Source organism: Phoenix dactylifera, chromosome 9, assembly GCF_009389715.1.
Source record: "Phoenix dactylifera cultivar Barhee BC4 chromosome 9, palm_55x_up_171113_PBpolish2nd_filt_p, whole genome shotgun sequence".
NCBI classification, from domain to species: domain Eukaryota; kingdom Viridiplantae; phylum Streptophyta; class Magnoliopsida; order Arecales; family Arecaceae; genus Phoenix; species Phoenix dactylifera.
Window position 1 is genome coordinate 17,273,426 of NC_052400.1, and position 68,314 is coordinate 17,341,739.

General features: G+C 39.7%; 6 protein-coding genes across 15 annotated transcripts; 4 read left to right on the forward strand and 2 right to left on the reverse strand.

Annotated features, from left to right (window-relative positions):
* Positions 1 to 7,685: 7,685 nt before the first annotated feature.
* Positions 7,686 to 13,956, forward strand: LOC103701444 (rhomboid-like protein 11, chloroplastic). 2 transcript variants are annotated; one of them, XM_039130260.1, is made up of 7 exons: positions 7,686 to 8,941; positions 10,457 to 10,569; positions 11,693 to 11,778; positions 11,963 to 12,003; positions 12,099 to 12,265; positions 12,354 to 12,416; positions 13,694 to 13,956. In XM_039130260.1, exons 1-7 carry the CDS (start codon positions 8,713 to 8,715, stop codon positions 13,871 to 13,873), a joined length of 879 nt encoding a protein of 292 aa, XP_038986188.1. In that variant the 5' UTR covers positions 7,686 to 8,712; the 3' UTR covers positions 13,874 to 13,956. The 2 variants fall into 2 exon arrangements, with proteins under 2 accessions (XP_038986188.1, XP_008781715.2); XM_008783493.4 differs by having other exon boundaries at positions 7,689 to 8,941; positions 10,445 to 10,569.
* A 3,988-nt stretch (positions 13,957 to 17,944) lies between these two features.
* Positions 17,945 to 24,025, forward strand: LOC103713357 (protein SYM1-like). Of its 9 annotated transcripts, none has more exons than XM_039130264.1 (5): positions 17,945 to 18,200; positions 20,646 to 20,763; positions 21,856 to 21,950; positions 23,107 to 23,185; positions 23,262 to 24,025. In XM_039130264.1, exons 1-5 carry the CDS (start codon positions 18,062 to 18,064, stop codon positions 23,353 to 23,355), a joined length of 525 nt encoding a protein of 174 aa, XP_038986192.1. In that variant the 5' UTR covers positions 17,945 to 18,061; the 3' UTR covers positions 23,356 to 24,025. The 9 variants fall into 9 exon arrangements, 8 of the variants coding, with proteins under 8 accessions (XP_038986192.1, XP_038986194.1, XP_038986193.1 ...); XM_039130266.1 differs by having other exon boundaries at positions 23,272 to 24,025; XM_039130265.1 differs by having other exon boundaries at positions 21,859 to 21,950.
* Positions 24,026 to 25,455: 1,430 nt separating this feature from the next.
* LOC103713276 (ras-related protein Rab7-like) lies at positions 25,456 to 30,996 on the reverse strand. Its single transcript, XM_008800183.4, has 7 exons — positions 30,788 to 30,996; positions 30,615 to 30,641; positions 30,402 to 30,501; positions 26,452 to 26,598; positions 26,283 to 26,363; positions 26,020 to 26,165; positions 25,456 to 25,788 (listed from the first exon to the last, which is right to left on the reverse strand). Exons 1-7 carry the CDS (start codon positions 30,838 to 30,840, stop codon positions 25,716 to 25,718), a joined length of 627 nt encoding a protein of 208 aa, XP_008798405.1. The 5' UTR covers positions 30,841 to 30,996; the 3' UTR covers positions 25,456 to 25,715.
* Positions 30,997 to 32,900: 1,904 nt separating this feature from the next.
* LOC103701436 (proline-rich receptor-like protein kinase PERK1) lies at positions 32,901 to 39,498 on the reverse strand. The gene is made up of 8 exons (XM_008783481.3): positions 38,794 to 39,498; positions 37,337 to 37,894; positions 36,242 to 36,328; positions 36,037 to 36,107; positions 34,959 to 35,035; positions 34,396 to 34,543; positions 33,953 to 34,114; positions 32,901 to 33,418 (listed from the first exon to the last, which is right to left on the reverse strand). Exons 1-8 carry the CDS (start codon positions 39,368 to 39,370, stop codon positions 33,131 to 33,133), a joined length of 1,968 nt encoding a protein of 655 aa, XP_008781703.2. The 5' UTR covers positions 39,371 to 39,498; the 3' UTR covers positions 32,901 to 33,130.
* A 13,542-nt stretch (positions 39,499 to 53,040) lies between these two features.
* Positions 53,041 to 56,909, forward strand: LOC103713196 (protein CfxQ-like). The gene is made up of 7 exons (XM_008800068.4): positions 53,041 to 53,293; positions 54,070 to 54,180; positions 54,297 to 54,395; positions 54,596 to 54,706; positions 54,800 to 55,103; positions 55,476 to 55,615; positions 56,078 to 56,909. Exons 1-7 carry the CDS (start codon positions 53,156 to 53,158, stop codon positions 56,612 to 56,614), a joined length of 1,440 nt encoding a protein of 479 aa, XP_008798290.2. The 5' UTR covers positions 53,041 to 53,155; the 3' UTR covers positions 56,615 to 56,909.
* A 9,604-nt stretch (positions 56,910 to 66,513) lies between these two features.
* Positions 66,514 to 67,830, forward strand: LOC103701428 (transcription repressor OFP7-like). The gene has a single exon (XM_017846704.3). It carries the CDS (start codon positions 66,570 to 66,572, stop codon positions 67,677 to 67,679), a length of 1,110 nt encoding a protein of 369 aa, XP_017702193.2. The 5' UTR covers positions 66,514 to 66,569; the 3' UTR covers positions 67,680 to 67,830.
* Positions 67,831 to 68,314: the final 484 nt, after the last annotated feature.

Below are 68,314 nucleotides of genomic sequence, written 5' to 3' on the forward strand. Positions count from 1 at the left end.
GGTCCGATCGACCGTGACAACTCCCTGGTTCCGGTCTGATTCGGCCTTTTTTTTCCACCACGCCATTAATGGGCCAAATCGTGCCCAATTATCACATAACGGGACAAACCTCCTGTCACCTCCCAGGTAACCGAATCCTCCTATAAAAGGGAACCTGGGGGGAAGAGAAAAGAGGACGGAAAAACGGGAGGAAAAACCCGAAGCTCTCTCTGTCTTCTCCACATACTCTCTTCCCTGCTCTCTCCACATACTTGCCCCCTCTGACTTAGGCATCGGAGGGCCGGCGCCGGGGAGCCCGGCCACCGGCTTTTTTGCAGGACAGGACAGGACTGGACGCACCACCCCTCTTCGAACTTGCACACCCCCCGCGGCGGAGGACGCAGCCGGCCGGCGCACCGCCGTCTGCCCCCTGCAGCAGCGGAGCTCCTCCTTCTCCGGCTTCGCGGCGGCCCCCGGGTCCAATTTCCAGCAACACTACGTTAGATTTATTAATATTGATTTACCTTCTTTCATGCATGAATCTCACCATTTATCTTATTTATTTTTTTATCTAACCTAATAATTTGATATAAAATTAATTTTTTTTGTACCACATTAGGTTCAAGCAAACGGAATCTAATTGTAAAGTTGCCGTGCACCAAAGTGGCCGAAGGCTGGGATTCTGTGGGCCAGAGGATCCTTATCTTTTCTCCTTTTCCTGCGAGCAAGATGGTGATTGCCACGTGCATCATGCGACGGTTCACTGTATCAATCATGCAATTCAATTCCCGTGTCATTGCTCGTCTCGGACCGTCATCCGATCCATCTGGCGTGATTTGTCTTCTTCCTTCTTTCTTTCTTCCTTCCTTTCCATCTCTTCTTCTTCTTCTTTATATATATATATATATATATATTTATTTACCACTAGCTCCCACTAATTTCGTATAAACATTATCTACGATATGGCGTAAAAATTTTTGCACCCTTCAAGCAAAGGCAACCACCGCCTAGCCGATCGGCCAACTTACCCAACGGACAAAACCCACTATTTTACACAATTAGTGGACAGTCCCTAATTTTCTTTTTTTTATACCAGATTATAACCTTCAACTAGATAAGATTTATTTTTGGTAAAAAATAGGAGGAAAGGAGGAGCAGCAGAACCCCACCCGCATAGCAGCCCTCACTGGCCCCTTCCATCAGAGAATGTTCGATGCGGGTCGCAAATTTCCGCGTGCCCTTTCCAACCTGTGAAAATCCCACTGAGCCATCCACGTATGAATACGTTACCCCAGCGCCACCTCCGTACTGATGGAAGAAAAGCATATATACATAGAGCCATCCGGGCGTAGGACATACGATCCTCTAATTTAATCGACGCCAGCACGTTTTGAACCCAGATAACTCAAGTGGAGTCCAAGCCCCTTACCACCACCAAGCTACCACCTTGGTGGCCAACTAAATAATTTTCAAAAATTTTAATTGTGAAGTTATGATGCATAATTAGAGGATATTTAATTTTTTTTTATGAGTAAAAAAATAATTGCCATGTGCATCATGCAGCTATGCGCCATACCAACCATTCATTTCGATTCATGCGGATCTCATGGCTCATTTTGGATTGCCACCCTAGCTATTTCATCTCGATTTATGCTTATGGTGCAACCACCGATGTGGCATGTGCGGCGTGGGGCACAAATTATGAGTGGTTGCACCCCTCCAATAGATGCAACCATCTCTATCGCCGCGTAGAAGATCGGCCAACTTACCTAACGTACAAAACCATCCATCCATTCATCCAATAGCACTAATCTCAAACAATAAAATATTCGAGGCTGTAAAAGCACCGCCGACGTTGTTCCTCGGCAGAAGGCCAACTTTTTTTGGGATGCTGATCCTCGGCAATTGGTATTGCGACAGGGTCGCAATCACCGACGTGGACAATTCTTTTTAATGCATGCATTCACCATCATAAAGGTGGCATGAGCCCAGTCGCCAACCGGGAATTCCAGCATTAAAAAACTTGTGCGATCATTATTCCCACTTTAATAACTTTTTGTTAGATATCGGGGATTTGCTTTGGATAAACGAGAGAACAAACAACCAACCGGGAAGTAACACACGGTCATAGTACCCATGCGGATCATGGCCGGGAGGCATACATAGTTGGAGTTGGCGGGTGCAATGAGCTTTTCTTAGTTTCACGTTTGGTTAGAGGTTCCCACTTCCCAACCTTAGATATTAAAGACATTCGGGGGGCATTTGGTAACCCCAACAAGATCACCACAGTGATATAAGATCTGCCGTGATCTGAGATGATTTGATCCCAATGATCTAAGATCAATATATTTAGTTGGTCATGGTCTAGTGATTAAAATTCTCCGGACATCCATGAGTAACTTGTTTGATATGGTACAGAGATCCAAGATCACCAACCATATAATACCACAAATACCCTTGATATATCTTAGATGGATTTTTTATGTGTTTTTAATTCTCATGAATCAAAAATTTATGTCAATATGCTAATTCTTATAATATCTCCATAATTTTGTCACATATTCTACTTTTAGTAGCCCTTATTATATATTTATTAATCATATAAATTATATTATAATAAATATTAATATATTAATTATTAATATATTTTATAAAAATATATTTTTTACTCCTATAAATTATTAATCTTATAAAAATATGCATTTATAGAATTAATATTTTTATTTATACTTATAATAGATTTTTTAATACTAATAATTATTTTGATTAAAAAATAAGGTAAATAGGCGTAATATATTAAATATTTTCATTATATAAATATAAAATATAATAATATATTTCTACTATAATTTAAAATTATCCTTCAATAATAATATGATAATAATATGATTAGTAATATATTATAATATAATATATATCATTAATATAATATATAATATCAACATAATATTATATATATAATATTGACAAATATATTGATGGTATATTGATATATCAATCTTTCTGCTAAATTGAAGGGTATTTTTGTCTTTAATTTTCAACCCAGAATCACTGCCATGGAGTGATCTTGGATTTCCGACTTCAAGAACGGGTATCCCATCACCGGGTTGGGCGGTGATTTGAGGAGTGGAGGTGATTTAGAATCACTGCCACATAGGATCACCATGGTGCAACCAAACTCCGAGATCTCATCACCTTCATCCACATTATCCTTGATCCTGGGACGATCACTCCATACCAAACACCTAGCAAAAAGAACATCAAAAGCGCCAAAACCTCCAAGTTACTAGAATCAGAAGACATCATGTACGGACACAACAAAGGAGATCCTATGCATTTGCAGTGTCAGAACATGAAGCTCGTTATTCTTGGGCTCCATGTTGGGTCTGAAAGATGCTGTCACTTCTGTACTAGTCTCCACGGACAAAGAACGAGGACTTCAAGGGAACGAAGCAACATAAAACTCCATCATTGAATGCATATACGTACCAAGCAGGCCGGTTAATGCAAGGCATGAAAATAAAGTTTCGTTATCTGATAACTCAGAGAAATTACTCAAAAAAAAAAGTCTTTCAGCTCTCTTGCATTGCACCCATCCAATTGCTCCAAGCATTGAGCTAGAATGCAACACACCAGCTGAGCGACCCTTCTTTGAGTTATATATCTTTTGAGTTACGAAAGCAATTGTCTGATAGAACATGTTTCAGCCTTCTAATATGCTGCATGCCGTTACGACGGTAATGGGATTTCTGCCATCTTCCCGGCAGGAGAGGGTGCCAATTAGCTCAATAGCTGATACTGGGTTTTATAAAAAATATATAGTACCTTATAGCAGGATAATGATGGTATGAATAATATTGTGTTTGAACAGTACGACCATAAATACAATTTAGAAATAAGGATCCAATATTATTAGTAACAGGTGCCATAAACAAGAAAAAGGTGCCGGAATACAATCCTAAAACTGAATATAAAAATTTTTCTGTGCAAGATCCAAAGTAGAATCTTGGAAGCCTACTAGAAAAGGTTTTGCCTATGACAACAGTGATTTATCTTTGAATTTTTTATTTTTTTTTTTTTTTTTTTTTTTAGGACGGTAGTAGACCTATTAGATTTTATGTACCAGCTGCGGAACGAAAGAGAGCAATGCCTTGGCTACAAGGCAAGGAAAGTACACATATTGGTAAATTTTGATCCCAACTAAATTCCGTGAAGATGAATAAAACGCGGCAAAGCGCAGTAAGAAAAATCTTGGAGTGGATGGAAAAAAAAAAGCGGGGAGGATCCATAGAAATTGTAAATTGGTAGTCTGGTAGGTGGCCATCTTGAATGTAATATATGCTTATCGATTAGTGACTGCTGACTAATTCATCACCTCTAGGTTTTAAAAGCTTGCCATGTCTTTCGGGAGAGGGAAGGAAGATATACTAAAGTTGGTTCGTGAGGGTAGACATTCCAGCATCGGTTATGAAATTTATAGACCAAGGCCCAAAAGCATAGTTCCAAGTTTCGCTTTTGAAGCCTACGTGTTACGAGTTTATTGCCCAGGAGTTTCGCTTTTGTGGGAGGGCGGAGTATTACAGATAATGTTCTTATTGCCCAGGAGTTTATGTTTGATCTCGGTAGGGCTTCGAGTAGAAGGAGTTTGATGGGGATCAAGCTGGACATGGAGAGAGCCTATGATAGGATGAGATGGAATTTTGTGCAGCAGTCTTTGCAGGGGTTTGTCTTTCCCGAGACTTGGGTCAGATGGGTCATGGGATGTATCAGGGCTCCTTCCTTCGCCATCCTGGTAAATGGTACGCCATCACGGTATTTTGTGTCTACTGGGGGATTGCATCAGGGATGCCCCCTTTCCCCATTACTGTTTATTTTATGTGCAGATGCACTCTCTAGGACCTTGCGGCATGCAGTGTTCACCCAGGAGCTGGAGGTTTACAGGCCTGTGCCGGATGCCACACCGATCTCCCATTTACTATTTGCTGATGATTGTTTTCTGTTAGTCCGGGCGATGAGACAAGCAGCACGGATTGTATGGAGGATTTTTTGGGATTATTGCTCTGTGTCTGGTCAACGGGTCAATTCATCCAAGTCAGCAGTCTGCTTTAGCCCGAAGACCAAACCGGATGTGAAGACCTCCATACTGGAGATTTTGGGGGTGGGAGAGCAGGAGGGTATGTTGAGGTATTTGGGAGTGCCGATCTCAGGGCAGCATCTACGTAGTAGTGATTGCTCTTCCCTGGAGATCAGTATCAGGCACAGGTTGGAGGGGTGGCAGATACATTCACTTTCTATGATGGGCAGGATTATCTTGGTACGGTCAGTTCTCTCCTCGTTCCCGATTTACCTATTATCTACCTCTTTTATACCGGTGGCGACAGTGAGGAATATTGAGCAGATCTTCAGAAACTTTATTTGGGGGAGGAACGGAGGCGGAAGGGGCATCCATCTCATGGCATGGGAGGTGGTATGTCAGCCGACGAGATTTGGTGGCTTGGGGTTGCAGTCCTTGGTGGGGAGACGGGAAGTCCTAGCGGCACGGCACGCCGCTAGAGTTGTGTTAGAGCCTGATAGCATGTGGGCCTCATTGATGAGGGCCAAGTATGGTGGTCTGGTGCCTGGGGCCCGTACGGGGCGTCGCCACTCACCGATCTGGAGGGAGATTTGCGCTAGAGCAGGGTTGGTGCTTCCCGCGATTAGATGGGCTATTGGTGATGGGCGATCCATTGATGTGTTAGAGGATCGCTGGGTGACGGAGCAGCCTATGAGTAGACTACCGGTCATGGTGGATATGTCGAGGTTAGTCGGTCTCAGGGTCAGAGATTTGATGGAGCCCGGAGGGGGGCGTTGGAGGGTTGAGTTGATTAGAGAGGCTTTTGGGGAGCAGTTGGCAGAGATGATCTTGGCTCTACCTATTCCTGCCCGGGAGGGGTCGGATAGACTAGTCTGGATGCTGACAGGGCGATCGCAGGTGCGAGCCAGGGATATTTCCATGTTGTTGAGCCGAGCGCCAGCCCGACAGATAGATGGAGGATGGATTTGGAGGATGCGGATTCACCCGCGTGTCGCACTCTTCATATGGAAGGTGGCATGGGGTTGCCTACCGACCAGGAGTGTGTTAGCACGGCGTGGGGTGAGGATTACTCAGTGTTGTGAGGAGTGCACGGAGACTGTGGAGACGATTGATCATGTTATCCTGCAGTGCCCCAGAGCTAGGGGAATCTGGAGCCGATCACCATCTTTGCTGCCCTACTCAGTCGAGTCGACACAGGATTGGATTCATTGGTTGAGAGTTTTCATGCGGAGGCCCAGTACTGTTGAGGCCGGGATCCAGTGGGCTTATTTGGCCCATTCTATCTGGTTGGACAGGAATGCTGGTATCTTTGAGGGCAGACGGTTACCCCTGAGGGTAGTGGTGGACAAAGCTATGCGGCTTGCCAGGGAGGCTACCACTACTATCGTTAGGTCTTCTTCTGAGATGGCCAGGGACACCTGGGGTACTCTTTCCGCTGTCACAGCACCCAGGTTCGCCCTAGTTTCTTGGGTACCCCCACCCCTTGGTCATCTCAAAGTGAATTTTGATGGTAGTATGTCGGTGGACGGGGTGTCTGGAGGAGTTGGTTTTATCATCAGAGACCATCTGGGTGGTCTGATAGCTGCTGGTGGCCGCTGTGCGCCGGGACTCACCGCTGTCGGTGCGGAGCTGCGGGCAGGCTGGGAGGGGATATCCTATGCGAGGCGGGTACTTCGTGCTGAGCATATATGCCTTAAGGGGGACTCCTCTGTGGTGATAGAGTGGATTCGGAGAGTGGACAGATATGGTGATGGACACCCTCTCATTAGTGAGATTCGGAGATTGGCGCAGGAGTCGAGTGATTTCCGGGCGTTACATGTTTTTCGGGAGGCAAACAGTGCAGCAGACTGGGTTGCCTCTTTTGTTGCCCGGCATTCTGGAGAGGTCACATGGACATCCATAGGAGATATTCCTCCTACCCCGTATGCTTTACTTTCTTTTGATATGGCTGGATGTACTCAAGTTAGAGGTATATGAAATGCCGCTTTTATCAAAAAAAAAAAAAAAAAAGCCTACGTGTCAGAGGAAAAATGCTCAAAAGAAACTGCATTGGCTAGGGCTTTATGATACCTAGAAGTTTTTTTAAGACCTCTTTCATTCTGTGGATAAATTGGCAATACAATTAGGCTGCAGACTAGGTTGCTGACAAGCGCTGGACCGAGATGTTTTATTTCATCAAGCCCAGTTCTATCGGACTTGGGCCAAACATTGGTGTCTCATGTGATAGGTGTATCGTTTACAAGACTTTAGTTCTGTTTAGGGCCTTTGAGCCCCTTGATATACAACAACAACAGTAGCACTAACAAAGACAGAGAAGAGGGAAAAAAAAAAAAACTAGTATAGGGATGGATATCCACTGCTATATTCGTATGCTAGTGAGGGATTGTGACTCTTTTCAAGCCGTTTATGTATATCGAAAGGTGAAATGAGCTGCAGACAGGATTGCCTTTTTTGCTGCTTAGAATTTGGGAGAGGCGTTTGGGAGGGAGAGTTACGTAGTTGCTTCCCTTTTTCTTCACCAACTTCTTTTGCTGTACTGAATTGTGTGAGCCGTAGAGGATAGAGGGCGGCGTGGCTCCTCAAACGAATCAGTTAACCCTCTTTTTCAGGTGCTTTTGATCTTTATATGGATAGCTGGCTTCTATCTCTCCGATTCGGTGATTTCCTCCCATTTTTGGAGGATTTTGGGATTTTTATATCATTGGGTCGATAAAGATCTGATCTTTTTGGTTTCGTTGGATTCATGGTTTAAAGTGTATAAAGGATTTCCAAGAACCTAATGATTTTAGGATTTTTCTCTCCCGTTTTCGGAGGGTTTTCGGATTCCATAGTCGTAGATCGGCGAAGGTATGATTTTCCGTTATCCATCCTGTTTGTTTGATTCCTGTGATTTGGTCCCTGGTTTGATAAGGTTTCAAAGAAATTAGCGGCTTCAGGATGCTCCTCTCGCCATTTTGGAGGATTTGAGATCCTTTGGCCGCAGATCAAGAAGGATTCCATCTTTCTTGTCATCTGAACATTTTGCTGTTAAGGCTCCTAAGAAATCTAGTATTTTTGTTCGCAGAAATGCCGTTTTGCGAAGATTTATTTTGGGTTTGAGGGTATTGGATTTGTAGTGGTTGATAGAATTCGTGGCATGGATCTGTGAGTGTTTTCTATGGGATGTGTTCATTTGAATGCGGTGGAATTCGAAACCCACCACACACACAGCATTCGAGGAAGAGGAGGAAGAGGAGGAGGCCAATAGAGTGCACAGGGAGAGAGAGAGAGGCATGGGAGAAGATCTCCTCGCCACTGTCCATTGAGTACCACAACCCACCCACTCTTAGAATCGATCCATTGAAAGGTGGGAAAAAAAAGGGCGTCGGTAAAATTATAAATATTCGATAAATTTACAATTTTACCAACTGGACTAGTTGCCCGCCAAGCATGGGTCCGATTTATTTGAGCTAAAACCACGTTAACTCCAAGAAAGGTTCCCCAATCACGGCCTTTCGATCTTGGCACGTAAAGAATCCCCTGTTCCTCCAATCACACGGTTAGAATGGATACTTGGCCTCCAATCACACGGTTGGTTACCACTGGATCCCGTTCTCTTCCCTCATTAATCCTCTCGAGGCCCTCGCTGGGGTTTTTCGCCCGCTTCCACTGAGAGAGGCATGGGGCAGCTCCATCTACTCTCGCTAACCCCTGCGACCGCGGTCGGACTCCTTGGAGCCCGTCGGTCCTCCGTGCTGGACGCATGGCGCACTTCCGCTGCGCCGGCGGCCGCCACCGCCGTCGCCGCCTCCTTCGGTCCTCTCGGGCGGCGGAGCTTCTTCTCGCACCGGAAGACGGCTCTTTTTGTCGCCCGGCGCGGCCAGTTCTGTTGTAAAGTGGGAAAACCAGGTCTTCTCCATTTCTCTATGTTAATTTAGTTCGTGAATTGGTTTTTTATTGCGCCATGATGCAGTTTTTTAATTATAATCTTTTTATACGAAGCCATTTGATGAGTTCTGGATGGATTGATGAGGATTGATGCTTCTTGTATGTGGTTTATTATAAAGTTACGATTTTGGGTCAAATTGGTGATGTAATTGATGATTTTATTTGACGTGATATGTAAGTCTAATGACATTGGAGATTTTTTGCTGAAAGTTTCTGGTAGCGCGTCGAATTGTTGTTCAGTTGGAAGTTTATGAATGAGTTCACAGTTTATATCTGGTTCTGGCTTATTTTCTCTATTGGTAATCTTGTTGCTGTGCGTTTGCGAAATTATGCAAAGCAGCGGAGTTAGATTGTAGTATGAAGTGAAGCATGGAGTGTGGACATGTTCCTATACTGAAAACTTCTAGCTGATTCTCTCCAGTTATTGGAACCTAGGTGTAGAAGATTACTGAAGTAGAAATTGTCAGTTAATAAAATAAGTTAACAAAATAAGAGGCTTTGAATTGCAGAAAATAGAGCATGTGGGGGCATAGATTGCTCCTTCTAGAGCCCGCACGCGCGTGCGCACACAGAGAGAGAGAGAGAGGGGAGGGCTTTTTATATGGTTTCTTGATTTATAACAGACTAAGAAATTCATCATAGTTGCTCTTTTCGGCGTGGAACCTTTTAACCAGAAGAGATCAATCACAATGCAAGAAGTAGAGAATGACAGATGAAACATAGGTAATTTGCTAATTCCTTATCCTCTTTATTATTCCCAATGACAATATTTTTTGTAATCATAACAAAACTTAAAAAAATAAAAAAAAAGGAGGTGCACAGAATAACAGGTTCAGTCTGGAAAATTAGAGGTCCCAGGCAGATTATAGAATGAATGTTAGAACTTGAGATACCAGTTTGCAAATGACCCATGTAACGTTAACTCTACCTAGATTAGAGGCTTATACAATATGAATACTTCATCATACCTCCAAGGCTCCAACATGAACATACATATGGTGCTCTTTCGTTTGGCTTTAAATTGACTAGAGGATCAGATTCAGATCTATTTTCATGCTTGTGCTTCCGTTTTTAGCTTTCCTTATTCCTTTTAGGTAATAGCCATGTTAGTGGTAGTGAAACCATGGTTCCTAGCAGAGAACAACTTTTAGCAAAACATCTCACGGACAAAAGTTTTGTGCAACTTTTCTTGTTATTTAATTGATGTACAATCATAGTTTTTGAAATTGTTTTTATTTGAGTAGGTTGTGAATTTTTCTCATTTTCTTTTGTTTTTCATTTGAAAGAAATGTTCTTTATCTGGTATAGGTCTAGGATTATGTGCTTGTAGGAAGCTCTATTTCGTTTCTAGAAATATAATCATTTTGGCAGGCACTGTATGTTTTGTCTCTATATTTCTTCATGTGCTTATTTTGTGGAAGGCGCACTGAGTTAATGTGAGGTGCGTATGTCTGTTTTTGAAAGATATTACATCAGAGTTGGAGCTTGCAAGACCTGAAGGAAAGAGGGAACCAGACAAACGCGTCAATGGAATATTCTGGATCCTACTTCTTAACCTTGGCATTTATGTGGCAGATCACTTGTTTCAGGTATCCTAGTATTTCTTTTTTTTTTTTTTTTTTGCTTGGTCTTTTTCCTGATCATGCTCAGCCTTTATCCTGCACTAGCATAATTAGATGGCATGACACCTAAAGTTGCATGTTTCATAATGAATAACTGAGCGATGGCCCAGTTTTGGTGTAATATGATCTTTGATGATTAGTAATCATGTTAGAATGAAAAACTATCTGTTATCAGAGATTTAGATTTAAAATTAGATTCACCTGACTGGTTTAACAAACATAAACATATGACTGCAATATCTTGACATTGACATTTAGATATTTTTTTACTGAAAAGCAGTCATTTCTAGTACAAATATTATGAGAGTTCTACTGGAGAGAGAGAGAGAGAGAGAGAGAGAGAGCTTACATCATCATTTGCAAAATGCTGCCATTCACATATAAGCTTCAGAGCCTCTTTACTAAACCATATTTCAAAAAAAAACCCTTGTAAGTTTTTCTTCCATTTTATTTATCAAAAGTTGTCTTTCATCTCATGTTTTATATGTACAGCTACCTGTGTAAAACTTGATTAGTTTGCTTACAATCCTAGGTAACTCTAAACATTGATACATACAGAAAAATTTCACCTCTTCTGAATTTTCTTGCAGCTATCTCTGGAAAAATCTACTGCTAAAATAATTCCATTTTCTTTAATGATTTTCTTCATAACTCTCCAACAAACAAAAACTATATATCTCTGTACATACAGCATAAGTACACTGAGATTGTCATGCATATGAAGGACTTTGTGATACATGTATCTAGGAAGATGTATTTTTCACTGTAAAACCAACTGGGTTGGTCAAAAAAATACAATATTAAAGTTTCTTGGTTTATAATTTATTATTAGATCAATGGTCTACTTTATCAACAATTCCAGTGTGAGAAAACTCCTTATGTCTGAATAATGTAGCCATCTCTTTATTCTGTTTTGATTTCTGTTATTTTGAAGAATGGAAGTATATTTAAGTTATCTGGTGTGGATGAAATGTGTTCAATTTGTGCATCTTCTACCTGTAGTATTGTGTATTCATATCGTTCAATCTTTCCCTGGACCGCTGAGTGTCTATGGTCTAGAAGTTTGAATAACAATTATTCTCTTTTGCAGCTCCAGGAAATCAAAACATTATATTTGTACCATAGCTGGCCTTCTTGGTACCAGTTCGTGACCGCTACTTTCTGCCATGCTAACTGGTTAGGTCTCTTAACTGTTGAGAGATGCACTTGATTCTTTTTTACCTATGGTCTTAAATGAGAATGTCAACCTACTATCTTTTGGCCTAACAAATGGTTCTACTTCCTCTATGTAAATTTCAAATGACAATGACATAAAGATTTTCGCTGTAGAATTAACTTTATTGCCAATACATCCTTGCAGGCATCATCTCTCCAGCAACTTATTCTTCTTATACATATTTGGTAAGAGTTCTTGATTCGCTTTGAAATGCTATTAATTTTTTCCATGATATTTCTACATGAACTTAAATTCTTGAATTTGTTTCATTTATAAACAGGAAAGCTTGTTGAAGAGGACGAAGGTAGTCTTGCATTGTGGATCTCTTACATCCTGACGGGTGCTGGAGCAAACTTCATTTCATGGTTAGTTCTTCCAAGATCCGCTGTATCAGTGGGAGCCTCTGGAGCTGTCTTTGGACTCTTTGCAATAAGTGTCCTTGTGAAGGTAAAATTCCTTGCTTATTCTGGATATAAGATTGCATGTCTTATGAGTATATCAAATTATCAATAATGTGCTGAAATGGTTATTGCAGATGTCCTGGGACTGGAGGAAGATTATTGAGGTTCTTGTCCTCGGTCAATTTGTCATTGATAAGGTAAACATAACTGTCCCATGTAATTTAGATATATCATTACTTTCTAGAAATAAAATCAATCAAATGTTACTGTATATTGTAAATGATGGACAAAATCTGCTTAAGCCTTCTAAAAGTACTTTGAATGTTAAGTGGGTTATGGGTTCAATAACCTATTCATTTGATGACGGTGGAAGTGGTTCACTAACCTATTCATTTGGTGAAGGTGGAAGTGGTTCGGTAATGCAGTTTGGTGACTGGTTAGGGTTTCATATCAAAAATGCTTAAGGAAGAATAAGAGGTAAGCTGTGCACCCAGGGGGTGCTGGTGGGGGTAAGGAAATAGAAGACGAAGATTAGAAGAAGGATAAGTGGATAACATTGAATCCACCAAAATGGAAACCTAAAACTCCCTGAAGCAATCATTTCATGAACTTTACCATTCTAGGGAATGACCTTTTCTAATATATGCATGCCAGGCTATCTATATCCAAAAACATCAATCTAAATCTCAATTCATAAAGAATTAGTATATATTCTACTACAAATACAACAACTTAATCATTATATGGCTCGTTAGGACTTTAAGCTTATTTTCGGTACCCATCACAACCGAGTTTAGAAATCTGAGCTATGCCTCCATATGGATATAGAGTAATTTGTTTCTGCAGTTTGGTGCTCATCCTCTAGCTTTCTTCGGGCACTACATTGGAATGTTTCAAAGGAAATTGAAAAATTCCAAAGATAGTCCAAACAGATTCATTGCCTGACAACAACAACAACAAAAGCCCTAATCGATCATCTACTATAAGCAAGCTGAAGTCCAAGTGTGTCTTCTGCTGATGATGACTGTGATTGCGGAACTTACCGGAACCATGATCTGTGGATAAAGCTAGTATTTAATTGCTTAGGGGAAATTACCAATTCCCTAGAGGAAAAGGGTTGTCCCAAGTAGGTGGCATCCAAGGTGACAACATCCTGATGAATGTGTACTAGTACTCACAACATACTGATGAATGCGTACTAGTACTCCTGAGCACATTGCTTATATTGCATCATGCATAGAGAATGTCTACAATGTTAACAACATGACCATCCAGTCAGAGATGGTTGCTAGTTGCATAAAAACAAAAAGAAACCTGCAGGTGACTTTTATGCAGCTTTTTTTTTAATTTGCTTAGAGTCAAAAAGAGGGCCTAAGCCCACCAATATTTGCCGCTGCGTTAATTTCATGCACATGCTTTTCTTATCCATGCCTCTTGATTAAATGTTAAATCTGTTTGCTGTCATTTTTCGCAGGTTTTGGAAGCAGCACAAGCTTCAACAGGGCTGACTGGAACTTGGGGCACAGGCTATGGTGCAGTTAATCATATTGCCCATCTCTCTGGTGCTTTAATTGGTGCTGCTTTAATACTGCTCATCAGCCGTATTCCTTATCAACCTTCTGGCCGAGATATCAAGGCAGATAAAAGAACTTGATTATGAGTCAATATTGTCCAATATGTTTACAGTTTCATTAGAACTTCTAGTTTGCTGGGATTAATATATAGCTTATTTTATCATTTGGGTCTCTCTCTCTCTCTCTCTCTCATGCATGCATGAACAAACTTGTCAGCTTGCCAGCTTTACTCATAGGCCATAAAGCTCTGAATGCCCTTTATGACTACTGCACAAGATGTAGTGATTGGTTACAGCTACCACGATGCGGAGAGGGTTTTTGCCACCTTGTATGGAGGATATGATTTCTAAGCTTAAGAAAGGACTTCGATTGATCCTATGGTGCAAGAAGCCAGGTACTTCAATGGACAAATAAAAGAGAACTTTCCTTTTCTACTTGCAGCAAAGTGAGAACATGATACAATTTGACCTGCTTAACCAACAGGCCAAGAAGAAAACAGATCTGGAATATAAAGAATCCCTTGCTTGAGAACGTGTTTCCAAAATTCTAACATACCAGCGCTCAATGGACCTGTTCAAAAATTCAAAAGAGAGTCTCTTCGGCTTTTGCATAGAATAAACTGCCTTATTGTCAGTTCAGGAATACCACCTTGCATGAATTGAGAATCTGTCCATAGATCCCAAGCTGCACCTGGGATTGCTTCCTGCAAAAAGTTGGGAATCCGACTGTTCCACTAATGTCAGAACCTGTTCAATTTACAATGAAATTGCAGTAAATTTCATCAGAAAACAAAACCACATGAAAAAAGGGGTAGGAGATGAATTGAAATGATTTACTTACTTCGTCCACCCCACATCTAGAAATCCTTTGATCAAAGTGTTGAAAACAATAATCTTAGGTACCACCTCAATATCCTTCATTTGATGCACACCCCTCAATGCATCCTTCATATTGCCTTCTTTGCAATAGCCACCTATGATAATGGCCCAAGTGCGTTCATTAGGGCGCAGCTTGGTCTGCATATCCAAAATGAGCTCCTCAGCTCTCCTTGTATCTCCATTTTTAGCAAAAGCTCTTGCAATGTTGTATGTGACACCATCAGGTTACCGGCCAGCAGCATGCATCTTATATACAACATTCCAAGCTTCTGTAAGATTTTGCTGATCACACCATGCTTTGATGAGTATGTTGTAGGTCTTCTGACTTGGCCTTGCAATTTCTTCAAGGCACATCATATGGAAAAGCTTTTGTGATTCATCAGGCTTACCCACAATATCATACCTTCAATGAGAGTATTTTGATGGCTTCTTCGATCTTGCCAGATTGCAAAAATGCATTAATAATGGCATTGAAGAATATCGAGTCAGGCTTTAAGCCATTATATTCTACCTGGGAGATGAGTGAAGTAATTGACTCAAACTGCTTCTGATTTATCGAAGCAGCTAGTAGAGTTGTACATGTGATGAAAGAAGGTTTGTGCCCATCTTCTATTAGACAGTCAAATAGGGACTCCGCCTCATGAGATTTCTTTTCATCTATCGGTCTACCCATCTGTTTTGTTCTTGTACGAACCATTCAGCAACTGTTTCCTCTCAAGCACATAGGGCATTGAGGTTGTACTTTGGAGTATGAAGAACTTGAAATTGGTTGTAAAGTCTTATCACATTTAGTCTGTTCCTAACGTTTTGAAGAGGACAAAGGTTCAGCACTTGGGAACTTGACTGAAAAGAAGCAAGAATATATTTTCTCAGTGTTCAAAAAAAAGTAATAATAGTCTAGAAAAAAAGAGTAAAATTGGTTCGCTGCTATTTAGCCTCAGCTACCAAATGAAAAAAACAAAACATCAAACCCCTCAAGCCCTCAAGCCTCAAGGGCACCCTTTATCCTTATCAAAACATCATTTGGTACCTTGATGAACTCCATCTCCCATAAAAGGTAATAACAGTTAGTACATGGGACATTTCTCCAATTTGTAGGTGGCTATGAAGTTGTTTCACCCCCCAACACAAAATTATCCTAAGAAACCGAAAGAAGGCACCCAAGCTAGGCTAAGCATCGATTTAATGAGTCCATGACAAGAAAACCATAAGGTATGAACAAAAATCATATGAGGAGGGCACTGAAGAAAGAAATATGAGGCGAACTTTCTATTCTATCACGTTTCCTCTATTATCTATCTTAAAAAAGAAACCTAAAAGTCACAAGCTCCTTTTACTAATGGAGTCAATAGTTTTGTGAATTAAAAAAAAAATAGCATCATCTTTCTTTCTTGTCTTCAGAATGTACTTTTTATTGGTACACAATAAATGGCAAGATCATACACACAAAGCATATTAATTATCCAATAAATCAATACGCACCTCTAGATAAATTGATATAAAGTTTTCAGAATATGGTGTTCAGCAGTACACAGCCATATGATATACACTTAGCAACTTAAACAAAGGTAGAAAATTGTGTACTTATAATGATAAACACTATATTCTGAAAACTGTATATCGATTTACTTAGAGATGCGTAGTGGCTTGCTAAATCGCTAATTTGCTTAATATGTATCAATACGGCTATGTAATATGCTGATAAAAAGCATGTTTCAGAAATTGTATAACAATTTATTTGGAGGTATGTGCTGAATTATTGATGAATGTGTATAAAAAAAAAAAATGCACCATACATCAGAAAGTAAATAAGTATATATGACCTGCCATATAGTTTGTATTTGTGAATATGATGTTTCGAGAACTATGTATCAATTTATTTAGAGATATATACATCAGGTTTCTTGATAACGAATTTACTAAGTATCTATCACTTGGTCGTGTACGGTGTACTGACGAACACCATAGTCTAAAAACCATATGTCAACTTATCTACGTGGTGTATATCATCTGGTTATATAGTATGTATCGATAAAAAACATATTCTAAAAATATATATAAAAAAATGTCAAACTTTTTTATAATTAATAATTTTATTAATAAAAAAATTTAACTTTTATTTTTTAATATTATTATTAATACATATATATATATATACATACATATCTGTATATATATATATACATATATATACATATCTACATATGTATATATGTATACATATGTATGTACATGTGTATACATATGTACATATATATCTATATATTATATATGTACATCTATACATATATATGTACATATATATGTACATATATTGGGGATTGATAACCTACTCTCTATTATGGTAGGTTATCAATCTATCCATTTTTTATTGGATAAAAAATACCCTTACTTTTTATAACTCTTAAGGATATTTTATGTATTTTTACAACCTCACATTAACTCATCCTCCCAACCCCATAATTAATGCTCAATCCCTCTCTCTCTCTCTCATATACACATATATATATCTATACATACATATAGATATATCTATATGTATATACATACATACATACATATATATATATATATACATACATACATACATACATACATACATACATACATATATATACACACACACACACATACATACATATATATATATATATATATATATATATATACATATATATATATATATATATATATATATATACATATATACATATATATATATATATATATATATACATATATACATATATATATATATATATATATATATATATATAACGGAGAGAGAAAGAAAGAGAGGGAGAGAGTATTAATTGGGAGGTTGAGAGGGTGAGTTAATGTGGGATTGTGAAAAGATATAAAATATCTTTAAGAGTTATAAAAAATAAGAATATTTTTTGTCTTAGAAAAAATGGATAGATTGATAACCTACCATAACAGAGAGTAGGTTATCAATCCCCATATATATATATATATATATATATATGGGGATTGATAACCTACTCTCAGTTATGGTAGGTTATCAATCTACCCATTTTTCATTGGACAAAAAATATCCTTATTTTTTGTAACTTTTAAGGGTGCTTTATGTCTTTTTATAATCTCACATTAACTCACCCTCTCAACCCCCAATTAATGCTCTCTTCCCCCCCCCCCTCTCTCTCTCTCCCCGTTGTTTGTGTGTATGCATGTATGTACATACATACATATGCATGTATGCATGTATGTATATGTATGTATGTATATGTGTGTGTATGTATGTATGTATAACGGTGTCGTCTTGTGGCCATCCTTCGCCCCTTCCTCGAATAAAGTAAGCCTGGGCTCTCGAGCCTATCCCTGTCGGAACCCCAGCCAACATCCCCTCTCTCTCTCTCCAATGTTGAAGCTATGGAGATGGTACCAGAACTGCCTCGCCGTGCATCCGGTGAAGACCCAGATGATCAGCTCCGGGTTCCTTTGGGGTCTGGGAGACATCGGAGCTCAGGCCGTCACCCATTCGACCCTAAGAAAACAGCGTCAACTCACCGTAATCTCGATCAAGAAAACCCCCTGTTCTTTCGTTTTCTTTCTTTCTTCTTTCTGTTTCTCAGAATTTTTTGTGGTTATTCTTTGGGTAGATACCGCTTTTTTATTCGTTTAGTGAAAGATGGGATTCTAATTCTTGGTATGTACTTGATTCGTTTCTTTTTCCGATGCGTGCATATTCCTTCTTATAGCGACCCTTGAGTTTCTTTTTACCTGATTCAGTTCTTCTGTGATATCTCGTTCGTAGGAAAAGATCGATTGAAAAGCAGTTAGAGTATGGAGTCTGGATGTGCAAGAGAAAATACCGATTGTTTACAGTAGCGACTGAACAATTTATTGGATAAGAAAAATAAATAAATCTGATCTTCATGCGCAGAGTGGGAATGTGATACTGTTGCCTCTTGATATTTCTTCAAGATTGTGCTTTTACTATTTTGGTACCATGTTCTTGATAGGTGGTAGCGGGCCGATTTTTCTTGATTTGTATCTGCTGTATCGAGCTGTAAGTGTCTGGTTGTTTAAAATGTTAAAGATTTGTCATGGCAATTTTGGGTTCCTTATGCTGAAGAGGTACCATATTGGGAGTTTGAATGGGAGAAGCCTTTAGTGAGAAAAGATTGTTGGTTGCTGATTCGAACAAGTTGCCGATGTTTGATCAAAATAATTCTTGGGGAATAATTTTGTATGAGCATGACTGCCGTAGTTCTTTATACTAATGTTGATGTGCCCCTTAAATCAGATACCTGTTACGCTAGCCATTGCATGATATACAAGCTCTTGAGATAACTTCTACATATTTCCCTTTTTCGATAATCTTTTTTTTTTCAGAAGCAATGTTTAGGTTCATGTTTATTTATGAGTTATGATTTCGAGGATTACAAACAGATAAACAAATTGTCTGTAGTCTATTATTACATGCTTGGCTCAAATACCATCATAGCGAAATCAAAAAGCTCTCCGAAATCGGGTGCAGGATTGAGTTCAAGAGTTCAAGGAGGGTATAGAACCCTGAATAGATGATTCTGACCACTAAGATTTGTGCTATAATGCTTTGTAGTAGATGGTTCTCCGATCCTATATGGTTGTGGTTGAAGGAGACATAAATGTTAACAATATCTCAGTAGGAAAAACAGAATTTAGCTGGATTCAAAGATTAGTGTTAGGGAAGTAAATACTCACTCTGGTCTGGTCTAATCCTTTGCTTAGGAAATGTTCTATTATTAATGGTGGAAAATATTCCAATCACCATCCATGATTAGAGCAGAAGTGGAATGCTCATGGTCAGAAAAGATATACTTAGAATCTCCTGCAGACATGAGGTGGAAGAATGTTCAGAAGAAAGAAGAAAATGTTGGACTAAAGTTCAAGCGTAGTATAAGTGTGGTAAATGATGGGACAAATTTAGTGGCTAAAGTATTGGAATGGAGGATGCATCTCATTATGTAAAGTTAGATATCAGAAACATTTGGATATGTCTTGGCAACGAGAAATCTTTGAGAATGCATTGCATCAGATGTGTGCAGAATATTGAAGGAAATAATTCAATAATGTAGAAGATACAAAGTGATGTGGCCCCATAGTAATGCAGAGAACACCTAGCATGTGTGGTCCGTATGCAAACAACATCAGATACATTTAACAACAATCCAGCATCAAAGTCACCATCAAAAAAAAATCTTAATTATTCTGTAACTTCAAAATTTAAATTTAAAGGAAAGTAGCTGCTTGATCATATAATAAGCATACAAAACATTTTAGCCAACAAAAAACAAATTCAAACATTTGATAGTGCAATCTTAACTTGTAACGAAGTATCAATTTTCAATTGAATTTTTAGACAAAATGAATTATATTGAAGCCCGTACGCACTTAGACATCTAGCTTGCATCAGTAAACCAGGAGAGATGGGTTTATTTCTGTAAAATATATATCAGAAGTCGGTAGAGATTCTTTAGATGAAGAGCTAGGATTGAGCTGTAATCATTATTTTTTACACTGTCGTGTGTGCATGTATATACGTTTCTTTGTTTTTTCCACTTTAAATTTACTATATCTAGTTTAATGATCTTGGAAGACAGACTGTAAGTTTAGAAGCAGGTTCCGATAATACTTTGAACTGTCAACTTCAAGCTAAAAAGGTAATCATCCGTGTCCTGCTGCTTGTTGTTCCAGCTCCCTTGTTCCAACTTCTGAGGCCTGAGTTCGGCTTCTCCATTACTAGCAAGCCAATGTTACAAAATCTGGGGGGTTGATCTAGGAATTAGCTGAGTCAAATTTGACAGTTACTTATTGGGAGAACCCACTGTACGGAAAACCCAATTGGAGCATGACTCAATATATGACTTGCTGTAGAAGCATATTCAACTTCATCAACCTAGACCTAATTTAGTCATGCATTTCTTCATCAATCTTACTGTTTTGTTGTATACATGGTTTGTTGTACCAGGTCGTACCTACGGTACTAGCAGTTATCGAGTCTCAGCACTTCCCCCACGCAGAGTGTCAGTACCAATGATTGCAGATCTTGGTTGTATAAGGGATTCAAGATGGAAAAACCAATCACAGTATGGTATTTCTTGAACATCAATATTTGATTTGGGCCTTATTTTCGTTTATATTTAGAATTACTCTATATTTCTTTCTTTTATTTTCTGGATCTTATCAAAAGTTTGTTTAAGACAGTGCTAAACTTTTTACCCTCATCGTCATAATTTCATTTTCATTCTAGTAATTTTATCTTATATAATGAATATAGGTTGATGGTGATAGTTAAATGACGATGGTGATGGAGGCATGATTAACAAACTTTGTAATGAAATTCAGGAATAACTTGTAATGATTTGTGATTTATTAAAATTCAGAAAATAAACGCATATAAAAATTGAAAATCTCATGGTGCATATGGTAACAACATTGATTAATCTTACCGCAAATATTAGTTATTGGATTTTTAAACTTGACTTTGCTGATCTATTCTCATGAAGCGCTTATTTCTATTATCAACGTAACTTTTTTCAATTCTTTCCTTGCAACTTTCGTCCATCCTATCTCCGGTCTTTCTTTCTTGCTGACTATTAAACAAGAATCTTAGGTCATTAATCCATACAGAAATTCCCCCACAATTAATTCTCATGTCTTTATCTGATGTATCTGTAATTACTCTGATATTTAAATTGCTACTTCTATTCCTTATTGCACTCAATTTCTGCATGGTAATGTCCTTATTACCCAACATATTCTTGTTGACACAATTTTTAGTCCTTAATATTGCCTTATAAAATTCTCATTTTTGCTGTATGGGCATTCATGGCGACGCAACTCAAAAAGCACCTCTTCGCTGTAATTTTATCAGATAGGTCTCCCCAGTTTCTTTTATGTAATGATTATAGTCACGAACTGAGGAACTCTTAGCCACCAAATTTGGTTGGAGCCTTTTCAATTGTCTACTTCATAGAGTTGCAAGATCTCTAAAAGTTGTCCTGACTGCACATGCCATGTGCTAGTTCAGGTCTATGAATTGATAATTTCTTGATTTCTGAATTAGGAAACTCATTCTTTAGTACCATAGTGACATTGGTCAGTCATGACTTATTTGAAAATTTATCCGTGTTAAGTTTATAATCTGGTTGTATAATGATAATGTCTTGTCTGTTCAGCAGCAGGAAGATAAAGAGCTCAAAATCAATTGGAAAAGGGTGGCTATCACAAGTATGTTTGGATTTGCATATGTTGGACCAGTTGGCCACTACTGGTTAGTTTTCTTAGAATGTGCGACTTTTGCATATTTAGCTTTACATTCTAGCATGCCTTAGACGTATCTTTTTGTCTTGAATGGCACATTTGTTGATTGAAATTGTTACTGAAATTTGTAAGCTGAATGTGTCTAGAAGTTTATATGCGGGCAAATAAGCAAATTTGATCTTTCCATGGAATAAGGATTCATAAATTGTGGAATTAGTTTAAAATTTCTGTTCAACTTGCCAATTGCCTGATTACATGTAATGCATGATGCAAACAACAGAACATATGATCATCTGTATAAATATTTGACTTGTCAAAATCCTTGATGTTTAAAGATTGCTAAGTTTGTTTTTCGGTTAAGTATTAAATATAGAAGTGCACTAATATACATACATACATACATACATAGCTTGCACATCCGAGCCATTGGATGTGCTCTACTGTCTCTAAATAGCTTGCACATCAAAAATCATGGGAGTTGGAAATTCTTAGCTTATGCATCAAGTGATCAAAAGAACATATATAATTTGGTGTTATTTAGACTGTCTAATTTTTTGACCACTTGATGCATAAGCTAGAGATTTCCAAATTATATGATTTTTGGTGTATGAGCAGTTTAGAGCTACAAAATCACATCCAATGGCCCATATCATCTATGTGGGATCCCCATTGTCTAATATAGATCTGATCGGATCTGAGAGAAGATCCATTCGAGTGTAGCTAAGTCGAGCGCACACACTCTCTCTCTCCATGCACGCGCACCCATAATTATGTATCACAAATCATTGATTCAACAGTACTATGGTTCATCTGAAAGTCATTCTTGTTCTAGAACGAGTCTAAATTTCAAAGCAATACCCACTTGTGTAGTTTTGAAGGCTAGAGAATTTGGATCCCTTCACTAAAATGGCAATTGTTTGCTGCTTGAATCTTATTGTAAAATTTCAACACGAACATGTTGCAAAGCTGCGAATTGCGAGGCCAAGTTTAAAGAAAACATATTTGTAGCTTGTTCTAATTCTGTCTTCTACTGCTTTGCTTCATTTGATACATCTTTGATTTCGTGAGAAAAATCTGTGACTAATTTATGTTGAGTAAAGGTGTTTTCTCAAAGCTTATGGTAGAACTGAAGCGAATTGAAATCAAGAGTTGGCATTGTTTGACAGGAACAAGCCCGAGCATCTTGCAGATATACAAACTTTGTTGTATGTTTTTTTTCCTCACCGGTTTTCTTCCATTATATAGGTATGAATACTTGGATCGTTACATTCGAGTTCGACTCCAGCTGCAACCTAAATCCTTAAAATTTGTTACCGCAAAGGTTTTTGCAGATGAGCTTCTCTGTTGGCCCTTGGATTTACCTATCTTTTTCTCATACATGGGGTTTGCCTCTGGGAGGAGCGCGGATCAAGTGAAGGAAGATGTGAAGCGGGATTTCCTTCCGGCTCTTGTTGTTGGGGCAGGAGTTTGGCCATTCCTCCAAGTTGCAAACTTCAGATTTGTTCCAGTGAGATACCAACTTCTTTATGTAAATTTGTTTTGCTTGCTGGACAGTTCCTTCTTGTCTTGGATAGAACAGCAAGGCGATGCCCCATGGAAGCAGTGGTTTATACCAATTGTTACCCAGGAAAATCAGAAAGGTCAGGCTTGATATCTTACCTTCAGAACTCAGATCAATTCAACAGGAGATTTCAGGCCTTCTGACAGTTGCATTTGAGGGTCTTGAAAACTAGACTACTGTTCTGCGTCAGAGTTGTGGGGCCGGGAACCTGATGCTTCTGACCCGAAGGGGGCATAGCCCTTCAGTTGCCTTGAGACCAGTCTCTAAGGAAGCTGTTAAAGTGCCCCAGTGTTGTATTATTATCCATTAATTTTGTTGTTGTCAAACTATAAGCGCTACCAATCACAGTCAATGGCTGGCTTTTCAGCCTTTCCCTGAATATTTATGTATTCACAAATGGATGATTTTTTTAAAGTCTCCTGTGACAATAATTTGTACAGAGATAATGCTCCACGGATCAACATAAACGCGAGGAGCAAGAGATGAATTCTTAATTCATGAATGCGGTGAAAACGCATATTTTATGTTTCTTTTAGCATCCTTGTTCAACAACACAAAGGGAACTACATACACTGCTGAGATACTGGTTCGAGAATAAGAAGACTTTCTGGCTATATCGGTCTATAGAAAGTGAAAGCTCCTATGATTTACCAAGACAGCAAGAGCAGGCGGTGCCTTTTCTTTTGTCCATCGGATCAATTTTGCTATGGATACGAGCATTTCAATCGGTACCGGTTTCTTGTGATCATCTTCATGTCATCTCTGACAGCAATACCTTCCAAGCCATCTGCGGCACAGGCTCTCTGTTCAGATTCCATATGCAGTTCAGACCCACGACTTGGACGCAGCCACCGCCACTTTGTCCTGGAAGCGCTGTACTTCCGACCCTCACCGCCGCAAGCAGGAAGGCATAGGTTGGCTGGCTTTCACGGCTGCTGCCATCAAAGGAGGGCATCCGGGATGCCTCCAATGCTTGGAGACAGTGGCGGAGCTGGTGGCTCGCCAGAAGGCCGCCTCCTTAGCCAGAATGGATTCTGACGGAAGAACGCATCAGCCTCCTCGAAGCTCCTGCAGAAGCATTTGTTTGTATCCACCTTGGGCGCACACTCGCGCCACGCAAACACGACACGTCGCGCATGCCGGCATGCACGAACGCACACGCGGAGAGAGAGAGACTCACTCTCAGGCCTCAGCGGCTCCGCTAAGAGGATCTTATAACGTGCGCCCAAAAAAAAAAAAAAAAAAGAAAAGTTATGGATTTGGGAGTGTGCCTAGGCCCACCCCAAAGTAGGGATGACCTACAAAGTAGAGCAAAAGGGGGCCTACACCGAGCTCCGCATAGCATGAAAAGGCATTACCTATGCGCGATGAATTTTGGGCGCAGACTGCATCCTCTCGGAGGAAGACTCGACTACAATCATCGAGTAGATCCAGAGTTGAGGATGCACGACTAAGGAGCGACCACTGCTTTACGACATCCATCACCTACTGAGGAAGTCTGACTCCTATCTGGCCACACATATTTATCGAAAAACAAACGGTGTTGCTGACTAGATTGCCTCATTCGCTGCTTATTACTCGGAGGATTCATCTGAGTGGATCACGAGTCTGCACCAGAGCCTTCCTATAGCCTTTTGTTTTTTTAATCTTATTGGCCGCATTCACACCCGTGGGGTGCGAGCCGCCATTGGACCCAAAAAAAAAAAAAAAAAAATCATGACTGCCGGTAGAAGATACCTGGAACATTTCAACATCAATACCGACCATCTCCTTTATCACCAGCACCACCTGTGCCTCAAGGTAAACTTTGCAGATCACATGGTGACCTACCATCCCCAAGTGAGTTCCTTATCACCAGCACCACCTGTTGCCAGACCCCCTTCAGGCATCGAACAACCTCAAATTTGACAATCTCTCTGCAAGGGATTGTAGAATATATGCTAAGAAACTACCATATGGACATGGTTCACCCCCAGAAAATATCATAAATTTTTTAAGTCTTTAAATACAGAAACAAATGAATCCCACCGGCGAAACAGAATGCTGATGAAATACAGGAGGAAGAATATTCCAACAAAACCAACCAGCACCAATCACCTCCTACCAACATAATATAGATTACAAGGACAAGCAATAAGCTTTCACAGAATCATTATATGACATGTTGACTCCATAACAAATTGGGATAATGCACTCCAACTGCCTATCATCCATCTAGCATTCACAGCCTGATGATCGTTGCTGACGTCCACCACCCGCCGCCACATCAATGGTGTCCGGAAGATATCTTCATTAGCAAAAGAAAGTGTCAGTCAATCCTTCTAGCTTGAAGAAATGGTGCAGCAGAAAACCTTTAAAATTCGATACAGGCTTGCTAGGGTACGGTAAGAACTTCAAATGACCCCCGCCCAACCACCAAAAAACATAGATATTTTCAAAATCAAACTTCAGGCCCGGATTTTAAAACTTTCTTGATTTAAGTCAGATGTTAAGACAGTCAGTCCATGGAGGTACTCACATCTCTTCCTCCGGTTCGTTCTTGAGGGCATTCTTGGCTATACACTGAAATGCGGCTTCCACATTAATTCCTTCTTTAGCAGATGTCTCAAAGTAGGGGATATTTCCTTTTGATGCACACCATGCCCTTGCTTTTTTCTCAGAAACCTGGGATCCCAGAGAGAAAAATAACTCCAAAATTAAAATAAATTTACCCAAAAAAAATGGTAGTGGAAGTAACAATACTATTAGTTTGCTAAAACTGTGGAGAAGAAAACAACTTACCACCCGGCTATTGCCACCATCAACATCTATCTTGTTTCCCAGAACTACAAATGGGAAATTTTCAGGGTCGGATGGGCTAGCCTGCACATTAGACAATCAACACAGGCGTTAACTCTACAAATTTTATCATATTTGTACTATTTTGAAGTCAGGTTGGATAAAGGGTCACCTGAATCAAAAATTCCTCGCGCCAATTGTTCAGGTTATCAAATGATTTCATAACATTAACATCATACACAAGAACACAGCAATCAGCTCCACGATAGAAAGCCACACCAAGACTCTGAAACCTTTCCTGCCCTGCAGTATCCCATATCTGGAGAATAAAATGCAGCAATAAAGAATGTGAGCCTAAAGATGAGGTTATCCACCGACATGCAAGGGTGAGATAGGAATGCAAGTACATTTTGCATAAGAGAGAGCATATGACTGAGGCTATAAAGACACTACATAGAACTTATTTGATAGATACTCAAGCTCTTGGGGCCACAAATCTCTGCCAACAATTTAACCAACTGGCTACAGTCCATGTTCTTTTAACGATCCAACAGAACCATTTGGATCTCTTGAACCATCATTCTTTATGTTCTATAGTTATGTACAAAATTATAGTTTCAGCTTATTTTGATTTTCGAATCTTTCAGGTTGAATTTCTTACAACATAAACGATAACCACAATTGCCTACATATGCAGGGTATGGTTCCATAAACGCAACTACACTTATCAGGTTCCAATATTTAATTCACAATTTAAAATTCCAAAAACCACATTTTAACCTCATGCGTCAGTGTATATATTAATGAGTTCCTATATTTCATTGTCAACTTCTTTTTGGCCTGTTTAACCTTAGGCTGGGCCAAAACATCCTCCAAAACCAAATTTTAAATCTCTAGCAACAAAACTGAACGTCTGAGAGATTTGAAGAACATATTCTGATAACTCATTATGAATATCATAACAAACACCAAAATTGCATTCAACTAGCTACAGGAAGAGAGATGAGAGAAGAAGTCAGCATGTCATTGTAAGCTTCCATAGTTCTGCTTTAGCTAGCCCTTCCTCAAATTAACATGGAAGGCCTTCCAGTTTCTGTCCTTTAGAGACTCTTAGAGGGAGAGAGGAAAAGGCAACCATATTGCAATCATTAGCAAAACATTCGTAATGTTCAGATGTTGGGCATACTGTTCCAGTGCCCGTATAATTGGATCCTGATTTTTGGATTGAAGGTGAATTTTAAAAAAATAAATATTTAAAGGAAAAAAAAACATGATTGAGATATGCTTCATTGACTAGTGCATCATGAAACCTTGCTCTAGTGAGGCTTACTTATTGTCCTCAACATAAAGAACAAAACAATAACTAGGGTTGGGATGATTCACCAAAGAACCTAATTTAATATACATACATTTTGAAATATTACTTCTAAGTTCCAATTCCACCTCCCAAGCCCCCCACCCCAACCCAATAAAAAAAATAGAAAATAAAAGAGAAGATTTATAGGTGCTTCTATGCAGCTTCATTTCTTCATAATACAGCTATGGCACAAAGGAAGTGCCTTTGAGACATCAGATCTCTTCCCACTTAGAACAAAATCTAGTGGTCCACCTGATTTTTCTCACTTATGAATCTACAGGTCCTCGTTATGTCCCCACAACTAGCTGATCCGGAATATTGACAAAAAGCAAAAGCATTTTCATACATTCCAAGGCCTTATGGGCCTCAGAATATGGCTAAACCATGATCATCCATCAGTATCAAAATCACATCACATGGCAACATCATGTAGGTGTCTAACAAATTTCATTTACATTTTTTAAAACATACTTGTTCATTATCAAATATTTGATCTTTCAACATCATTTTCCTTTCGAATGGACGTTTCCCACTTCACTATATCACTTCTTAGGCATCATTTTCATTCTAATGATTACAAGTCCACTCTCCAATCAAACAGATACTACTAACCCAAAACCCATCCAACATAGTGCAGCCACTTGAATGATTGAGGAGCTCAATTAGCAAAGGATCCTCAATCAATCTTGACCGTAAAGTTCCCAAAGGAGAATGCCCAGATCTTAGCTTATGAGTAATGCTAAACTTTGTATCTCAAATCATGTCACTTCTTGACCTCAAAAAGACTGACACATAAGTATATAAAAAAAAGGGCATAAAATGAAAAATTGGTACATGCAAGCTTCTGACAACTTTATCACGATATTAATTTGTAGTCAAATTTTCCATATCTTTCTAGACACACAAATAGTTCATTCTATCTTCCCTTGACAAGGAAGAAGCTCACAGAGATAGACAGAGAGATGAAGATTGTTCTTTTTAGAAAAGTTGCACACTTAATTTTTCAAAGCTATTCACTTTCAATTTCTCCACCAATTTGAATGTGTCTATTTTACCAACTTAGCATGTCCTTGATGGAAATACGGGACATGCTGATCAAATTTTCAATGTGTATTGAATATATCCTCAATAGATGACCTACATCAAGATATTTACATATTGAAAACAACTCATTAATCAATTAGAGAAGCCTTCAATTTTTGAAGGAAAGAAATAACAAAACATGTGCAGTTTTATGGATAGACATAACAAATAAATTGCACATAGAAATAGTCTCTCTGCACACAATTAAGGCTGCGTATATTTGACCCTCCCCAGACTCTGCAATGGCAAAAGTTTTGTGTATTGGGCCACCATTTTACAACAAAATCATTTTCAACATAGGAATATAGGTACATTCTCCTCAAACAATCAGACGGGTATAAAGCAGATATCTGTAGTACCGATTATTTCAACTTAATCCAAAACAATCAAAACTAGTGCAGCACTAGTAAAGGTAATCCAGGCTGCTACTAGTTCGTGTCATGCTTTTCCCACTAAATTATTTACCATAGGCGCTCTAGTCTTCAAGGGTTACTTTCGGACGCCAAGTGTATGGGCCTTCAAGAAGATCAATAATTTCACATCAGTCCCTTCTCCAACCAACAAACTACCCAAAACCAGTGTAAGATTAAAAAAAACATTAATAATCTCTGTTGGAAAGTTCCTTAAATAGCTCTATCCTAAAAAGGACATTGCCCTTATATTTCTTTAAAATGTCAAATATCTCAAATTCCTAGCTAGGGGGCATGCAATTCCTCAGTTGGTACTTTGCACTGAGAAAACAAAACAGGAAGGAGTTTCTAAATTTTCTAGACAAATAGGGTAACAAAAGCTACGACAAATTATGCTACCACAAGATATTTTGGCTTATTGAATATATACTAGACATGGATCGATATGGCATTTATATAATGTTGGCTCTATCCTCCTTCATCAGGCATGAGTTCGGTGTGGCTTCAAATAAGTCCCTTTTTGATCTGTAAAGCAAAAGAGTCTTAAGAGATGGTTTGGCATTAATAAAACAATTAGCATCATGTTCTTAATAAGAGCATAAGGAATATCATTTTTAGCCTACTTCTATCACTTGTACTGGTATATCATTGTCAAAAAGATGATTTGATCAATCATAGACGAAGTCTCACAGCACTTCCTTCAACAACTTAGCGGTGAATGTACCAATACAAGATGAGCGCTCCCCTTTCTTTTCATCAAAATACTTCTTGTTACAACTAAAGTTTGCACAAGATATCAAAAAAGATCAGGCATAGTGACAGTAAACAGCTACTCACAGTCACATGGCCAAGGAAATCATAGCCTACATATGTCAGCATATAATGCAAAACAGTGGTAGAATCAGCCTAAAATACGAAACTGATGTGAATTTAAAACAGAAATCCAAGATAGGCCAGACTAAAGTTATGCTAAGTCATTTACTATATTTGGCACTGCTTGGTGCAGATAGTATCCTAGAAACATTGAATTTGTTACATGAAATGGAAATTTCAACAATTCCCATAACACCCATATCTGTACCCATAAAACGTATCAAGATCCAAACAGATAATTCAGGTTACAAGCAACACAAGCACCCAACAAAAATCCATCTGAATGAGTCAACATGCAATCTTATGATTTCATGTCATATCTTATATTCCAAACACATAAAAGAATCAAATGCCAACAGATGAAAGAAAATCAAACACCCTTAGCATACCAAAACTCACCTGTAACGTGAATAGCCTGTCCTCAAACTGGACTTCTTTTGTCAAGAAATCCGCTCCAATGGTCGCTTTATACTGATTACTGAACTTCTTGTTCACATACCTAAACATTACCATCAAAACCAAATCAGCCACCATAACCAAAGATACATCAAAGAAACAAATATTTCTTCAATAATTATAAAAAAGAAAGAGGTTTAAGGCATTCGAGAATACTGATTCATCAGAGACGTCTTCCCAACCCTAACAAGATTCACACAAAAAACCAGAATCATGAATCAGAAAAGATGAGGATTAAACAGAAACAAAGAAGAAAGGGTACAATAATTGTTTTCCATATAGATCGAAAATGAATCCGAAACGAGAGAAAGAATCCAAGAATAGTTCACCCGCTGTCTCCGAGGATGATGACTTTGAGAAGCATTCGCCTTCGGGACGCCATGGATTCAAACAGAACAATCGACGGAGGGGAATTCAAATTCTTCGAACCCTAACGATCTAGGGTTTCTTTCCCCACCACGGCACGAGATCAAGCCCTAGATCCCAAATCCAGAGAGGGGTCGCGGAGAGGGGAACGTTCCTTCCATTTTTGGTGGGAAAAGACAAAGCATAAATAAAGCAATTTCGGAGTCGACAACAGAAAATCTATTCTTCTAGCCCGGCCCAGCAAGCCCAGTCCAGTTGTCCAGGCACATGCAGATCGATCCAGCATAAGAGGCAGCGATACAATAAGAGAAAGTTTGTACTTTTTTTTTTCATTCAACAAAAGTATTTTTTTTGAAAAAAAAAATATTCGAGCCATGGCGAGCGGTGATGTTGCTTTCCAGGCTAAGTATGCCTACATAAAGGCCAACGGGATAATAGATTGGGTGGCTTCGTACGTGGCCGACCACTCTTGGGGCCTTGTGGATTGGAAAAATAGCTACTTAGATCACTCCAAGATTTGCTGTTTTTTTTTATTTCTTTGGGTATATCCATACTAGATGGTATGAGACATCCACTTTAGAAAAGAAAAAAAAATGAGGCCCAACCTTGGCACCAAACAAAAGCTTCAACACCTTGTGTCATCAGAAAATGAATTTTTCTATGAAATGTGAGACACCCACTAGATAGACCAGGCAGGCCTAATAACCTTCTCTTCAAGGTGTGATCGAGAGTCCCTAAAGAAAAAGAAAAAACTGTAGAGGTTGACATGGTTAATAGATTCCATCAGATAATGCCACATTCCACTCATGGACCGGGGCTTTTATTCTCAAGACGTCCCTCGTATGTAACTTGTTCAACACCAACCAAATAGAGTTTAATCTTCTCTGCTAAAATAAAAAGAGAACAGGTAAACTAAGACCGCCTGTAGAAAGATTTAACAGAGTATTTCCGATATACTCCACCTACACACGAGGTGGTCTAACCGAGTTCAGGATTGTCATGCGTGAAATGAGCTCTTTATATTTCTCTACAAATCTCGAAGAGATCAATAAAAATGAGTCTGATAAAAAAGAATTATATCTCTTTTTCAAAAGTAGTAAAAACAAAACATTCTAGTGGAGGATTTTTTTAAATAATAATCAAAAAAGGATCAGTTATATGTAACCTTACTTCGATGTGCAAGGTAACTGTCTGTGTTGTGAAACCTGTGATAACCAGCTCATAATGAAAACAGCCTTATGGTAATTCAAGACTATTCCCAATTCCCAAAAAACAATCGAGAGGCGTCATAATCTCCCACCTAAAAGGTGAGGCTCTGCAAAACCAGAAGACAAGCGTTAGCCTTGAAGCTTTTAACAGCCAGATGGATTGTTTAGATGGGTGTGAAAGACACTAAATTTTTCCTTTACATTAGTTTTTTTCAGCAGCATCATGGTTATTTGCCGCCACCAGGAAATGATTAGAAACTCTCATCTCTTTCCTCTTCCTAACATTGGCATCCATTTTACTCCAGAACTGTGTCCCTCATACGCAATACAATTATTTTGATTTTTAAATCAAGAACTTACAAATACTTTTGCCGCATTCAACATTAATAAATCAGAATTGATTTCCAAATAGCTCTATCCACCAAGAGTTACATGGCATAAAAGTTGAAATGATGATGCTGTATTAAAATGCTTCCATAACATTGCACTGACGCTCATGAATGAATGCGTAATTTTCAAATGGTTCTGTACGCCACTAAGGACTTCATGGCGCACAGTAGTCAAAAAAATATTATTGTACTGAAATGCATGCATAACATCAAGCTGTCACCCATCCACGAATATAAGTTTCTGCTTTTCACTGGCAACTACCCTGTCAAAATCAATAGTTTATCACGATTACATTAGAATACTTCAAAAAATCTCAGCAAGAGAGCAGTTCTCTTTTCCTGGCTTAATACCCTCTGCATGACAAAGATCAAGTCATCCCCACAGCTAATCTAGCCCAAAACTTGAAACTTTCAACCTTCATGAATAGTGCCTATTTAAAACACACTTCAGCACAGACCAGAAGGAACCCCAGAAGCAATTAAACCACGTAAAAGAATCAGTTAGCTCTTCATTATTTTCACAAGAATAAAAAGCATACACGTATAAGAACTTCTAATATTACCGAAAACTATATCCCACCCATGCACGGACTGCTTTTCTCAAATAAAAAGTCAAGCATGAAAGTAAGGTGGGCAGGTATGAAAATAAGGTGGGACTTTACAAATTGATAAAACAGTCGAATTTTTTTCAGGAGCTGCTGCTGAAACCTTAGCTGTCTTTCTTCCCCTTCCCCATTTCCATTTCCCGTGTATGTTGGCCTTCACTGCTTGATGCTGATGGGTTCTGGCCATATTCACTGGTTGGTGCACTGAAATCGGTGCTAGGGTAGTCCTGAGTTGCTGCCATTGCCATCTTCCTGAACTTCTTCATGTCCTCATTATACTGGCCAGAATCATACTCTGAGCTGCCATATGAACCGAAAAACCTGCTGTGACCTGGTTTAACGCCTTCATTCAGATCCTCAAGAGATACATCTCCTTCCAAGGCTCGGACAACCTGTTTGGTAATCACTAAATAGTGTCACAAACAAGCCACATGTAGAAACGCAAATAAGCATCTGATCATCTGAACATAGAAGGTAATCTGATGTGTCTGGGGGGTTAAAATAAAAGCTCAAGATTTGAACTGAAACTTCAAAGTGCACTTTTGAGCTGACTAGTTGTAAACCTTAGGAAAACAAAAAGGGCATGTTCTGGAAGTACATAATGATATAGCTCAACAATGAAGACAAAATAGCAAATTTTGGCCCTATCTTGGAACCCAGTCATTTGGGTTGGGGTGGGGGGTGTAGTGGGTTGTTGTGGAGATCCTTCCAACAAAAGTATAATCACTTGGAGAATGTAAATGCCTCAAAACAGGAAAAACAGAAGGGGAAAAAATTTCAAGGAGAAAGTATCCACTTAACTAACAAGTATCTTTAGAAAGAAACAAGGGCATGACATATTTGGAACAGAGCTGCTGATGAATTTAGCTACCAGAAAGATTACTATATGCTACAGACGGATTGAGAGAGGGGGGGCAGGGCAGTACCTGACTCATCCGTGGTCGACGCCGTGCTGAGTGGCGCACGCAAGCAGCAGCACAAGCAATCATGCGTGCCATCTCATTAGGATTGTAATTTTTTCCCAATCGCGGATCAGTGAGGGCATCATAGTTCCCATCCTCAAGAGCCCGCGTAAGTAAAGGTCTTGCCTGCAGTAACAAAAAACATAACTCCACAGCGTGATGTGCAAATCTCGGATGGGGGCATCACATTACAAGTAGAAGGTCCACAAGAAAACAAATAAAAAGATGAAGTTGCAACAAGAAGCAACCAGCTTCACAACCTTTTAAAATAATAATATTGAAACTCTTCTATAGGCATGCATGCCTTCTTAATTTAAAAAGGAGTAATAAAAATCTGAAAGTTTATACTATGCAAGCTCTAAGAACTATGAAACCAGGGGCTACATAAGCATATATAAAGCACTGACCCAATCAACCAAGCTATCATCCATGAAAGTTTGGCTTGTATCAACCGGGCGGCGTCCCGTGATTAGCTCAAGAAGCATGACTCCAAAGGAAAAGACATCTGATCTTTCTGTGAGCTTTCCAGAAGATGCATATTCTGGTGCCAAATACCTGTAGGCAAAGAACAAACTGCAGGTCAAAACGGAAGGGAGAGATGACAAAAATTACCCACAGGTCTAGTATATGCTACTCAACAGCAGGTAGTTAAACCTCCCACTCAGTACAAGTTGAGCATACCACCATATAATTTTTAATCTGGCAGGGATTTTTATGAACAGACTAGAAATGTTTTAGCAACAGAAATCAGCAAGCCAAATAGCACCATCAACACAAGAAAGACAGCAATTTTAGCTGATCATGACCCAACAAATGATTGGACGTAAAAGTCAAACATAGCACAAAAGCTGTCCCATGATCTAAAGACTTGAGTCTTAGCGAAACATTGTCTGGAAACATGCAATGGATCTAAACATCATTAACGGGCGCAAGCCAGATCAAACCCTACATGAGGAGAAAATGAACTTACCCAAAGGTTCCCATGACTCTGGTAGAAATATGGGTATTGTTATCAGATGCAATCTTTGCAAGCCCAAAATCTGCAACCTGCAGGCAGTCTCCAATTTTTTTTAATTCAAACAAACAATTTGAGAACAACTTGAAAAAGATACTCTTTCTTACTGATTAGTTTTACTGATTAATAAAATGATTTAAGTAATAAAAACAAGATTTCCAAACCTAGAAAAAAACTAAGAGAAAGCTAATACGTTAACTGAATTGTAAAGAAATTTCACCTCACTTATTTGTCTAAACTAATGTGTCCAGACTTGTTATTATGTTCCAGCATCAGCCGTAAGCACTTATTTTACTGCTGGAAAGAAGCACAAGACTGAAAGATTGCTGAAAACTAGGTTTAAAGCTTAAAATAATAGGAGATGAAATATGGATTTATGTTCTTGATTAGTCACGGGGCTTCCATAACTGGATATTTAGACACAAAAAGTTGTCTACACATGCTGCTTAATATATGTTTAGTTATTTGAGTGTCATTGAATAGAGGCATTATAGCGTTTGGTAGATGCGAATCTAGAATAAATAGAGACGGTACCATGCCTGATACATGCACACACGTATACACATAAACACACGCACACACACATACAGACATACATACACAGATACATAGAGTATCATGTTAATCTAGAATAATGTGTTCACCCACTTGATGTCAAACCCGACAAATTAGCTGTTCCATATTGCCTGTTAGAAAACGCTTGTATTTGATTGGACCTTAAGGCTTAGCCAAGTCAACCACATCATAAACCAAAGGAATAAGCACCTCTGGTCAAACCAGGCTCAAGCGGTTGGTCTGATCTGGTTATGAACATTGTTACCAGGAAAGCATTTGGTAAAAAAACAAAGAAATCCTATTTCCTACATCTCCCTTCTTGCATAGTTCTAACAATATTTCAGAGATTTTTTTTTCTATAAAAGCAATATCCATAAGGAAAATTTATCAGTCAATTGTAAATAAAGAAAAATTATCTTCAAAGAACAACTATGCATATAAGATTAAACGTCTGGCTTAATAACAGAAGCAAACCTACCTTTGGCTCAAAATTATAATCAAGAAGAATATTGGCTGCCTTAATGTCACGGTGAATGATCTTAGGATGGCCTGGAAATAAAAATAATCTCTAATAAGAACACGGAACCATAATGAAGAGGAGAAACTTGTGGGCTTATCAGATTAGTGTGCAAACTTCATCCAGCTTGAAATATTATGAGTAACAGTGATGAAGAGAAGCTCACAATCCTCATGAAGATAAGCCAATCCCTTTGCAGAACCCAATGCAATTTTTAACCTTGTGGGCCAATCCATGACTGGCCGACCTTTCCCTGAAAAACAAAAACAAAAAACACCATTTGTTAAATGAAAATGTGTAAATAGTAAAGCTGATTCACCAAAGAGCAAATTAGGCGTTTGAATGGCATATGTAAAAAGTAAATCATCCAAGCTTGTATTGAATATTGGATGAATGACAGAGTGATAAAGTGTCTGGCACATTCAAAGAAGACAGGCCAACAGCAGTAGATAAACCAAATAATACTTGTTGTAAATTTTGGATGAATTCAATTCACAATGATACACAAGTCATTAGGCTACCAATATGTCTCTTATTTGTTGGCGACAATTCTCATTGAAACATATCAGTGAACCAAGCTCAGTAAATGAAAAGGCTCGGAGATCTGGTTTTTCTAGCGACAACATCTTAATGAACGCGACAAGTTTTCTCTTCTTTCGTTTTTTCTTGTTGGCTAAACAAATTCATAAAACAGAACCCAAATGGGATAACTTGTATCATTCCACACAACTTTAATACCACATAACCTCTTAATTAGTTTCATGTCAGTGAGCTTGATGGCTTAGGCTTATGACATGTAAAATAGTTAATTTCTTTATCAGTAAAACAGAGCTAGACATTAAAAAGAAAGTAAAAGGACATATAATTACAAACATATAAGAACAGACATAATTCTAAAGTGATCTGAAGATAAAAGATGTAAAAGACCTAAGTTTAGCAGGAGGCCAAGTTAAACATTAAAGACAATTCACCATTAAAATTAGTAAGGATCAATTCATACTGCAAAAGATGTAGATACTCCATCCTCTATATATCTTAAACGAACTTCTTCAAAAACATGCCTGCACTGTACTGCAATAGTAAAGGAGAACCAACTTTATATCATACAAACAATCCAATATACTCTTAAGCAGCCATTGCTAGCTCCAAATGGATAACATGAAGCTTTTATTGCTACTTATTCCACAAAAACTGTTCATCAGAAGGGAACAGGCAAACACAGAGAAATGTGCAGGTAAAAAATGAAATTCTAAAGGCTTACCATGCAAATGGAACTCCAACGTATTGTTAGGAACAAATTCATAAACAAGCAGCCTCTTGCCTCCAGCAATGCAGTACCCAACCAGTGAAACCAGATGTTTGTGATGCACACGACTAATAATTTCAACCTCTGCCTGGAATTCACGCTCACCCTGTCCACTCCCAGATTTTAATTGTTTGACTGCGACTTCTTTACCATTTGGAAGCATTCCCCTGTGTACATATCCAAAACCACCTTGCCCAAGGAGATTAGCATCAGAGAACCCATCTGTTGCCATTGCCAATTCTTCATACGTGAAGGTGCTCTTTGAGAAGCCAAGGGCGACACCAGGTGATAGTGGAGACAGTGGATTCTCAGACCCGGAATAATTTGACCCAGAACCTCCACTGCTGCTTACCATAGGTGGAGGAGGTGGTGGCGGTGGAAAATGGCCTAGCAAATGTGGAGGGCGAGAAGCATGTGGTGGTGGAGGAGGATGCGGAGGAATTTTGACAACATGATCTGCTGGTGGAGGGGCATTCTGCTGCCAATTCTGGGGCCATCCACCATGAGGGTCATCTGGCAACAATAAGCCATTTAATGTGAATAAAATTAGACATCATTCAAAATCCAGCATTGCTGATAAAAGATGACAGCAATTTCATATTAGAATCAAAGCATAAAATAGGTTTACTGAAAAAGTAGTGGCTAACCCAATCATCATTCTATGGTTACAGAAGCAGGACAACACCCACACGAATATCAGAACATGCATTCCATGTACATCAATTCTTACAAAATTTGATTTTAAGATCACGATGAGTTATTACTGCGAGGACTTAATAACAATGTTCCAATGGTTCTAAATTGACAGAAGATATAGGGGATCCATGCAGAATATATTTTGAGGTATAGACAATACACTACCCTAGTTGCAAAGCATCTGACTGCAAACTCCCAATCTATCAGTCGTCTATATTTTTTGAACGGGTAAAAAAATTGCATCCTTGCAGGAACCCAATAGTTTGCAAACAATATAATCTCTTCATCCGGTAACAGGTATATAACTCAAAGACGATCATGTGATATCTGAATCTTGCTTAGATCAATTCTTATCTAATCGTTCACCAATGGTAATGAGAAAGACATCTACATCCCAAACTACTGCCAGCCTATCTTAAACAGTAGCCTTTTGCGATTGATAGATAGATCGGATAGAGCAAACAACAAATGACTGTTTTTGAACCAAAAAAAGTGGGGAACGAAGATTTTTTTTTTCTTTCTAACATTGCATTCCGCAGCATTTTCGACAAAATTGGTTCTTGAAAAGAAGAACGTAATCCAAAACCCTAGTCAAGACGACCAGATCTAAATTTCGCCACAAGATTTAGACCAATGAGAAATAAAACAGAATAAAAGGAGGGTTAAAAAAACGATTTTTTTGGCAGAGGTGTCAGAAAAAGAAAATCAGATCATACCTTTCCGTGGTGGCGGCGGCGGCGGCGGACCGCCGTAGTGATGAGGCCGAGGGCGGCGCTTCTTCTTCCAGCAGCAGACGCAGAGAAGGCACAGCACCAGCACAATCACCACCGCGCCCGCAGCCAACCCCACGACGAGCACGGTCGAAGTGGAGTTGCCCGACGAGGGCGGAGACGGGGGAGAAGGAGTCTTCTCCGAGGGGGTAGACGGAGAGCTAGGCGTCGATCGGCCGGACGGAGGCGGCGGCGACGACTTCGACGGGGTCGCCGGCGGCGGAGGTGAGGAACCGGACGGGCTGGCCGGAGGAGGCGAGGTGGAGGGGGTCGCCGGAGGAGGCGAGGTGGAGGGGGTCGCCGGAGGAGGGGAGGCGGAGGGGGTGGCGGGGGAGGGGGGAGGGGTGGAAGAAGGTGGGGAGGGGGGAGGGGAGGAAGAAGGAGGGGAGGAGGAGGGTGGGGTGGTGTTGTTGGACGGCGGAGGGGCGGAGGGGGTAGCCGGCGGGGGAGCGGATGCCGGGGATGGGGGAGATGGGGGGGACGTCGGTGCCGGGGCGGCGCCGGGGGAAGGCGAAGAAGACATCGGGGGGAGCTCGGGCGGCCTACTATCCTTTTTTCTATCTTCTTATCTGACGGGTTTCGGGATATTTTACTCTGCTTTTAAGCTCTCTCCCCGTTCTTGCTTCGACGGCAATGGCATTAGAGTAATTAGAAAAGGGGATTAGCGTATCGTTAGTGGAGAACTAAGCATTGGGAAATTTGAGAGTCGGGAGGTGGGAAAGCTTGCAGAATGGTGAAAGGGAAAGTAGGAGATAGCGAAATTAACGGTATACTGTATTCCGTCTTTAATAATAAAATATTTCTATTTGTACCCACGGACCTAATCAACGGATTCCATGGAAAGTCTTACTTTTCTACGAGACAAGGTTACTGGTCCGCAAAGAAGGGGAGTTACATCATACAATAATAGTTAATGTAATTTACTTGGCTGGGAAATATCCTTTAGTCGCAACCTACTAGCTGCCGTCCATAAAGAGCCCGCATCCTTTTTCTCTTTTTTAAGCCTCTTCATTTATTTTTTTTCTTATTAAGTCATCCATCCCATCGAAGATGAATGGTATATATATAATTTTTTTTATGTTAAACAAAGTTTGAAAATTATGTACTTATATTGATAAATAATATAATTTGAAAATTATATATCGATTTATCTAGATATATGTATTGGCTTGCTAGCTAACTAATTTGTCGGTGTGTATCATGTGACTATATAGCGTATCATCTCGATGAGCCTGTTCTGCATCGTTCTCTAGTCTACATAGGCCATGGGTATGAGTGGCTCAATAAATTTAGAAGCCTAAGGCGAACTCACTAATAATAATAATAAATGTATTTGAAAATTATTTGGAGGCCTCAATATTTTTATAGCTAAAAGTTTGGGGGAGGGGGCTCAATGCATTTATAGCTAAGAGTCTTTAGGCTTGGAGGCCTCAATGTTGCATTTATAGCTAAGAGTCTCTAGATGGAGCCTTGGCCATGGGCACCCAGAACCTTATCCAAAAATACTAGTCATAAAGTATTTTTTAAGTTTCTTAATTCTATATAAGCATGCAAAATCTTTCCGACAAATAATCAATATAAAACTAAATATATACTTGCATAAGTTCCCACACTTATTTTTTTAAAATTTATTTTTTAGTTTAGGTTGTCGGATTAGAGCCGAGCACATCATGGCACATACACATAGAAATCCCCTTCCCTAATGAATTAATCTTGATTAGCTCCACCTTTGCAACAAAACTACTTGTAGTCATTCATTAAGAGGTCATCATTGCGAACCAAGATTATAGCCTCATATATCTATGTCATGGGGATTATAGTTTTGGTATTAGTAGAGTCCAAATCCGGAGCAGTGCGCCCGTGGAGCTCCATGCTTCACGTCTCAATGTTTAGAGGGAAGGTGCCACAGTTCAGCAAAATAATATTTAACAAGCAGCAGGGATGAGTATACCACACAATACATGGTCCCATGATTTGTACGCCATAAACTTATCAGCTGATAGCATATTCCCTCGTCGAACACAAAAGGTATTTATTTATAATTTATAAGGATATATAATATGTAATGCTATGTTATTGTCTAATTAATACGGTACCAAATGGCAAAGGTTGACATACGTTCTCGTATCTTAATGGCCGGCAGTAGGTTAATTTGGCCGAAGTAACGTAAGAGGGTGGAGAACGTCTACCCGCAGGGTCCTTAAAGCGACCCGTGAAGGTTGGTCTGAAGGGATGCATGATTACCGGCCAAGTCATGAAACCATGTATATAATTTCGTTTTATACGTCTTGATACTTGTTATATGGTGGAAGAAGTGTCACAGGATAAATTAAGAGTCGCAGCTTCAAATGTGAGATGTCTTACCAACACAAAAATGGATTATCAATCATATGAAAGTTATAATTGACAGAACATTATGAGGATTGATATAGTGAATGAAAACACAGTTTAACAATTTTGGAAGAGTTTGGGTGTGGATCAAGTTTCATACGATGAAATCTAACCATTCATATTCAGTCCACACCCATGCATGGTGATGCACATCTAATCCAGTTACAACTCACCAGAAGGTCAGCCACGATGCCACCACGTGGTTGATAAGGAGCAGCCACTTGGCGGGCCTGGCGTTATGTGGTCGAATTCGCATATCATAAGCTCCCATAGTTGGCTGTATTCTAGCTGGGGATCCTAGTGATCGTTAAAATCCTACCGATGTGATAGGCAGGACGTTATCCGCATACAAAACATTCACACCTGATGCCCAGGCCATACCCAGGCCAGTCATTTCTGATCGGCTTGCGTGTCCTAATTCTTTAGTGGTGGGTAAGCTCCTCCAACCTAACAATCCACAAAGGAAGGGGAACTAAGGAGGTAAGTGCTCCAGACATCCTAACAGGCTGCGAAAAAATCTTTTTTATTATGCAAGCATCATTCTGACTTAGGCATCAGAGGATCCTCCGTCGGATACACTCCGACCAGAGAACTTCTTCATTTATGCTATTTCAGATAGGAGTGTGGCCACCCAACAAGGACCCCGGTAGCAACTGCAAGCCGCTTGCCCTCTCAGATCTTGACCGGAGCAACCGACAACCGAGCTCTCTAGTGTTATCGCATTTTTTATTGTAGTGTGTAGGATAGGCCGGTTCTCCGCAGCAGCATTTGATCTCTCGATCCATAAAACTGAGCATGTCCTGAACTCTTACCATACTGGAACAATGACACCCATGCCTAACCCGGCCTCTCCCGAGTCCCCACGACCTAAAACAAATAGTTTGATGTCCGGGTCTGAATTCTATGATACGAGTTAAATTTGTCCAACCAAGTCTGCACTGCCCAATCACAGCCTTTATCAACTTATAAAAACCATGCCAACTTCATTTATAGATCAAATAAAAGAGTTAAAAAATTTGACAACAAAAGTCAAGGACAACAAAATTTGATGCAATACTAGCAATTCAGATATGTGCAATGCACGTTAAAAATAATTAATAAAAAGGTTCAAACGATGGGAAAAAAAAAAGGAGAGATAAACTATGCCAATTAGAGAAAGAACATTAATTATTTTTCTTTATTGTTGGATAAAAGAAAATCCAATATATTAGGAATGTGGATGACAGATAGGCGATGACTTTTTCAAGGTACAGGCTAATTGGTGTCGCATATATTTGTAAAGAAAGCATCTAAAAAGTATCCTGGTTACCAAAATTAATAGATGGAATCTAATAAGGTACTCGTTCTGCATGAGTTTATGGGACATGGTCCCCCTCCTTTCCAAGGCCTCGTTAAATGATGCATAGCTCTTTTGTTGGTGGTATGCTGCGATGTGGCAACAGTTGCTCCTTGGCTAGTAGAGAAGAAATTATTAGATGGACCAGATTCGGTGCACTAGCTTAATAGTCACTCGCCATATTGCCTTCTTTGTATTTAAACAATTCAAAATCAAAACAGAGATAAAAATTCATAATATTATCTACTATACAAATGCCCCAAGATTTAGACTGATCTATTGGACCTGCTCCATCTAATAAGTTTTTCTAGTATAGAGCTACCATGGGGCGTCCAATACTAAATAAAAAGCAGTGGAGGCAAAGGCAGAGACGAGGCTGACGGAAGGAGGCGAGACTAGCTAGAAGTCCATGATGTCCATAGACAATAAAAAGTTCATCTTCCAAATGGTCATGGTGGTAGTGGCGGTGAAAAAGGGGAGGCAGAACAAGTGCATGAGAAAAGCACACGAAAGAATGCACATTTATAGCAGTGAGTGTCTCCAGCAGAGGAGTGCTATGCTGTTTGGGAAAGTATAGGAGATTATCTCCATTAAATATCACCATCAATCTCTATTTGGTTAGCTATGTCAGTGGTACACACCAATCAGAGATTTGTGGGGTTTGCTACTTATTGCTTGGTCATTAAGAAAAGCAAAAAGAAAAAAAAGCACACTACATATATTCTAGTATAATTTAAGACGTCCTTAAATTCTGCAGTAAAAGTATTTGTATAATTTTTTTGTATATATATGTATGTATGTATGTATGTATGTATGTATGGAATTAGCTGGGACAGTATATTAATGATTGATTCCGGCACAGGTCTGCTCCCAATGATTGAAATAAAATGCCCCAAGAAAAAATAAACGAAAAAGAAAAAGAAAACAAACGATTGGCTGTGGTCGGAGCTTCCCGGCCGGGCTACATGTTTATTCCTGCAACGTAAAGGACGCGATTCCGCTTATTTCCGGGGCAATCAAGCACAAGGGGGCCCACCAAAACTTTATTATATTTTATACGTCGTGGATGTCACGTGCCGAAGATGACAGCATGTTCCCCAACGGTCATTCCCGAAAGCTAATCCCCGAGCCACTTTGTTTAAAACTTAAGTGGCAGGTGGAATCCGGTGCACCAAGAATAAAACACATGCAATGCGGGACCACCGGCCACTGCAAAGGGATGGCATCGTTGTACTGACCCTTTAAATACAGGCGGACCACATGTGGCTGTCGATTTAAAGGCTGTGTCTCGCTCAAAGGACTCATATCCATCACTCTCTTCTTTCAATCATCATAAATGAATGATAGGTGCACGATAAAAGAGAATATCATAGAAAAGGTTTGCATCGGAGTGAACCGGATCGCAGTTTCGCTTGACATAAGGTAAAACAAGGAACTTTGGTCGGATTTCTGGCGTAAGAAATACCGGATAAGCCGCCCAGCAAGCTCAGAACTGCATGACAAAGTACGTATGCGATGTTGGTGTTGAGAATAAATTATATTTTTTTTCAAAAAAATTCAGCCATAACGAACAAATAGGTTTCGGACGAAAATGCGCTGCCGGTAGAAGATCGTTGCTTTATGATATCCGCAGACTTAAAAAAAATAATTTTTATCAGACAAATATGTATAAAAAGACGAACAGTATTACTGACTATACCCATATTCCTTGTACGTGCACTTAATTGAAAAAAAATAAAAAACCGCCGCCACCTATCTAGATAGTCAGCTGGCAATTTCAAACGCAGCCCGGTCATTGGAGGGGAGGGCGGGACCGGTGCTAGTCCGAAAGAAATTTAATGCGCGCGTACAAGGTTGGCTGCGACAAAGAAGGCTGCGAGGGATTCGACGATAGCTATGAGGGTACAATGAACTCAGAGAGAGAGAGAGAGAGAGAGAGAGGGAGGGAGAGCGCGCGCTTCTTCTACCTGCCGTTGCTCCGCGGTGTGGGTGGGTGAATTCGACGTCATTGAACGGCCAAACGGCATGGCAGCTCGTCCCTTGTAAGTTGGCCGTGATTTTTGGGATCGATCGTGCTCCCACGGCATAAATTGGGGGGAGAAAATTGCCCAAGAATCTGTTTGGATAATTCTATAAAAGTAGACTAAAAATTCTACGGCAATTACGTCGTCCAACCCATTTCGGCTGGATCTCCTCTCATCCATTCTTATTCTGATATGATGGAAAAAAAATCTAATAATACTAGGCATTTTCTTTCTATAGAATTCAGGCTAGTTCACTCTAAAAACTCGTTTTGTTCACGATTTATTTTATTAAAATATTTTTTTTTAAAAAATTGGTGTTTGAATATACGATGTTTTGCATTATTTGGTTGATCATAAAAATGTGACTTAGTGATTTATATTTGATTGAGCATTTACTTTTTTGAGAAAGTTGTTCAAAATATTTGTTATGCTCTTAATAAAACAAAAGACCTTACCATATTCTATTTAAAAACCTAAAAATAGTTTTGAGAAAAAAATATCTTGATTCCTAGCCGGTCGAATTGAATTTTTTTTGGACACTTTATTTTTTTTCATAAAATATGGAAATCTTATTTTTACAAAAAAAAAAAAACTATTTTTTCATCTTTGTTATTAGAAAACTCTAAACAAACATAGGTTATTGTGCTATTTTCTAATTGATCATGCTTTTTCTCTCTCTCTTTCTGCAAATCAAACAGGTCCGAAAAAATTCGTACACATACTATTAATATGAGTCTTAAATATCTGATGCATGATGATCCGACATCAGTGGGCAAGAAGATAAGATGCACATCAGGCAGGTGGACCAGTTTGATCCAGATAATAATCAAAGAAACCTGACAACTTGTTACATTGTTGCAAGGGATCCGGCATCCTTATTTTTTCTTAGGATTAATGATCCGGGAGTTTCATTCCAGGGTTTATCTGGTGAAGGCATCCAAAATAAGAAGAGGCATTGAACGACAGCTATCCAATCTTCTCTCTCACCTGCCCACTGTCAGTGCCATAATTTCTAGGGAAGTTCGGCCTATATGGCTACTAATGGTGCTGAGGCACGCCAGTGGTCCAAAGCTGACCAACTAGATGCGAATTGCGAAGTGGAGGCCGACGACTCTTAAAGCCGGTTCTTTTGGACTCCAAATTGGTAGACCACCGGTCATTGTGGTGGCAAGATGCACTACGGATTTGATTTCCACTTTCTACGAATCGCCATTGGTCGTCCATTTGGCTTCTAAATTTTTTTACCATGTTTCCAGAGGATTTAACCCGTCGTCAAGCGATAAATTTGCTTCCCTTTTTTTTTTGGTAAAAAAATAGAAGGGGAGGCGAAGGGGTAGAACCCCACCCACATAGCAGTCTCCACTGGCCCTCCTTCCACCAGAAAATATTCGATGTGGGTCGCAAGTTTCCGCGTGCTCTCCTCAACTCATGAAAAATTCCACTGGGCCATCCACGTGTGAGTACGTCACCCCAGCGCCACCTTAGTATTGATGGAAGGAAAGCATATCCATACGGGCATGCGGTCCCCTAATTTAATCGACGCCCGTGCGTTTCGAACCTGGACAACTCGGTTGGAGTCCAAGCCCCCTTACCACCAGACTACCACCTTGGTGGCATATTAGTACCTATTGATATTGCATCGACACAAAAGGGCAATCATGTCATTTTATATTGAATAATATTACCTATTGATATTGCAGCCAAAAAATAAGAAGAAGGGTATCATCGCAAAAATAGGACAACTTGAAGGATATATATGTAAATAAAAATTAAGAAAAAGACAAATATAGCATAGTGGCAGGGGGTATATATGCAAAATTTTCTTCAAATTAATCCGAAATTTCAACCCAAGGCCATCCATATCAAATTCCGTGGCTTTCCATTAAAGCCCAGATGGTTCCCAAGTTTGGACTCCTCGCATTCGGCGCAGAGAGAGAGAACGGAGTATGGCTTCTAGGTATGAAACACCTGCTTTACCAAAAAAAAAAAAAAAAGAATATGGCTTCTAGCGTTTCGTCCAAGGGGAAGGGGAAGGGGAAGGCCGGTAGGTGCCCCGAGGATGGATCGACGGCGCGAAGGAGTGGAGCACCTTGGCGATGAAGAAGGCCAAGGTCATCGCCCACTACGGCTTCATCCCTCTCATCATCGTCGTCGGCATGAACTCCGACCCCAAACCCCACCTCTCTCAGCTCCTCGGCTCCGTCTGAGCCGCCTGTCCCTCCGATTCCAAGTCCGATGCTTCGGGATTGTCGCCTCGGTAGATAATACCCATGGTCGATAACTTACTCGGATTTCTCTTGAGTTATAAAAGCTCTTACTTTTGACTGCATTTTTGTTAGATTGGTGCGATGGATGAGTTCTTGGACTTATCCTGTGGTACTAGGTGAATATTTTGGTTGAAGTTGATGTCTTTTGCCTCATTTCGCTTAAAATTGATATATTTTTGTTAAAATATCTGCCGAAGAAGAGAAATGCAAGAGAGAAAGAGAGAGATAGAGAAAGAAAAGACGATATATTCCTGTTCCATCGCATTTCATATATCTTAGGGGTTATTATGTGAGCCCTAAAATTATTGATTTAATAAGATGCTTTGTAAAATATTTAAATCATATAAAAAAAATCTAACAATTATAATAAAATATTGATCTAGCAAGATGCTTCATTAAAATATTTAAATCACATAAAAAAGGAATCTAACAATTGTAATAAAATAGTAGTAAGAAAATATCTGATTTGTGAGGTGTGAGAGGCACGCCAAGAGACGCACTGTTCTAAAGCCGTTGTTGCCTCCCCACGTGCAGGTATTGGCGGTCAGCGACGATTCCAAGATACAACCCAAACGACTCACAGAGGCCTAATCTACAGTGCACGTCTGTAGTAGGCAGATTACCTAGTCTATATCGGTTGCCCAAAATATAAAATAATATAGGTAATTGTAAAAGAGAAAATGAAGGTTGGGAAAGACTATGAGAGGAAGAAGAAGACTTCTTTTATTGTATTTTTTCACTCTTTTTTGGTGTAAGAAATGACTCTCAGCCTTTTGTAACCCAATCATAACGGTTGAATACTTATGGCATCATTAAGGCCATAATGAGAGATAATGGAAAGTTTTGAAACTTCCAAATTGAATTTGAAATACTTAAAGATTACAACAACTCTTTTAAAAATTTGGGGGTTACAAATCTTTTTTATTTACATCTCTTTAAAACTTTTCAAAATTCATTCAAATTCCAACAAAAATCACTTTAAAAATGTTTTTAATGTACTCTTGCTCTTATTTTCTGCTGATTTCTCTGTGGATGTGGTTCTGTTTCTGGAGCAGAAATTAACGATACATGTATTATGGTTTCGTGTTACATTGTAGCTTATGCTGACCTTTCTGTGTTAGATTATGGATATCTTGACTCAGTGTAATTTGACATCATGGTCTGTGTGATGCTGTTTGAGTAATTTCTTACATTGGATTATGTGTCACCATTTCTATTGCAAGAATGTGCCTACTAGCCCGAACATGCAAAAAAAAACTGTTGTTCTTTGTTTTTGATTGTGCTAAGGGGATCGTGGATTTGTTTTGGGCATATATTTTTAATCAGTTGTAAAAGGTAGCTGTACTATTCATTTTGGATTACTATGAAATGCACACCTAATTGCTAGTTCCTTTTTCATCCGTTTGTCACACATTTATTGATTCTGATTTACCTTTGGCTTCTATACACAATGAGTCCAAAAGGAAATTGCTTTTGATTTTTTTCTCATTGCTTCTGTTCTGCTCTGCCTCATCCAACATTTAACATGAAGTCCTTCATTTAGGCCATCGCTTTGGCTTAAATTGCATGCTTAGAAACTTATACTTATCTCATTTAGTATCGCTTATAACCTTCCTCTAGTCTTCTCAGTTTGGTCAAACAATCCAACTTTGAGATGTCTTCAACATCCTCATCCTACTCATGCTTGTGGGCTGTTCACAAGACCAACAATAAAGGTTGAAAAGCAGCTTATTTGCTTGACTGTCTTGATTACAACTTGAACACTGGAAAAAGGTTTGTGCTTGTAATGGTCAGGGAAGATAATGATAGTTATGGTGTTGAAAACTGAATAATTGGTAGTTAGTCGGCAATCAGTAGCACTACCAGATGAAGGACCTGAACAGAAGATTTAATTCAAACAGGGATCGATTAGATCCAGATTGTTTTCAGCAGTATCCTCCACTGTGCAAGTACCATTTGTTTTCAGCAGTATCCTCCACTGTGCAAGTACCATTAAAGGTTGAAACTAGCGTATTGGCTTCTGCTATGATATTAATGAAATCATTGTTGGCAAATTTAAATAGCATTCAATTCACAATGTCGATGGTTTTTATAATCAAAGATAATAGTGGCCTAATCCTTTGATGTGTGGAAGACTAATATTTATACAAAGTTGGAATAGTGTGCATGGTTAATCATGTTCCAGATGTACTCTTTCTTGAGCAAATCTGTTGCTGGCTTTGTTGATGGTTTATGGTTCCATTACTCAAGCATGTCAGATTTTTTTCAAGATTCTGTCGACGATTTTACAGGAAGCCTAGCTGAAATGCAATATCTAAGACAAGTGAGCTTACGAAGTCAGTCCTCAATCTTGGGCATGCTACAGCAGAACAATCCAATTAATGTTTATGTAGGTAGCTGCATCCATACCAACAATACCTGCAAGCTTGTGTAATTTTCATTTGGCTTGGTTATCAATTTCAACAGAAACTCATTGTATTCACACGTTGCTGCTCCTTAGATGACTGTCCTGCAGAAGGAGGTGCATGAGGGATATGCATAGAATGATAAAATTTCCAGTGTTCCATGGCAGAATTTGGGTGCCATTAGATGTTGATAGGATGCATGAGTTGGATCTGCTTGTCATCATTACGAAGTATCTCCATTAGCCTTCTGAAGTTTAAGCTACAAAGAGTCTTTGAAAACCATCTTTAGGGCTATCTCCTCGAGGATAGGTTAACCTTAAACATAGAGTTGGTCATGGGATGAGCCTCGGGCCTAAATTTTATTCATTTTTAATTGAGCTTTGGGCTAGGGTTATATAAAACTTGATATTTGGTGCCCAAATCTGACCGGTGATTAGCTCTACTTAAACAATGTCATGCGGCCAACTGGTTCTCATGGCAATCTAATTGACAGTTCCAAGTTCGAAAATTTTCTCAATGGACCAGTAAGAGGCTAACAAATTTATTCTGCCACTCTTCAGTAAGAGAGTGACAACTGATTGAGATGATTTGAGCCTATTTATTTTGGCCTCAACAAGCGTTTGAATCCGAGATGGAGGCACCATGCACGAACGTAGTCAAATGTAACCATAACATATACATATGGTGTTGGAGAAACTGTAGTGTGACATTAGAATGCTAGAATTTAATGGAAGACCTAGGTCTAACTCAGCGAGCATCCGAGGGAAGGTTGCGTATGAGATTTTCTTCCTCTATTTCAACTTATTGATCCAAGAAGCTATCGAGAGATTAGATTGTGACAAGAAGGATTACTTGTCTTGAAAGCGGGGGTGCTTCCAAGAAAACCCCGAAGTGAGGAAGGAGGAAGTGAAACCAGCAGTTGCATGATGAGTGGTTGAAGTGTAAAATGGTGTGACCAAATTTTTCAAGATTGGGACTGAAAGGAACCGATCATGGATCTCTCCGAGTATCTCGTAGATTGGCTTGAGGTGGAATGAATTTGGTGACGTTGAATAAGGTTAAATATAACGGCATTATTTCTCAAGACAGAGACAGAAGAGATGTTGACTTTGTGATCAGAGATCATGACTCTAAACTCGTTGTAGCTAGGGAGCGACACACTTTCAATGAGTCGACCTTTAGAGCAGAGTTGAGAGCGATGTAGGAGGGCATCACCTACACGAGGTTGGTTCTAGGCGCGGATAACATCTACCTGAAAACAGACTCGACAACAATGATTGAGTGGATTTGAGGCCAGCACAACTGTGATGACCGACGCCCGCTACTTTAAGACATATGTGGGTTCGCAAGAGAGTTTGGCTCCTTTCGTGCCTCTCACCAGGGGCGGCCCAATATATTTGGAGGCCTAAGGCGGATTCAGTAAATGAGACTTTTTTTTAAATAATAAAAAAATTAATAAGTATAAAATATTTAGAAAAAAAGATATGAAAATAGATAGTCATCAAGTACATTATTTCAACAAAAATGCATGTATGCAACAAAGACATATAAAAAAAATTTTCAGCTTAATATAATTTTTGAATGGCAACACGGAAAAATAATTATGCTTAAAGAAGGGCCCATAAAATTGATTAAATAACCGAAATAATGCTTGACAGTACTGTTTACCATGTCAAGCAAGAGCAGAGTAGGAGAAGGTTATCCCATGGCACTTCATGGTCAAGGGAAAGGAAAGAATTTGTCCAGAAAGAAACCTCTCTATAAGAGAAAGTAGGGGCATCTCCCTCCTTTTCTTTCTCTACCCTCCAAGAAGTCGATCTCCAATCCCCCAATCTTTCTTGCTGATGGCCCAGCTGGATCAGGAGTAATGTGAGGGAAGGAAAACCAAGACCAAAACCAAAAAAGAGAAGGGATGAAAGATAAGAGTGGCTTCAGACGTGTATGAAGCCAACCAAATCCCTCCTCTCTCTTTCTCTCCACCCAAAACAAAACTACTGTCCCCAACTTCCCAAATTGCCCCTCTGCAGGTCAGGAAACTCTCTCCACCTCCCTTCCATCAAGGGGGAAGACTCGTAGCCAGCTCCTGTTTCCGTTTTATATGGGCCTTTGCTTCCTTTTGGTCAGCATCCCGGGGGCCTTCCATTGGCCCGGGACCTCAGGCGACTGCCTCGGTCGTCTAGAGCTTAGGCTGGCCCTACCTCTCACATCTATCGGAAAGCGAATAGTGCGGCAGACTAGGTCGCCTCCTATGCTGCGCATCATTCAGAAGAGATATTTTGAAAAAATTACGAGACCGTTCCTTTCTTTTTTCCATCATATACTTTCTTCTGACTTTATTGGTTATACTCATGCTCGATTAGTATGAGTCACCGTTGTATTAAAAAAAATTTATTCCTGGGGCATGGTCTGCAGAAGTAGGGCCGGCCCAATTCTTAGGCGACTGAGTCGGTCGCCTAAAGCGTCGGCCCAAAGAAGGCCCACCACAGAAAAGGCCTCAAAAATAAAATAGAAAAGAAAAAAGGCTAATCTGTAAATTCGTCTTAGGCCGGCCCATTGCAGGAAAGGTCTCAAAGACAAAACGACCTTAGGCCTCCAAATATATTCGGCCGCTCCTGTGCAGTAGATTGACCTTTTTTTTTTTTTTTAAGGAGAGATATTTTCGAGCCTTGCTTCTTGGTGCGCACTAAGTAGTAAAAACAAAGCATTTTATTCATTAATTTCCTGAATAAGTCGATAAAAATTAGGTTTGCTGTCGGAGTTCTTGTAGCCATATATACTAGACTTAAATTGCTAATATTTTATTTCTAACAAGAAGTTCATGGGGAGGCCTGTCGCTCTTTCGGAGGTTGCAAGGAAGTTATTATGTTTCAGAGAATAAGATTCCTGCTGAGCTTTATCAAATCATAAACTTTCATGTATTTGGGCAATATGTAATACTCTCCATGATGAATACCTCTTGTTGATCAAAAGAACAGAAGTAAGGGAAAAAGTAAACGCCACAGTATACTTCAATTGGAGATGCGAAGAGTAGAAGACTAGCAAAGCAAGTAGAATCATGTGCATGGAATCTGATCGAAGCCCGCATAATCTATCACGTTGCGTGATCCTGCTCCTGGATTATTTAAAGGAAAAATAAATTTTAAAATCTTTGCATTCAAATCTATTTAAGCCTGCCAGTCTGCTCCCAGCCATGCAATGCGAGTGCAAGCAAGAAGTAAAAACGTGTGGCCTCAGAGCAACGTTTACTTCCGAAACCGACGTCCGATGAATCACTGGCCGTCAGATTTGGACGCCCACAGCCTTTGACTCTCTTTCAAACCATCGCCGCGGGGCTGCAATAATTGCTCTGCGCGCATACACATTACCCCACCGCGTCACCGACACGAACAGCCGTCATCGAACGGCCCAGAACTCGGCAATTCACCATCCGACGGTGATCCCTGGCGTGCCTTCCTCCGATCACGCGAGCGACCGGCGGGGCCGAATAACGCATGCGGTTAAGATTTCAGAGGAACACTGATGGATACGCATCCCCAAAGAACCGTCCCAACGTTGCGTACCGCCGGTTCTTGGTCTTGATTTGGAGCCAGATTGCCGATATTACCCTTCGATTTTACATCCCCTGGCATCGAACCACCGGGTTTACAGACGCTGGGGGATTTTCTCGGGGAGAGGTAGCAGATTGCCTCAAGAACCTTCCGAGAATAAAATAGAAGCGGATTCCAAATATTAGTAAATACTAATTTTACTAATTTCCAGCCGCGGCGAGGGCTTGTGGACGGTGGAAAGCGAGCTCTTTTTTCCCCCCCTTCTCTCTTTCTTGTGTTGGAACTCGGAAGGCGAAGGCATCAAGAAGAGAGGGGGAGCGAGAGGAGGGAGGGAGAGATGCCGGGGAGCCAAGATCAACGGTCGAGGTCGTCGAGGGCGGCGACCATCCACGGCTGCGCGCAGTCGGGGGACCTCCTCGGCCTCCAGAGGAGGCTCCAGGAGAACCCGTCGCTTCTCAACGCCAGAAACGCCGTTGTACGTCCTCTCGCCTTCTCCTTCTCCTTGTTCTTCAGTTTCCTTTTCTTTCCCCCTTTCTTTTGGCTGTTCCTTCTCTGTTGAGTTGGGTTTCTTTTTCTTCAGGAAAAAGTTTGTTTTTCTTTGTTCAGATAATTATTAAGTTTCTCCTTGAGTTCTTCTTTTCTTTTTCTTGAAATGAGCTTTCTTTCTTTTATCCTTAATTATTTTTTGTTCTCTCTGTTGAATCTTGATTTTCTTGTTCAATTCGAATTTTTCTTTTAAAACGGAGTACTTCTCTTAAATGCGAAACATTATAATTAGATGCAGTTATTCCTGTGATCATGATAGTTAATAATTATTTGTGTTTTATATGGCCGTTGTTGCCTCTTGTTGTCTTTTTGGGATTCAGCTCTCTTATGCAAATTTCAGCGGCTGGATTTTGATGATAAATTGGAGTTTCAGGATCTTTGAGCAGTGTAGAATCCTTAATCTTGATGGAGAATTTCTTTGAACGAATTCCTGTGCTTTACTGCTGGATTATTCTTCACATCATCACTTGTATCTCTTAGATCTCTGTCCGCATGAATGTTGTTTCGAGACCTACACATGCACGAATTTTGTTAATCAGAAGGCTTCAGTCTTTGTACTTTATTCCCTATTGTTGATTGATATATTCAGCTTGCTTGCATAGTGAACCGCAGCAAGTTCCAATTTTGCCATGCCGATATTTGATTTTGAAGCAATGGAGTTGGTTTGAAAGCTTGATGTTTATTCCTCTGATTGCTTTCTTGTAGATGTCGCAAACACCACTCCATGTAGCTGCTGGGTATAATAACACTAGCATCGTAAAGTTCCTGCTTGAGTCGCAGGGTCCAGAGAAGGTTGAGCTGGAGGCAAAGAATATGGTAACTTAAAACTACTTTATTTTGAAATTATAATCATTTTTCACTCATTCAAATTAACTCTACCATGCATTTGATAAATCTTTGATCTAAATATGAGGGTATAAATTATTTTGCAGTATGGTGAAACACCTTTGCATATGGCAGCAAAAAATGGCAGCAGTGAATCAGCACGTCTTCTTCTTGCTCATGGTGCCTTTCTGGAGGCCAAAGCCAATGTAAGCCTTGTCTCAGATTTGCAGTTGTTTATTGGTAAATTTGAGGTCTTAAAGCTTTTAACCCTTTTGTTTAGTTTTCTGGTAAATTAGAGGTCTTGAAACTTTTAATCTCTTTGTGGACCATGTGATCTATTATATACCTTGATTTTATTTTTGATTTTGAATTTCATGCCACTTAGTTCATTTTTTATTTGCTGCAGAATGGGATGACCCCACTACATTTGGCTGTTTGGCATGCACTTCGAGCAGGAGATTGCATCACTGTTAGCACATTGCTAGAGTATAATGCAGATTGTAGTGTCAAAGATAATGTATGTTATAAACTTTCAAGTCAAACCCTTTCTCTTGTGAATTCTAGGGAAAGGAAAAAGAAATTCAACTAACTATATGCTGTTATACTGCAGGAGGGCATGACCCCGATAAATCATCTCTCAGAAAGTGCTGGCAATGAGAAATTGCAGAAACTTCTCACTCAGCACATAGAAGAGCAAAAAAAACGCAAGGCCCTTGAGTCATGCAGCGAAGCAAAAACAAAAATGGCAGAGTTTGAAGCGGCCATATCAAACATCGTGGGATTGCATGAGCTCAAAATGCAGTTGCGGCGATGGGCAAAGGGAATGCTTTTTGATGAAAAGCGAAGAGCCCTGGGCTTAAGTATCGCTGCTAGAAAGCCTCCCCACATGGCTTTTCTTGGTAATCCAGGAACAGGTATTAAATATTTTGTACAATTAGGCTTTTATGTTTATATGTTTGGATTATTCTAGATCAATGTCAGAAAACTTGTTTTACAGCTCGAATGAGATTCTTATTGATGGTGATTTTACTGCTTGATAGCAAATTAAAATTTTTTGACATCATGTTTCAAACTTTCAAAGCATGTTGCAAGAGATTTACATTAGTACAATAATGCTAAGAAGTTTGCTCTTTTTAAAGAATATATGTGCATTATGATTGAGTTGCTTGCATGTGTTCATACAGGAGTCAAGCATTGTTGTATCTTGGGCCAATGAAAGAAAATCTTGGTTTTGTTGTATCTTTGTTTTGATTAATGAATTTTGGAATAACTGTCATAATTGATAGGTAAAACGATGGTTGCTCGAGTCCTGGGTAAACTCCTGCATATGGTGGGCATTTTACCTACTGATAAAGTAACTGAAGTGCAACGGACTGATCTTGTTGGAGAATTCGTGGGGCATACGGGACCAAAGACAAGGCGAAAGGTACGCTCTTGGCGATACAAATTCTCTTTGCGTTGAATAAAATTAGAATTAGAGGACTCCTGTTCTCTCAATTTGAAGAGCTTACCAAATATTTGAAAAATATTACATTGATGCTTTCTAGTTATAATACAGTCAGTATCCTCAAATGATGCATCACTTTCCTATATAAGCACTATGAATCCTTAAGGGTGCCACTCAATTATCCCTGTTCTTAATATTTCTCTTGGTTCCATCATCTTCTCACCCCCATCACCCATTAGTGCTTTAATGAAATGGGCTTTCCAATACATAATGAACAATTTGTATTTTTTTCCGACTACAGAACTTCAATATATCATTCTTATGGATAATTAGATACATTCATGAAGTTTGGTGTCTTTGGGGCTGGGTGAAATACCTTTGATTTGCAATAATTGTAATGGTGCGCATGATATCCTGATCTCATATTAAACTCTTTTACAGATACAAGAAGCAGAGGGAGGAATTCTCTTTGTGGATGAAGCATATAGGTTGATACCAATGCAGAAAGCAGATGACAAGGACTATGGTTTAGAGGCCCTAGAAGAGATTATGTCTGTAATGGACAGTGGGAAGGTAGTTGTGATATTTGCTGGATATTGTGAGCCAATGAAGCGTGTTATTGCATCGAATGAAGGTTTTTGTCGGAGGGTAACGAAGTTCTTTTACTTCAGTGACTTTAGTACCACTGAACTTGCCCAAATTTTACATTTAAAAATGAATAATCAAGATCAAGTTAGTGTACTGTATGGATTCAAGCTGCACCCATCTTGTACGGTGGACGCTGTTGCAGAATTAATCGGCAGAGAGACCATGGAGAAGCAGAGGAAAGAGATGAATGGAGGTTTAATAGATCCACTACTAGTGAATGCTCGTGAAAATTTGGATCTTCGTCTTGATTTTGACTGCACTGATGCTGATAGTTTGGTTACAATCAGTATGGAAGATCTGGAAGCGGGACTTAGGCTACTTTCACAGTGATGATAGACTTCGCCGTTTAGAATGGTAATTCTTTGAAGTCCAGCTCTAGTGTTCTGCGGATCAGTTGAATTGGAAGAAGTACATAAACACATACTGTTGAAGTTCATTACACATGATTTTCCCCCCTTTATCCTGATCAAGCTATTCTTTTTGTTGTACTAATAAGGAGTGTCTTCTTGTTATCTTGGATAAGTGAGAATTTTTGGACATTACCATTACCCATGTAATATGTGAAGTAATTTATTTTTTTCAGTAAAAATGCGGTTGTACAGTCACATTATATGTGATTGTGATCTCTCTCTGTTTCCCCTTCCCCATTTATTCAAATTATTACCTGAATTAAACCAAGAGTTGGAGTGGATATCTCGAAAATCATGCATGGATTTACGCTATTTGCTCCTGACTTTGCCAAATCACTCATGCAATTATAGTTGTTGCTCCCTACCCTCTTTTGATGATCTCCTTTTAAATCTAACCCAATGAGAAAGTGTTTCCTGCCTCTTATGATTGGTGACACAGAATCTCAACTAGACCTTGCGAACAAAGAGAAACATGTGCCCCAGCCTCTCTCTCCTTCTGCTGCTTCATCACCCAACCTCTCAAGTCTCTGATCGTCATGCTCGTAGTCAAATCTCGAGCAACAAGTTATTCCAATAAGATAACGTTTTGCAAATGCGCCGGAGTTTTTCTTCTAGAAGAACAAGCCTGACCGACAGCACTTTCTATGATGACAATCTATTGAGAACATCATGACTAAAACATGGATTTCAGCTACCTAAATCACCATATCACACACAGTAGACAACCAATCTTGCCCCGAGTATCCATCTACAGCTTGCAACGATGGAGACAAATATCACAAGATATATGACTTCGCATGCAACTCATATGAAATGCACCTTCTTTAATGCAGTTACAGCTTGCAAGCCGTAACAAAGTATCGAAATGCTGCATCATCTAACGGATATGTGGTTTCACATGATTTCATGTTCTCCATCATGTTTATATGACGACCAACTCTTTGAAAGGAAGCATCCAATGCCACCTAACGTCTATTAAACGACACTAGGTCTCCAGTTGCACAGCACATCATGTCCTGGTATATGGTGCATTACAGCACAAGCCACTTCCATAAGATGTAGCCAGAGATCATTGTTCACCTCCTGGTACTCTGTGACCCACATTCTTCGTTCGCATGCGTGGTGCTGATTTCATATAAAACAACCTTATATTCTTCATCATGAAAGTATAAGTCAGATGGCCAACTTACAACACGAGGAACATGAAGAGAAATAATGCTGCTACACCCAAGATGGGGCCAGTCTTTCTAACTCAATAATGGCTTAACTGGTCCGAGGGGCGAGGGCTTCCACATAATGAGTACGCTGCTCATAGGACCTTGGCTGCGAGAATTGCATGGAGTCCACCTTTGATTTTTTTGAGGTCGTGTTTGATGATGTGATCTTGTAGCATTTGGTCGAAGACTCAACCACTCTGGCTTCCTAATTTCAGATTCTGCATGCAGCATAATCTGAATCCAGTCTTAGCCAAGAATCCGGTATCATTAGATTTAATCATATCTGCCTAAAATAACATCTTGAAACTTCTAATGAAGCTTTGCCTTTGGCATTTATTTGTAATTATGGTGTCCTACGAAAAAAGAAAAAAAGACCAGCTCAAACCATTTTTTTTTTTTTGAATGAAACTAGCTGAAACTCATTAGTGGCTTTTCTGCATATGAGACCTAAAGAGTGTTAATATCACAAGATTCACAACTAGATAACATGCATATATCGGCAGCGGCATGCCGTGATGGGTTTAAACTCAAATTTGGTTTTTTAATGTTTAACATTGACATCGCAACCCAATTATATGCGAGTTTGAACTAGTTCCGGCCCATGGCTTGCCGGGATTCATTAAAACTTTGAAATTCCATGTTGGCTTTCTTCCATAGCCTAGGAGAAGCTGATATCAAAACTTAATAAAATGCATAGCTTAAGCTTGAACTGGTCCGGTGACGTGCTGAGACTGGTTCAGACTCGATGTTGGCTCTTTCATGGGCCAAAATCCAGCTTATGTAGAATTGCATTTGATTCCAACATGACCCAGTCTGGAGACGTATGACACATAAAACCACGGAATTGATTGTAATGAACTTGATCTGATTTGAATTAGGACTTCACCAGAACTCAACAATTTACTTGATACTAGCACTCAACCTACACAATACATTTTTGGAGAAAAAGATATACAATATAAAATTATATTAAACATATATATATATATATATATATATATATATAGAGAGAGAGAGAGAGAGAGAGAGAGAGAGAGAGAGAGAGAGAGAGAGAGAGAAACGACAGATATAATCAGAATAAAATATTTTTTAAATTCAACACTATTATTTTTTTAAAAAATAAATTGTTGAAAAACACTGTATTTGCACATGTTATAATGGTAGACCTAGAATTAAAATCCGTGTGCAGGCGAGAGACGGACTCCTATACGATGTACACCTTGAAAATTGCATTAATTCGGCAATTACCACTCCTATATATGTACGCCTGATACATTGCATTGCTATCGCAGTTATTACTGAAGAGGTTTATGTTCCACCTATTGCGAGTTGTGCTGTGACCACCATATACGTGGCTGATGGATGCTAGTTCAGGAAGAATAGAAGAGATTTGATCCCCAGAGAACTGTACTTGTTCTTGAGTGTAGGGTCTACTCCTCTCTGCCAACCGCATAGTTCTGGTCACAATCACAATATGCCATGCAATAGTTCAGGAAGAGTAAACCTTGTTCCCCATGCAATAGTTGGTGCTCCTACATAACTCTTGGCCACGCCTCTAATCATTTTTTTGGATCATTCATGGCGGAAGGCAAAAAATGCTGTTAACTGGATTGCTTCTTTTGCTGCACAACATTTGATTTTTTTTTTTCCGGAAGAATCAGTTCTGTTTTCTTTTCCTCAACTTTTTTTTTTTGATTTTCTTAGTTGTGCTCATGCACGATTAATGTGAGTCTCTATTATATCAAATAAATAAATAAAATAAAATTTGCGATATAATCATCATTTTTTAAAAAAAGAAAAGAAAAGAAATGGCAATGCAATAAGCCGCATTCTATCAAATTTGGAGCAGGATCCTTTCTAGTTTGGGCTCGAATTGGAGAGGCCGAGTCTCCAAAGCATGGCTGTTCAAGTATAGTGTGATGGTTAGAATTTAGTAGACCCTACATGATACAAAGATTAATATAAGTTGAGTTGAGCTCAAAGGAATGGGAGCACCGGCGTCCTAGTCCTCACAACATCCTCTCGCAGTAAGCCAATGTGCCGCATGATTACACTCACTGAAAGAAAACCTAGAGTAGCTTGAACAGATTGTAGAGAAGATACTACCAAGCGGATATCATAAGGAGAGGATTACTGTGAAGAGACTCCAGGCTCGAATCCCCTTCCAACCAGAAGATTAAGGAGGTGAGAAGCAATCATTAGCTCCTCCCGTGCAGCTCTAAGCTCAGCTGCTGGGATTGAAAAAGCATAATGTGCCCATTAAACCAACGTAAATCACTTCACTTGCCCTGAAAGAGATAAATTATGACTCTAGCACTGGTGATGCCGATCGATCCATCAAAATTCATCTCCGCCAGCAACAGGGTGCCCAAGAAAAGAAGGCAGGATCCGAAATAGGAGAGCTTACAGCTGCTTGCACCCCAGTGCCATGTCTGAGAGATGTCATTGAATTTAAATTTAGATCAAAGAATTTCAACGTAGTCGTCATGCAAGATCTCCTACGTGAGAAGCTGCTTAGGGGATATTATGAAATATTCACTGGTTTCGTGAGTACCAGAGTAACCACCATGTAAAGCAGATCATTGAACGGGTTATCTCCAGAGCATGAGAGTTAGGAATATATAAGCTAGCAAATCGTTTAGAGACAAAAAAAATAATAATAAAGAAACGCAGAAAGCATAATTTTGAAACAAATGCATCCAAGTTTCTCTTGCGACGTTGCAATGGATCAAGAGGTGATCGATTTCTTCATTTAGATTCCGGGCAGATATCACAAACAGATATCTGCGGACTATGGAAACCTCTTTGAACCTTCAGCACTGTACAAGGAAGCCTCGCCCACATTGTTCTCCATCACCTCTTAATTTACTTTTGCAAGAAAAACAATATGTTGTTTATTGAAGTTAGCTTTGAGAGAAACATCTTTGTTATACACTAAATTGCTTGATAGCGTTCTTTCAACCTGTATCTGATGCGATGATGAACTCGCCGATGCATCAATTTGCAAATTAATTGGTGATAATGGCAGTAAGTATCATGGACCTTATAGGAGAGTATTGTGATGGTCAAGTTGTGGTTGTATAAATAATTTTACAATTGATATGTGTAAAATATCTCGACGTCGTACTGATTTTACTAGGTAATTTTAACTGATCAAATTGGAGTATTGCCATGCATGATGCCTATAAGTAATTTTGCAGAAATAGACAGGTAATGTTCATTATATGATATACACATAATACTTTGGTGACAAATCTCATTTCCACATATAAATAATAAGCTCGGCTCGAGCAATTAGAATCTTGAGTCAGGTTAGTGGATTTTTTTTTCTTTTTTTTATTTATTTTTTTGCTTGGCATGTTTGTCTTTACACGTATGTGTGTGTGTGTGGTGCAGGCATGCACATACATCTATTTTAGGTGAGAAGTCTTTCATGTAACTGTGCAAGTTTTATCCGAATTTTTGATAACCATTTAAATCAGAGGTGAAAATTAGCAGGCTAACATCCTATGCAGTCACTTCTAATCGGGTGCCTCTTACTAGCTTAAGAAAATAATAACATTTACTAGTATTAACAATTTCTATAGTCTAAGCCGCGATTAGGATATGTACATCATCAATCTGAGAGGAAATGAACTAATCATGGTAAAAGTCATGGTGGCTGAATCAGAAGAATACTCAAATTTACAGTTTCAGAAGATTAATGAATCAAAAAAAAAACTTCAGTTGCTTAAAAAAAAAATCTCCTCAGGAAACAAAATAGAAGAAACTCGAATTTCTAGTTTATAATCTTCCTGTGATTCAACCTCCATGACTTTGTCCTTGGTCAGCTAGTTTCCTTCATAACAGTCATTCAGAACAAAATAGTAGACATTTTTCTGAACAATGTTCAATAGCTGTTCCAATAAGAATAATAAAACAAGCCGAGGGCCAAAACCAAACCAAATTTAACATTGATTCCAGTCCAAAAGTACAGGATCCTTCGTCCCTACAACTCAAATATTCTTCTACTCTTGCAAGCATAACCAACCCCTCATGCTTTGACCGCTCCATCAATTAATCAAAACCATGGATTGGATCGTTTCCTCTGTTTGCCCACTCAGAAACAGTGTTTTGGATATTAAACAAGCTATGAGCAGACAAAGTAGTTGGTGACAAACCCAAACTCCCAAGCCCCAGCCATGTACGAACTCTTGGGATGACGCCATCCAAACAACACATTGGTCTCTGTAGATCAATCAGAGGAGAGGTTGGTCGATGTGTCCCCACAGTATTTGAAATCCATGCAAGGGGGGAAGCGGGAGCGGACAGACGAGCGGTGAGCCCCGTCTCTTCCACTGTCCTTTGTGGGCTCGTTTCCCATCGCTTGTCGCCACGCCTCTGTCCACTGTTTTGGTTGCCACCTGCTACTGGAGAAGTTAGTCAGTACTCGGTACCCAGCCACTGCCCCTAGGGTCTCTCTCCAGGGGGAATTTCTTCTCTTGGGACATAGGAGCGCATGAGAGGGCCAAAAGCCATTGAAGGGAGAAGAAATAAAAGGAAGGAAACAACGAAAAGGTTGACGAGCCTTTTGTCTTGGTTGGCTCGTTGATGAGTGAGGTCATTTGGCTTATCCAAGACATCTACTTCGGGCTCTCATAGGGGCCACAGGGTAAAAAGTATGGGCATGTCTCCCAAACCAAAAGGCTCCAAGGACTCGCGAACATTGCAAGAAGCGGACCCACACCTCCTTTAGGGGTTAAAAGGCGAATGCCAATTGCCAAGCACAAGTAGACAAGCATACCATATCCCTTCCCCACCTTTTGCGGGCCTTTCATGTGAACCCCATAGAGATAGAGGTGGAGGTTGATGGCTTTTTGGCTTAGTCTAAAATTAATCCATGATAAGTTTGTTGTTGCAAGGCTTGGTTGTGAACTAAGTGAGGAGGTTAGTGGAAGCTTCCTTTGTTGTTTGTTCTAAATTGGCTCGTTGGGAAACCGGAACCTTGGTAGACAAGAATCAAGAGGAGGACGAGGGTACGCCATGATACAAGGGTGTACTGCGTTGATGCAAATTGATATCAGAAGTGGGCCACTCAAGGAAGATGAACGAATTTGTTTGATGGGGAGCAAATTGGGCTTAGGCTAAAACTCTATAGTGACTAGCCATGTGCTATAAATGCATGTCATCTTGGGTTAAGTCTTGGGAACTATCTAGGCATGCACCGAATGGAGTGCGTTTTATGTTATTACTGTGAAGCAGAAACTAAATTTCCACCATAGGTCATAGTGGCACACTGAATGGTGGGGTATTTGAACTCAAAGTTGGCAATGCATAGCTCAGGTCCTTGCATTTGAAACTTTATTACCATCATAGTAGGCCTGAGTACAATATATAAAGAAATTTGGGACTTGTGTTTGGTCTATAATGTAGATTAAGGATCCATCAATGCATTTGAAAGCGCTTGTGGAATCATGAATGGGAATGGTGTCCTCTGTTGTAATAAAATTTCTGGGGGGGTAAATAAAAAAAATCAGTTGAATTCTATAATGGAAATAATTCTTTTCACTGCAACAAAACTTTACCATGCGACGAACATCAACCATGTAATTAATAAGCGGCAATTGAATTATAACAGAAACAAATAATATCATGTCATACAAAAGTTTACATGCTCAGACCGTACTGCACCCTCTATCACAAGACAATGCCATTGTTTAGTTGGCGTGGGGCTAAGTGTTTAATGACTTATTCTTTAGTGTCCACAGGTAAAAAAAAGCTTATATTTTAAAAGACGTGGTCCTAACTAAAAATCCTACCTAGTTAATGATGATTACAGAAAAGAATTTTAAAATTACTGTTAGATACTTGGATTTAAAACTGTCTTCTTTTTTTTTTTGGTAAATCTATAGGAGGGGAGGGGGAGGGACCAGCCCACCCGCGTAGCAGCCCCATTACTGAGCCCCCCTTCCACTAGGGAATGTTCGATACAGGTCACAGGTTTCGCGTGCCTTCCCCGACTCGTGGGCTCACCCCACTGGGTTCACCGCCTCACGTGTGGGTACGTCACCCCAGTGCCACCTTGGTACAAGTGGAAGGAAAGCATAACCGCCAACAAGCCAACCGAGCGTGGGGCATCCGGTCTCCTAATTTAATCGACGCCCGTGCGTTTCGAACCCGGGCAACTTGGGCGGAATTATCGCCCCCTTACCACCAGACTACTACCTTGGTGGCAAACTGTCTTCTTTTGATGCAAAGAATCAAAGTATCAAACCACTATCTTTAAAAAGGTATTATTTCACTGTCCCACACCTTTCTTTGTTTCCTTACATTTTAAAGTTCGAATTAAACAAACACCAACAAGCCATTGGAAGTGACGCATGTAGGAAGGTTAATACAATTCATGCACATGTAGCGTGACGCAAATATTCGTACTTTTTTTTGAGATTTTGGAAATGCGAGGCTCGAGGAAGTGTGAGCCAGTGTTGACCTACTTTGCTCTGTCTCCACTAGATTTGGATCATCCTGAGTATTGAAAAAAGGTTAATGATCTATCCGATCTCTATGTTGGGCTCAAATCCCACTGGAATGATCAACCAAATCGCACAGGAATGCCCCAAGGGTTCTTTAAACTGTCCTCCTTTTCTCGTTCCTTGCCCTTAATTACTCTCTCACTTCATTCTATAGGCTTATATTGTTGTTATGCAGTTGCTCGACGGCCTTCTAAATCATAACACTGCCCGTGTATACAACAATAATCATTCTTTGATGGATCCCATATAAAACATGAAACCTAATTAAGATATAGTCCCAGACTAGGACTTGTTAGGGTGGGCTACACATGCCTTCTGAACTATCCTTTATCTACACAGATGTTGCAGCTACTTTCTTTCTCAGGTCCTACCTTTTTTTTTTTTACTTGTGTTTTTATTTGAGGCCTCTAACCTCCTGCTATAATAAATAAAACAAAGTCAAAAAGAGGAAGGATAAAATGCACTATACTTACCGGTTATCAAAAGATGGATGACTATCAAACAACATGCACTGTATATGATACGGCATATAGTCGCAAGCTACTTTGTTTGATGGATGTCCATATGTTGATTACACCGCTCAACACTTCAGGTGCTGCAAGCACACCATCGAGGATCCGGGCTTATACAAAAATGGTTAACTCCTACGAAATTGTTTTTGGTGGTAGAACCCTTTAGATTCAGAAATTTTAGGCAGCTAACCCCCTTTTGTGTAACTTTTCTTGAGGGTTGGTCATTTATCTAGAAATGCTCACGCCCACGAAACTCTATCCACTCATGAACATGTGAACGAAGAATTAAAGAGGGGATGGTGGGTAGGTGCACATAGTTAAATAAGACAATGACTTCCTTTTTTTTTTTTGTTCCTTCATCAATAAGAGAAGCATTAAGCACAGAGATATTGCTTTACGTCTTAGAACATGCTTCTTGGGCTCCTGGAGTCACTTCAGGTCTGCAGAGAGTTGTTTGCATTTGACTGTCCCAAAATGACCTGAAGTGAATTTCCGCTTGAGAAGGAACTAGGCTCAATAATATGTAAAACGCTTTCTCCTGGTGGGAACTTGAAGCCACTTTGATGCAATTAGTTCCATGTATTTGCCAAGTAATATAATAATTAGTTATCTATCAATACAAAAATTAAACAAAACCATTTCTCACCCAAAGAAAAACGTTCTAGGCATATATGTGCACGTAAACAAAAACATAGACAACTTCTTTCTAGCCACAACCTTGCATCCAAGTTAGTTAGAACCCAAATTCAAGTAAAGAAAAAATTATAGTAACTCTAAATTTTACATATGGTCACTATGGAGACTGAGACAGTTTTAGCGAAGAACCGTTATGATAACGTTAATGGCGGCCTGGTTTCTTTGGCTGATTCGTACCTTGGAGATCCCGTGAAGGATGATTAATGAGCGCGAGGTAGTACGACACATCGTCCGACCAAAATAGACAGATTAGATGGTTGAAGAAATCTATTGCAGGATATTTGGGATTTGCGCGGTCATAACTGGCCGTGGCCGTTTTGAATTGCATAGATTCAAACCAGCACACGTGAAGGACGCATGCAATTAATTTCAAATGGATTCCTGTCGAAACACTACGATGTTAAAAGATAAATATTATAATAGCTGTTATAATGAAAAATAACAAACAATAACAAAACGTTAACAACATTAGTATCCATCAAACTATTCATCTAATTAACAAAGTAATTCTTAAAGGGGAAATTAGTGGAAAAATTGAAAGGATTACATAATGATCGACTGTTATTTAAATATATAATGTATAATACGACGGATACCACCACGCAGTGCCGTTCGCCTCACAGAATCGATCCGCTGAAAGGCATGAAGCCCGAGTCCACCGTCCGAACCCCCCGCACCCCCTCGAGCCACGACAAAAATTCCACTTATTTATTACTCAGAAAGGCGAACCACCAACTCATCCGTATAATAACTAGCTAATAATTAAAGAAGGTCAATATTCTGATAACGTGGATTCCCTCTTTTCTCTGTAGTTTGAAATAATATAAATACCCTTCCCTCCTCCTCCTCTTTTTACTATTCTTTCTCTCCTCTTCATTTCAAAACAAGAGCAAACGAGAAAGATAATAGATAGAGAGGGAGAGAGAGAGAGAGGTGCAATGGCGAGCAATGGAAGCAGTAGTAGGCTTAAGCAGCGACTCGTTCGCATGTTTAAACCTTCTTCTCTTCTCCGCTCCTCCTGCAACGGTTCCACCTCCGGTGCCACCATCCTGAGCTCCACCGGCTCGAGCCGGACCCTTTTGCGCGACGTCGCCCCTGCGCCCGTCTTTGTCCCCCGCCACCACCGACACCGAGGTGTTGACGATGATGATGATGGTATGTTCTTAACCCATGACAGCCTCGGCCGATCTCTATCCTCCTCGATCGCCAATGATCGTCGTCGCCATGCGGCTCCCGTCTTGCCGCTCTCCATAGATTGTGGAGGTTGCCGGCCCACCCGAGACAGGCCTCCTCTCGTTGCCAAGCGTGAGAAGGGGAGACACGGGAAGAATAAGAAGAGGGAGAGGAGAGTGAGAGAGACGGGTGGGTTCTACGAGACCGGAGAGGGGGAGGGGAGGATGTGCCCTCCGGCCTCCCCTTCCTCTCCGTCGAAGAGTTCTTGTTACTACTACTGCTTCGATGAAGTGGAGAAAAAAGAGAAAAAGGAGGAGAAGAATAAAAAGAAACAGAAGAAGAAGAAGTTGCTGTCCAATAGCTATGGATTCAGTAGCACTTCTTCTGCGGACAGTGTTGACGGGTTCGAGTTCTTTACTAGTGAAGAGCGAGAGGTTAAGGAGGAGACCGAGGCATTCTTCTCGTCGAGAAGCTTCTCCTCCGACTCCTCCGAGTTCTACCAACGCCCCAACAACAAGAAGAAGAAGAACAAGAAGAAGCCGTCTCGGTGTCCGCCGAGAAGAAGAACGAAGAATCACGAAAATCGCATTGCCAGCGAGGGGTTTCAGCCCTTGGTTTCGATAGCCTCGAGGGAGAAGAAGGCGAGAAAGTTGGAGGAGGAGGAGAAGAGCGTGTTTGCGGTGGTGAAACGGTCGAGGGATCCTTATGGTGACTTCCGGAGCTCGATGGTGGAGATGATCATGGAGAGGCAAATCTTCGGGGCAGAGGATTTGGAGAAGCTCCTCCATTATTACCTCGCTTTAAACTCTCCACACCACCACCCAAACATCCTCCATGCTTTCTCTGAGATATTGGTAGTCATCTTCGGTAACTGATGTATCAAAGCTGATGGAAGCTTTTGGTGTTTCTCTTATTGTTGGAATGATCATTGTTAATTAACTAGGTATTGGTTACTGACTGTAATATTAGTCCGGTTTTTGCGTGTTATCCTTCTAATTAATATCTTAGCTTGGTTACTTTTTATCATCATTGTTGTACTCGTTGTTCTTCGCATTAGCTTCTCCTCTTCGCTTGTGGAATGGAAATAGTAGTTGTAGGAGTGTTTTTCTATTGGGAAGGTCAGGAGGAATTAAGCTATAGGTTGCAAGTTGCACCACTACCATGGGATTCGAGCTGCGATTTCTTTCTTTACTCCTTTTAAAAACTGAAAGAGAAGAAAAAGGCTAGAGGTATTGGAACCTTGAGGAGGAGTTCTCGTTACCAAAGTCATGAGGATAAAAGAAAAGATACTTTCGTTTGAACTTTGAATTCGCTCTTCTCTCCATGTGGATGTTTTGTTGATAAAGTATATAGGATTAGGTATATGGCGCTGCGTTTCCAATAAAGTAATGCAAAACCCAAGATCAGCACTGCCCAAATCTTTCGCTATCTTTAGCTTAAAGCAAGCTAGATTCTCTCCCCTCTGCGGGACGTAGCTTCTGGGTTCGGCGAGAAGCTCTCCTTTCTAATG

Bases quoted from the DNA above. Each gene is read 5' to 3' on its own strand.
- LOC103713276 (XM_008800183.4), bottom strand. From the start codon at position 30,840: ATGGCGTCCCGAAGGCGAATGCTTCTCAAAGTCATCATCCTCGGAGAC. The intron at 30,502-30,614 runs GTATTCTCGAAT...GGTAATGTTTAG, and splicing joins AAGACGTCTCTGATGAATCA to GTATGTGAACAAGAAGTTCA. The intron at 26,599-30,401 runs GTGAGTTTTGGT...TTTATTCTCCAG, and splicing joins ACAGGCTATTCACGTTACAG to ATATGGGATACTGCAGGGCA.
- LOC103701428 (XM_017846704.3), top strand. From the start codon at position 66,570: ATGGCGAGCAATGGAAGCAGTAGTAGGCTTAAGCAGCGACTCGTTCGC.
- LOC103701436 (XM_008783481.3), bottom strand. From the start codon at position 39,370: ATGTCTTCTTCGCCTTCCCCCGGCGCCGCCCCGGCACCGACGTCCCCC. The intron at 36,108-36,241 runs GTGAGCTTCTCT...TTTTATTTCCAG, and splicing joins GGCTTATCTTCATGAGGATT to GCCATCCTAAGATCATTCAC. The intron at 33,419-33,952 runs GTACTGCCCTGC...ATTACCAAACAG, and splicing joins GTCGACCACGGATGAGTCAG to GTTGTCCGAGCCTTGGAAGG.
- LOC103713357 (XM_039130261.1), top strand. From the start codon at position 18,062: ATGGAGATGGTACCAGAACTGCCTCGCCGTGCATCCGGTGAAGACCCA. The intron at 20,764-21,855 runs GTATGGTATTTC...TTGTCTGTTCAG, and splicing joins AGATGGAAAAACCAATCACA to CAGCAGGAAGATAAAGAGCT. The intron at 21,951-23,106 runs GTTAGTTTTCTT...ATTGTTTGACAG, and splicing joins GGACCAGTTGGCCACTACTG to GAACAAGCCCGAGCATCTTG.
- LOC103701444 (XM_008783493.4), top strand. From the start codon at position 8,713: ATGGGGCAGCTCCATCTACTCTCGCTAACCCCTGCGACCGCGGTCGGA. The intron at 12,004-12,098 runs GTAAGAGTTCTT...ATTTATAAACAG, and splicing joins ATTCTTCTTATACATATTTG to GAAAGCTTGTTGAAGAGGAC. The intron at 12,266-12,353 runs GTAAAATTCCTT...TGGTTATTGCAG, and splicing joins CAATAAGTGTCCTTGTGAAG to ATGTCCTGGGACTGGAGGAA.
- LOC103713196 (XM_008800068.4), top strand. From the start codon at position 53,156: ATGCCGGGGAGCCAAGATCAACGGTCGAGGTCGTCGAGGGCGGCGACC. The intron at 53,294-54,069 runs GTACGTCCTCTC...GCTTTCTTGTAG, and splicing joins TCAACGCCAGAAACGCCGTT to ATGTCGCAAACACCACTCCA. The intron at 54,181-54,296 runs GTAACTTAAAAC...ATTATTTTGCAG, and splicing joins AGCTGGAGGCAAAGAATATG to TATGGTGAAACACCTTTGCA.